At 37.3% G+C, this 72,089-nt stretch overlaps 2 protein-coding genes and 2 long non-coding RNA genes across 8 annotated transcripts; 1 reads left to right on the forward strand and 3 right to left on the reverse strand.

Annotated features, from left to right (window-relative positions):
- The first annotated feature begins 19,708 nt into the window (after positions 1-19,708).
- Positions 19,709-25,204, forward strand: LOC133715406 (putative disease resistance protein At3g14460). 4 transcript variants are annotated; one of them, XM_062141890.1, is made up of 4 exons: positions 19,709-23,574; positions 23,937-24,195; positions 24,279-24,501; positions 24,759-25,204. In XM_062141890.1, exon 1 carries the CDS (start codon positions 20,078-20,080, stop codon positions 23,525-23,527), a length of 3,450 nt encoding a protein of 1,149 aa, XP_061997874.1. In that variant the 5' UTR covers positions 19,709-20,077; the 3' UTR covers positions 23,528-23,574; positions 23,937-24,195; positions 24,279-24,501; positions 24,759-25,204. The 4 variants fall into 4 exon arrangements, with proteins under 4 accessions (XP_061997874.1, XP_061997875.1, XP_061997877.1 ...); XM_062141891.1 differs by having other exon boundaries at positions 23,937-24,139; XM_062141893.1 differs by having other exon boundaries at positions 23,937-24,080.
- Positions 25,205-42,294: 17,090 nt separating this feature from the next.
- On the reverse strand, positions 42,295-45,987 carry LOC133717302 (uncharacterized). 2 transcript variants are annotated; one of them, XR_009849521.1, is made up of 4 exons: positions 45,836-45,987; positions 45,536-45,716; positions 45,184-45,268; positions 42,295-42,582 (listed from the first exon to the last, which is right to left on the reverse strand). It is a non-coding gene; the product is annotated as an uncharacterized LOC133717302 (long non-coding RNA). The 2 variants fall into 2 exon arrangements; XR_009849522.1 differs by lacking the exon at positions 42,295-42,582 and adding an exon at positions 43,393-44,030.
- An 895-nt stretch (positions 45,988-46,882) lies between these two features.
- On the reverse strand, positions 46,883-59,793 carry LOC133713498 (uncharacterized). The gene is made up of 3 exons (XM_062139543.1): positions 59,098-59,793; positions 47,916-48,457; positions 46,883-47,726 (listed from the first exon to the last, which is right to left on the reverse strand). The coding sequence occupies exons 1-3, from the start codon at positions 59,543-59,545 to the stop codon at positions 47,019-47,021; spliced, it is 1,698 nt and encodes a 565-aa protein (XP_061995527.1). The 5' UTR covers positions 59,546-59,793; the 3' UTR covers positions 46,883-47,018.
- A 5,575-nt stretch (positions 59,794-65,368) lies between these two features.
- Positions 65,369-66,485, reverse strand: LOC133713631 (uncharacterized). The gene is made up of 3 exons (XR_009848164.1): positions 66,180-66,485; positions 65,965-66,075; positions 65,369-65,843 (listed from the first exon to the last, which is right to left on the reverse strand). It is a non-coding gene; the product is annotated as an uncharacterized LOC133713631 (long non-coding RNA).
- Positions 66,486-72,089: the final 5,604 nt, after the last annotated feature.

Raw genomic sequence — 72,089 nt, forward strand, 5'->3', positions numbered from 1 at the left:
AAAAGCTAGTAAACTTAAGTTATGTACAATATGGATTTAATCTTAAGATAGATCTCCATAACCTTATACAATATTGATTCATATTGTTAGAGGTCATAAGGATTAGAGACATCATTCACTTGTCAATTACTTATTCTGCTAGTAGCAAAGCTAAGTTGTTGCATATTAACTTAAATCATGACATGTCCATATGTAATTTCTTACATTCTCCCACTTGGACTGTCATAATCTAAACAACAAGAATGCTTTGTAAACCAGATGTAGTAATCAATGAAGTGTGCACAAAATACAAGTGAAAAAATCCCAGAATCTATTACAACTAAGTCAAGTCATAATTAGCTACAGCAGACTGAAGAAAATCATATGTTTATAGAACATAAGCACTCTCCAATCACACTGCAGCAACTATAACTCACAGTAGTTATACTCTGTACATGAAAATGGAATACTCAATAAATGAATCAAACTAAAGTGAGTTCCATGGTCCAACTTAAGAATTCTGCTGATGTATCAGAATCAATATAGTTGCCTCTCTCGAAGCTTATACCAAGATTGTATAAACCTGCTATTTACTTAATATACTCGAGTTAAATAAAAATGTAGACAAATAGCAGCAGATGAAGACAATTCTTGTATGTAAAATATATTATGCAATTAGAACTCCTGAATGTTAATGTGTTTATCATGATCTGATAATAAACCAAGTTAATTGAAGAGAAAAGACAACTTAGTACGAAAAATCACAGCTCCCACTAATCTAAAAGATCAAGAGCTTCTAAAATACCCATGTTCTTTACATGTTGCTGGAAAGGTGACACAGCTAAAACTTTTGTTAATGGGTCTGCTAGCTGAGAAGTAGTGCCTATCTTAACAACCTCAATCTCACCATCTTTAATACTTTCCCTGACTGCAAAATATTTAACATTAATATTTCTTGACGCAGTGGACCTTTTGTTATTCTTGGCAAAAAACACAGCTGCAGCATTGTCACAGTACAATCTAAGAGGCCTCTGAATGGAATCCACAATCTTAATTTCTAAAAGAAAATTTCTTAACCACAGTGCTTGTCCAGTTGCCTCATGAACTGCTATATATTCAGCTTGCATAGTTGATGTAGCTGTCAGTGTTTGTTTTACACTTTTCCACGATACTGCTCCCCCGGCCATCGTAAAAATATAGCCTGAAGTAGACTTTAAATCATCAATATCTGCCTTATAAGATGCATCAGTATAGCTAACCACTTCCAACTCTTGATTTTCAAGTTTTCTATAGACAAGCATATAATCTTTTGTTCTTTGCAAGTATCTTAACACCTTCTTACCAGCTATCCAATGTTCGTGTCCAGGATTAGACTGATATCTAGATAACATTCCCACAACAAAAGCTATATCAGGCCTTGTACACACTTGTGCATACATCAGATTACCCACCAACCTAGCATAAGGCTTTTTATCCATCTCAGTCTTTTCTAACAGATTTTTAGGACATTGCCCTCCATGCAATCTATCTCCCTTAGACATCGGTGAGTCACCACCTTTACAATACAGCATTTCAAACCTCTCAAGTATTCTTGCAATGTAGTTTTTCTTAGACAACCCCAGATAACCTCTTTCTTTGTCTCTTTTGATCTCTATACCAAGAACATAATTAGCCTCCCCCATATCTTTCATCTCAAAATAAGCTAACAGAAAATCTTTTGTTTCTTTCAACAAATTCAAATCACTGCTTGCCAGCAGAATATCATCAACATATAAAACAAGAAAAATGAACCTGCTCCCACATATTTTCATGTATACACACTCATCAAGCTTATTCTCAACAAAACCAAAACCAGTAATGACTGAATCAAACTTAATATACCACTGTCTAGAAGCTTGTTTCAGCCCATAAATTGATTTTCTGAGTTTGTAGACCTTGTTTTCATTACCCTTCATCACAAAACCCTCTGGCTGAACCATATAAATCTCCTCATTCAAATCTCCATTTAGAAAAGCTGTCTTAATTAACATCCATTTGATGCAGCTCCAAATTAAAATGTGCAACTAGAGCCATCAAAATTCTAAAGGCATCTTTTGTACTCACTGGTGAAAAAGTTTTAGTGTAATCCACTCCTTCTTTCTGTGTAAAACCCTTAGCCACAAGTCTAGCCTTATATCTATCTATCTTCCCCTGCGAATCCTTTTTAGTTTTGAAAACCCATTTACAACCAATAGGTTTAAAACTTTCGGGCTTATCTACTAATTCCCAGACACCATTATCTTCCATCGATTTTAATTCAGCTAACATTGCTTCATACCAATTTTCTGCCTGATCAGACTCAATAGCCTGTGAAAAACTCAGCGGATCATTAACTTCTCCTAAATCAACATCAGTTTCTGTTATAAACACAGTCTCATAAATGTCGGATATAGCAGACCTCCTTACTCTCTGCGACCTTCTAGGCTCAACAACAACTGCATCATGAATATTTAATGGATTTCCATCTAGTTCAGGAATCGGTTGTGGTTCAATAGGATGAGGAAGATTGGGATTCTCAGCAGGCACATCAAAATTTTCATGTTCAGCTTCAATATGACCTAGTGGATGATTAACTATATGCTCACCAACCTCGTTATTATCCATAATGCCAGCATTCTCAACATAATCATACAATCCAGAATCATACACAAACCAGCTATCAAAATTACTAGAGGTAGAATCAGCAAGAACATCAAAATAGCCAACAGAAACTTCACCAAAATCAGATATCTCATCAAAAAATCTAGCTTTATTAGTCTCCAAAATTCTTGTTGTGTGACTTGGACAATAAAATCTATATCCTTTAGACTTCTCAGGGTAACCAATAAAATACACACTCATAGTCTTCGGATCAAGTTTTTGTTCTTGAGGATTATAAATTCTGGCCTCTGCTCTACATCCCCATACAGGCAGATGATTTAAACTTGGTTTCTTCTGATACCACAATTCAAAAGGGGTTTTATCCACTGCTTTGCTTGGTGTCCTGTTACAAATATAGTTTGCTGTCTTTAAAGCTTCTCCCCACAAAAACTTTGGTAAACCAGACCTGGAAATCATGCATCTAACCATATTTATTAAGGTTCTATTCCTTCTTTCAGCGACACCATTCTGTTCGGGGGTTCCACCGTTCCAGGGGTAGTATATTGTGCTCTAATTCCACATTCTTCAAGATATAAAGCAAAAGGACCCTTATGCTGTCCTGACTCAGTGTATCTACCAAAATATTCACCTCCCCTATCTGATCTAACAACCTGAATGAACTTATTGAGTTGCTTTTCTGCCTCTGCCTTAAAAAATTTAAAAGTTTCCAAAGACTGAGATTTTTCAGAGATAAGAAAAATGTAGCAAAACCTTGAAAAATCATCAATGAAGGTGATGAAAAATTTATTTCCACAGATTGTTTGATAGGGAAAAGGACCGCAGATGTCAGTATGTATGATTTCCAAAAGTTCCTGACTCCTAGTTGACCCTTTCTTCCTTACATTAGTCATTTCCCTTTATGCAGTCAATGCAGTCATTAAAGTCATCAAAGTTCAGTGCAGGCAAAATTCCATCCTTAACTAGTAGTTTTATCCTTTCTTTAGAAACATGTCCTAACTTTTTATGCCACAAAAAAGCTGATTTTTCATTAAACCTGGGTCTTTTAACACCTATTGTTTTATCAGTGAAAAATATTTCTGAAGAAGTTTTACAATTTAAATGCCAATAACCATCAATAAGCGATGCACTGCCAATAAACTCAGAGAATTTAAAGAAATCCAAACTTTTATTGCTTCCACTAAAAGAAAAACCAGAGTTGGCTACAAAAAGAGAACTAGAAACTAAATTTCTCAACATGGAGGGAATGCAAAAGACATTATCTAATTCTAAGACAAAACCAGATGGAAAAACTAGCCTAACAACTCCTATAGCTTTGACTGCAAATTTGTTCCCATTCCCCGAGCAAATCCTAGCTTCATCCTTGTTTGGGATCCTCTTTTTTATTAAACCCTGCATTGAAGTTATTACGTGAATAGGTGAGGCGGTGTCAAACCACCAAGAATTTGAGGAAAAAGATACTAAATTGGTTTCAATGTGAAAAATAGATTTATTACCTCTTTTATTTAACCAATCTTTAAAACCTTTGCAATCCTTTTTGACATGTCCAGGCTTACAGCAGAAAAAGCATTTTACTCCACCAGCTTTGAAATTTTTTTGGTTGTTGTTAGATCCCTGAGGTGCCTTAGAGGTAGAGGCTGAACTAGAGTTTGAGGTAGAAGTTCCATTAGGTCTGTAGGTAAATTTCTTTTTGAATTGAGGCTTAGATACTAGATTCACAGCAGTAGCTACACTCTTCCCCTTCTTAATCTTGGACTCAGCTTGCACACAAATAGAGATAAGCTCATTTAACGTCCACTTTTCCTTCTGAGTGATGTAGTTATTATAAATCTGACTATACTGTTCAGCAGGGAATTCAACACCAAATACACTAGCATATCCTCAGCAATGGGTGTATTGAGATCTTTAAGCTTAGCAGAAATCTCTATGCACTTCATAATATACTTTCTTATGCTTCCTATCCCATCAAACTTCGAATTTACAAGGGAACCCATGAGATTTCCAGTCTCAGCCTTTTCTGAAAGGTTAAACTTATCCTCTATATTTTTCATATATTCTTGAGCATATTCAGTATCTCCAATACCCCATCTAACAGCTTCAGAAATCGATTTCTTCATAATGACTAGAGACAACCTATTATGTCTGTGCCATTGGTTATATTTATATCTAACTTCTTTAGAGCATTGTGGGGTTAATTCTGCAGGCGGATCTTCTTTCAAAACATGGTCGAAATCAGCTAGTCCTAGTTGAAGCTCTACATCTTGCTTCCACTTCTTAAAATTTGAACCATTAAGGGTTTCAATCTGGTTGAGGCTTAAGGCGAAATTCATGGCTGAAATAAACATTAACAGTTCCTTTAGTATGCAGGCATAATATTAATGAAGAGCCCCCATAAAATAAATACAGTATCAAAACCTTACTTATTATAGCAAAAGGATTTCCTTGATACCACTGAATCATACAACCAAACAGTAAAAACCAACGTTTAGGAATATTTAGGCATATTACAAAACCTATAGTGGCAAAAGAATATGCAGATTCCTCCGAATGTGACTTTTAATGATTGTTATATGCCAATATTAAGGCTTAAATTAGTGAATGTTTAAACCTCCTATGGGAGCAAAGACATAGTATTTAAGTCTTAATATTGCAAGGTATTGATCTAATACTCAGGGGTGGATCATACTTCCTAATCATATGATTGCTACGGCAATACTTAATGTCAGAAAATTTGATCCCTCCTAGACCAAGAAAGAATCTTGTTATGAGTTTGTTGTTGTTCTGTAACTGTAGGCTTAACTTTTGTGTTTTATTTAGGGGAGAATTTTATAGCAAGAATGCATAACACACATATATAGCATATGCAGCAATAAACTCATAATACAAATAATATCAAACAAGACAATTCATGGCTTTTAGGCAAGTAATATCAATTAATTTGCAATAAACGATGTCCATCAAGATTAATCATAAAGAGATATGAAAGAACTGTGTACCTTTAGCTCCTTCAAACGTTAGCTCCATTATGTTAAGAGAAGTGGAAAATTTTTAATTACTGGGGCATCCATCATGATCGAAACAGGTTTCTAAAAGGACAAAAACTCGTTTCGACCATAATCGAAACCCTTGATATGGAGTTTTGCAGAACAAATTGATGAATTTGGGGAAAAAGAAACTTTTGGCCGTTAATGATAGACATAGAACAAAAGTGGAAACAATGGCAGGCCAATGAATGTGGATAAAGGACAAAAGCTTTGGGCTTTCAAACTGCATAGGCCTTAAATGACCTTTTTTTTTTTTTTGAACAAAACGATTCTTAATTTGAGCACTAGGCTCTGATACCAAAATGTAAGTATATATTCAGTTGTGATCAAATATAAGAATACATTCGCATTACAAACAATACTTAGGCATGCTTTTATAAAAACATATCTATCAGACAAGTGATCTAACATTGATGCGACATTATGAATCTTCTCCTCTGATCAATCCTTAATGCTGAACTCACTGATGAGGCTGAGTTGATTGATAGCTTGTGATTGATAGAGCAGGGACCCTATGTCTGTATATATAGGAATCGAACTTAGCTCCTCCCATAAAGGATACTAAGTCCTAAACCATATACCAAAAGCTAGTAAACTTAAGTTATGTACAATATGGATTTAATATTAAGATAGATCTCCATAACCTTATACAATATTGATTCATATTGTTAGAGGTCATAAGGATTAGAGACATCATTCACTTGTCAATTACTTATTCTGCTAGTAGCAAAGCTAAGTTGTTGCATATTAACTTAAATCATGACATATCCATATGTTATTTCTTACAATAAACACTTAGCATTTGATTGCTTTTCGCCTTTTTAGAAGGCAAAACATCACAGACTTCTTCGGGATTGAAGCACAAATATAAATCCCTACACTCATTCATGTAAATGCAATGAATGAAACTTTAAGAAGTGTCGTACGATTCAGTTAGGCTCTTGACTTGAGTTTTTACTTCCATTCTTCTCATACACGTCCTACACTAAGACTGACTTAATTTTGTATAAATGAATGCTAACAAATACAACTTCTTATACTAACAAGAGGAAAAGAAGTAGAAATTTGGACAAAAAGAAACTGGGGTGAAGACGATCAGATCGGAAAGCAAACCAAAAGAAAGATAAACAATAGAAAAGGAAAGCGGAGGCACAGAGCCTCAGATTGGAGACAAACTCCGAACAAAAATGCTCATAGTGGGCGAGGATGAATGCCACAGAATCTCAACTTGCATAAGTACTGAAATACCCACCTTTTTTATGGTAACCATCCCCATCCCACACCCATCAGGTGTGTAATACTTCTAGTGTTATTAAAGGCAAATAGGCAATTTGCTTCCCATGCCATGAGCCCATGACTCCCATGAGGGTCATACGAATAGACTCCATTTTTTGATACAATACTGAATAGACTCTTTTCATAGCTTATAGAAGGTTTAAATTTCATATAAATTTCCACCACTTTGAAGCAGTGTACAGTAGCTTATAGGAGATTCACAGTAATGAGTTGTTACAGTAACAGATACAGAAATCAACTAATAATCTATTTTCGATTGTAAAATGGACTGCCTTTGCATAAGGCCCGAGATCACATGACATAAAAATAAAAAGATCGGCCCAAACTCCGAAGACCCTTTGCGGGAAATGTGATATTGATCGATATACGATTGTTCGTACCGGTACGCTAATATGGGCGACGTCAACCCAGAAGAGCCGTCAAAAGACTCAAAACGCCGCCCTACTTTAACCTCCAAGTAAGTGGTGTCTGGGTTTTCCAAATATTTCTTGGATGTGTTTCTGGCCTTGAATAGTTTCTGAAATCAGCAAACATTCATTTCGTTTCTTTTGGTTTCTGTTTGCGGAGATAGATAAATGAGTTTTGTACGTTCGTTCTTCTTTTTCTAGTTTTGAATAGAAACATATTTTTACATGCTCAGTCATCATGTTTATACATTTTTCTAGTGTCCAACTTACACTCCAGAGGACTGATTTGTTGATCGATTTAGTCAAGTGTGATAGAAAATAACTTTGACAGAAAACAGTAAACAAGAAGAGGAATTTCTGGAATTCAAAGTACTTTCTTTATTGACTGATCAGTTTGCTTAAATAGCAAAACAACAACCAGCTATACAACAAGAAAGCAACGACTAAACTATGACTCCTAAACTTAAGGGATACTCCTAAAGAATTGGTCATCACAAACCAGTTCCCTGTAGAATAAGACTTCCACACTTATCCAAAGATAACACAACAACTAAACTGAAAACAAACTCTTTCACTCTCCCTTAAACTAAAGTCCTAAGACATCAGTTTACAAAGAAAACTCCAGCAACTCACTTCTTCAGTACAAACTCCATAATCCACAGCTCTCCACATAACTTCACAAAAGCAGCTGATTTGAGAGGCTTAGTCAAAATATCTGCTACCTGATCATCACTATGACAATACACCAATTCGATTGCTTCTTCCTTGATGAGATCACATGAAGGAAATGGTATCTGACATCTATGTGCTTGCTTCTTCCATGTAAAACTGAGTTTTTTGAGAGTTTAATAGTTAACTGTTGTCATAATAGATAATGGTTGGACCCTGCTGCTGGTTTTGTAAAACTCCAAGCATCCTCCATAACCAAATAGCTTGACATGAACTCGAAGCAGCTACAACAAACTCAGCTTCAGTGGTTGACAACGTCACTACTTGTTGCTTCTTTGCTGACCACGAGATAGCTCCTGAACCCATCATAAACACAAACCCAGACGTACTCTTTCTATTGTCCATATCACCCGCATAATCACTATCTGTGAAGCCACACAAACTTGGACTTTGAAGCTTCTTATAAAAAAATTCCAAAATCAGCAGTACCTTTCAAGTAGCGTAGTATCCTCTTCACTGTTAACAGATGATCCTCAGTAGGTTTCTCCATGTACCGACTAACCATACTCACAGCAAACATAATATCTGGCCTTGTGGTAGTCAAATACATCAAACTTCCAACTATTTGCTTGTAGAGCGTAGCATTCACCTTCTTTCCTGACCCATTCTTTGTAAGCTTCAGACCCACTTCAGTTGGAGTACAAACCGAATTGCAATCCCCCATTTTGAATCTATCTAGAACCTCAAGTGCATACTTCTTCTATGAGATAAAAATTCTAGCTGATGACTGCAAAATTTCTATGTCAAGAAAGTAACGCATTAACCCCAAGTTTGTCATATCGAACTCCTCCATCATGGACTTCTTGAAAGCATCGAACATAAGACTATCATTACTGGTATATATGAGATCATCCACATATAAACACATAACAAGTATTCTGCCATCACCTCCTAACTTAGTATATAGTGTGTGTTCATAAGGACATTTGCAAAACCCTTCTTTGACAAAGTAAGCATCAATACAGCTGTACCAAGCCTTTGGTGCTTGCTTTAAACCATATAATGCTTTCTTTAGTCTATATACCTGATTTTCTGAGCCTTGCTTTACATATCCAGGGGGTTGATTGATGTACACTTCTTCTTCCAGCTCCCCGTGCAAAAATGCCGACTTTACATCAAGCTGATAAACCGGCCAAGAGTTCTGATCGGCCAAACATAACATCAACGGCACTGTATCAAGCTTCGCTACTGGTGCAAACACTTCTTGATAATCAACACTAAATTTCTGCTTATAACCCTTTGCAACGAGCCTCGCTTTATACTTGTCAACCTCACCGTCTTGCCTCAGCTTTGTTTTATAAACCCATTTCACACCAATGGATTGTTGACTTTTTGGATGTTCTGCCAATTCCCATGTATCATTTTTCTCAATTGAATTCATCTCTGCATCCATAGCTTCTCTCCACTTTGTCTCCTTAGCAGCTTCTTCAAACATTATTGGATCACAATCAGAAAACAAGGCAAAATGAGCAATTGCTTCATCATTTGTTAGCTCACCTCCACTCTTATAATCGATCATCCAAGCAGACTTCTTCCCTTCACGTTGAGCTCTTGGACTACGTGGACTTACTAGTTGGACCTCAGTTGGAATTCTTGTTGCTACAGGTGATGGGCTTTCATTTGGTGCTTCCAACTCATGATTTGTCTCACTGCCAACTCTCCCTTCATCAAGAATTAATGGAACTTGCTGTTGTCCAGTACCATTTCAATCCCATGAACACTCCTCATCGAAACATAACGTCACGACTGATAATAATTTTCTTGGTAATAGGATTAAACAATCTGTAAGCTTTAGATTCTTCACTTACCCCAAGAAAGATGCACTTCACTCCTTTGTCATCCAGCTTCCTCCTTCTCTCATCCGGAACATGGGAATATGCTATGCATCTAAACACTTTAAAGTGATCAACTGCCGGTTTACGATTACTCCATGCTTCTTCAGGTGTCACATTTTTCACAGCAACAGTTGGGCTTCGATTAAGTACATGAACACTCCAATTCACCGCCTCAGGCCAAAACTCCTTTGGAATCCCACTGGTCTTCAACATGCTTTGCACCATATTTAGAATAGTTCGATTCTTTCTTTCGGACACGCCATTCTGTTATGGTGAGTAGGCTGTTCTCAATTGTCTGCGAATGCCATAGGAAGCACAGAAGCTCATGAATGCACTTGAGATATATTCCCCGGCACGATCAGTTCGAAGAATCTTAATTTCCTCCCCAGACTCTTTCTCCACTAGAGACTTAAAACTTTTAAACACACCAAGAGCCTCAGACTTCTGCTCCATGAAGTATACCCATGTCTTCCTACTAAAATCATTAGTAAAAGTAATAAAGTACCTTTTGTTCCCATTTGAGACCGGATTGATAGGACCACAGATGTCTGAATGAACAAGCTGCAGTACCTTTTTAGCTCTCCATGCTCCTGCTTTCGGAAACGGGTCTCGGTGTTGCTTCCAAACTACACACTCTTCACAAACTCTAGTAGGACAAGTGATATGAGGAAGACCTGTCACTAAACTCCTTTGTTGCAGCGTCTTCAAGCCTTTGAAATTAAGGTGACCATAGCGCATATGCCACAACCATGATACATCTGACATTTGCATAGTATAGCAAGTTTGAATATCATGTTGGATGTCTAAGGGAAACATACGGTTTGTTGTCATGGTAACTTAAGCTATTAGCCCTTTCTCTGGATGCATGATTTGGTAGCGGCCTTTCCTCATAATGATCGTGTACTCCTTTTCTTGCAACTGCCTAATGCTGATGAGGTTGATCTTCAAGTCTGGGACGTAGAAAACATCATAGATTTTTACAACATGGCCTCCAATTTTCAACTTGATATTGCCCTTCCCTACAACAGTCATCTTGGCATTGTTTCCAAGCTTTACAGTATCTTTGAAGAATTCATCATAATCTGAAAATAAGTACTTGTTACCGCACATATGATTGCTGCAACCCGAGTCCAAATACCACACATCTGTATTTGTCTCCTCGTGATATGTCATCAACAGAATTTCCTCCTCCTTCTCTTCTTTCTCTGCAAAATTTGCCTTCTCTCCTCTACCATAACTCAAATTGGAGGTGCGCACACTGAGATTTGAAGTGGCCATACCCATGACATCAATAGCATTCGATATTGGACTTATCGAATCCTCCTCTGCTACCATCAAAACTTCCTTTGCCTCTTCCTCGTCCTGCTCGAAACCATCCATGACCTTTACCAGAGCTTCTCCAATTTGTGGATACACTACACCAAAAATGGTCTTTTATCGCTCACAATGTGCGCCGTAAAAGAGTATTTACGGCGTAAAAAAGCAGGCTGTAAATGCCCGAGCCGTAAAAGACATACCTCACTTACGGCACACTAAAATGTGCCGTTAAAGTGCATCCAAGAACGTTGTCAAAGTAATATCACAAATGTCACTCACGTTATTTACGGCACATGCTGCACGCCGTAAAAGACTTTCTTTTTAAGGCGTATAATGCGTGCCATAAAAGAGCTATTGAGATCCTATTTAAGGCGTACTTTGCATGCCGTAAATAAGGTTTCAAAAACAAAACAAAAATTAATAAATTTTAGCTGTACCAATTTCACATTAGTATCACCACTGATCACTCATGCATCCATGACAAATTAAATGAATGAGAAACAATTTAATCAAATTATAATTAATTTCTTTTACAAAATGCATGACAATATTTGAAAATGTATAAGTAGCAGATTACATTACATCAAACTTCAACTCTACAACTTAAACCCACATAATCTGAAAATATATACCAAATCATCTAGTTCTCTTTACTGCTCAATCACCTGATATACAAGGGCAACGACACTAGGAACTACCCCATCAGGAACTCGCAGATACTTAGTAGTATTTCCATGGATGTAGCACTCACGCATCCTCCAAAACCTGTCTCCATCCTACACAGTATTGGAACTACATGTATGAAAAAAATTCATGGAAAGAACTGTATCTAATATGGAGATCAATGCAAGGTGGCAAGATTCATCAGACGAACTGCAATAAATGATCTTAAGTTTGACTGAAATAGGAAGGAAACAAGAGATGTCTAGAAAGGCTAAAAGCCAACTAAAATGCATATCTATACTTTAAACCTGAAATACTTATCAATTCATATAATCCAAGTGTGCCATGAACATTGTACATAAAGTAATTGCCAATATCAATTCCACTGAACTTGTTATTATTCATATGCATTATAAACATGACAAGACACATTATATTCCACCATTTTAATATATATCTACTATCCCTTTCATAATATTTTCCTCTTTTTTCTCTCTTACTATTCGGCAGTGAAAACATGCATTAGAATAAAGAAAATGACAACAAGAATAAAAATGTTGACATGGGAGAGAAAAGACTGGTAGCACAAAATATGTCTACACAAACAAACAAGTTCACAGCATGATTTGTATTCCCAATTAATGCAGTAAATTTGTAGAAGAGACCAAGCATGTTGAGAACATGAGACGAAATAAGAAACTGCATTGCATTAGGATCGTAGAGCACATGAGAACCAAGTTGATTAGGTTTCAAAACTAGAACGAGAGTAACCATCCTAACCATCCTTGTGTGGCCTATGTTTCAAGGATAATATGTGCCACAAGTATACTAACATGAGCAAAATATCGTTTTGTTTTTAAGGTTTACCAAAGCTCATTTAATGGTTATTTGTGGGCTTCAAACTTGAGCTGCAATAAGAACTACTAGCCTTTCCAATATTCCGATCAAGATTATTCACAACTCACAAGCAACTTGACAGGTTACCCTTTTATTAAGTACTTCAGCAAGAATGAGGTCCTAAGTAGAATAGATTTAATACTTATAGACTGCAATTCATTTGTTTCAACGTAAAAAAAAAAAAAAAAAAAAACAGAACATCTGTGTCACAAGTCTAGAAGTATAAACAGGTAACAATCAAACCGATGAAAGATGAAAGTGGAGTCATAACCGAAATGAACCTTGTAACTATAGCATGAGCACACACTGCGACAATTAGTAAGAAAAGAGGCAATTTGACAAATGATTCATACCTTTTGGATTATGTTACTTCCATTCACAGCAAAGGATTGAGTCTAAAACCATATGAACCAAACAGACAAGTGGCAGAAGAAATCTTAGTCTGTATTAGTTCATTCTATAGGCTTATGCATAACAACTTTAACAGGTCCGGTGTTCAAGATACCCTCCTTTCCCACAGTTATGATTTTCCCAGTTCCTATAAGAGTAACAGGCACAACTGGCACATTCGTTTTTGCTGCAAGAACGAAGGCACCTTTCTGCATTTCAACCAGCGGCGGATCTAGGAATGAAACTTCGGGTGGGCTTGGGTTTCTTAATAGAAAGAAAAAAATTTACGGAGAATCTGGACGGTTGAAACCATGTAGTAATGAATTTTGACTGCTTCAATTTTGGCTCATGATTTGACATTTTGGCTTAACACCTATAAATTAAGAAACTAACTTTCAAAAACCACAATAAAAGCCACAATATTACATGCACTGTAGTAAGAGAAAAGAAAAAGAAAGAGAATACCTTGAAAGCAGTAGCTTTGCTCAATTACTAGGTTGATTTCAGCCTTTAAACAATGCTCTCCAAATAGGCTTCGACGGCATCATCAAGATAGCTATAGCTCTCTGCATCTCTGACCAAAAAAAAAAAAAAAAACAGAAGTAAAATCTAGATTAGCTCTCCGCCAGTGAGATCATCATAGATTCATAGTGTAAGCTATTTGCAAAATTAACAGCAAAGATCCATTCCTTCCAACCAAAACTAACAGGAATATTAAAGACTTACAATGACAATTCAACATCCTCGAAAAGTCGAAATAGATGCAGCATATCATTGATATCACCATGACAATAACAACTATCACTCATTTACTTTATTAGGATTAGAAATAAGCCTTCTTCTAAACCATTGTTCCTCACATCGAATTGGAAGGAAGAAGCCATACCAATTTCTTCCTTTCGTAAGCAAGTTCCAGTGTTCCACACTTCCACAGCAAAGCACATAAAAAAAATCTTCAATCCACTGCTAAATGTCTAAAGCAAAACCCACGAAATTGAAATTGACATCAATTCTTAACCCTAAAACTTGCCCCAAATTGAACTGAATAAATAGAACAAAATTGAATCCTACTTACATTCAATTGATTGATTGCCCAAATTGAAGAAGAAGAAGAGTATAAGAGAAATTGACTTCGATCTCTGAGAGAAGAAGAGAAGAAGAGAACATGAGACTGTCTGACTGTGAGAAACTGAGAAGGACTAAAGGAGTGAAGCTGCGAAGCAACGAAAGGAACGCAGCAGAGAGACGATCGTGGTCGGGACTCGGGGTTTGGGAGTTGGGACTTTGGGTGGGCTTGCCCAAGCCTATACCCATAAGACAAAGAAGAAGAAGAAGTATACAGAGAGAGAGACTCAGAATGGGATTTGATTCCCCGAATCGAAAAACACTCCAACTGAAGTCCCACTAAAGCTAAGAACAATCAAGATTGATCAAAATAAGCAGTCAAACCAACAAACTAGGCAAACCAAGCAGACAAGAAACCTTCCCACAATTGAAAAACCCCTAAATAGATCAAGCAAAAGATGAAAACTGAAACAATAAGTGAAAAAAATTGTACCTTGATTTGGCCAGAGAAAAAAACCAATGAGCAAGACAAGGCCAAAGTTCTCAACTTTCTCCAAAAGGGTTTCAGAAACTTCAAGACCCTGAAATCGGTGGCCCCAATCTCCGAGAGCGGCAACCACTTCAATGTTCTTTAATTCGTAGCTCAATCGATCCACGACATCTATATGAGAGGAGCAGAAAACGTGGTGGTGGTGGGAGATACGCGGCCGGCGACTCGGCGGTGGAGCAAATCCAGTGAACGGTGACTTGGCGGTGGGAAAAGACGTGGAAGGAAGAAATGGCGAAAATTGAGGTCTGTGTCAGGGAGAGAGAAATGTTTTTGTGCTATGAAATGAAAAAAATAAAAATGAAATGTGTAGAGGGAAAAGATGGAGGGAAATAAAAACTTTGGTGAAAATTTTTGCGCCTTTTACTTTTACGGCACACATCAATGCATGCCATAAAAGACCATATTAAAAAAGACATTAAGAGCGCACTATTCTTGCACGTTGTAAAAGATAATACTATTACGGCGTGTATCTATGTGTTTGGCTCCAATTTTCCTTGAGCTGGTCAACAGTCTCTTTTCTGCGCGGGCGTGCCAGCACCGTCGGGTGCGGTCGTCGGGGGTGTCCATTGACCTGACTTCTATCAAGCGATTGTGGACGAGGAGAGCACCAACCTCGTCGTGGGATTCTTAATTTGTGCCTCGTGGTGAGGACTTTGTCTTGTATCACCAAGTCGATACTCAACGTGGTAGGTCGAGCAGAGCGAAATCACCGGGAAGTAGAGAGAACTTACCAAAGCATGACTTTAGCTTAGCTGGTTTGCGAGGGCGTTACGCTTGCTTAGCTGGTTCCGTAACAGTTGTGGTCGCGGTACTACAGTCGGCTCCTGAGGAGACTAGGACCGAAGCACGTTGACAGAGGGTTTGGTGGCACTGACAGTCGGCTCTTGAGAAGACTAGGACTGGAGTGTGATCACCGGTAAGAAAACGAGAGAAGTTGCTCTTAGAGAGGGGTTGCTCTAGAGAGGCTTGGATGATCAAAGAGATTGATTAATGAATTGTGTCTTGAAGTGTTTCATTGTAACCTCTATTTATAGGCTACCATGCCAAAGTGTTTATTCTTAAACAAATGATAGTAGAGATAAGGAATGATGAGTTTTGGAGATAAGGAAGCATAATTGGAGATAAGGAATGATGAATTTTGGAGATAAGGAAGCACTTTCGGCTCTTTTATTCCTTCAATTATATCTCCATCACGAATTCATATTTTGACCGTGACTTCTTCATAAAAAATGTTCCACTTTTGGTATAGTGGTTGGGCCGGAAACGCTGCTGGACCTCTTACAGGTCCAGTTTTCCAGTTTTGCTTCTGCAGAAAATTGGACTGATTGTTTGAAGACCTTCCACTCAAAATTAGCTCTGGCTCTCTTCATAAGAAATGATCCCTGGGCTTTCTAGGTTTAATCTGGAAAGTTTTAGCTCATTTGGATTTCTTTTGGTTAGTCTGCCGCCCCTCCTTCCTTGTTTAGCTCGGTTTCTCCTAGCCGAAGTAGGAAAATGTGCTAAAGTTGACTTTTCATGCTTCCATAGTAGGCTTTATTTAGCCTCTAAATATATATTTCGAACTTGTCGACAATATATAGCTTGAGCCACTGACATTGGCTCAATTTCTCCAAGACGTGCATTGTTAGGCCAAAATGCTGATTTTGGGTCCAAACACTATGCATGCCATAAAAGACCAAATGAAAAATGACATATACGGCGTGCATCTAATGCACGCCGTAAAAGACCATATCAGAAAGGGTATTAACGGCCTGCGTGAAAATGCGCCATAAATGTGTGTCTATTACGGCACACATTAGATGCACGCCGTAAAAGACCATATCAGAAAGGGTATTAATGGCCTGCGTGAAAATGCGCCGTAAATGTGTGCCTATTACGGCACGCATTAATGCACGCCGTAAAATGTGCGCGGTAAAAGAGTCATTTTCTTGTAGTGATACCTTCAGTGCTTGCTCCTCCACATAATTGCTCTTCATTCTCTGTTCATGCACCAACAATAAGTTGTGTAATTCATCAATGGACATCTCTTCAACATTCTTCGACTCCTCAATTGAGCAGACCACGTAATCGAATTTTGACGTCATGGATCGCAGGACCTTCTCCACCACTGCTACATTCTCAAGCTTTCCACCATGAACACTCATCTTGTTGGCTATTGAAAGTGTTCTTGAAAAATACTCATCAATGGACTCTCCTTCCTTCATGTGGAGAACCTCAAATTCCTTGCGAAGAGCTTGCAGCTGCTGCCTTTTCACTCTTGTGGACCCCTAATATTTCTGCTTCATGGCGTCCCAAATCTGTTTCAATGTGTCCTTTCGGAGAATGGTCTCCAAAAGATCACAGTCAATTGCTTGAAACATATAATTCTTAGCCTTGAGATCCTTCAACTTCAGTTCCTCCAATTTCTTCTGCTGAGCCTCAATCTGTCTGTGCAACTCCAGCTGCTGGTTCATTAACCCCATTTTCAACAACACACCAGTACTCCTTTGACCGCAAGAAGTTTTCCATGAGCATACTCCAGTGGTCATAATGACCGTCAAAGTTTGGGATTGAAGGCTGCACAAAGTTTGATTATGTTGCCATGACACTTGCTGCTGCAAAATGAAAGTTGCTGCTTTCTTCCTACCTCAGGCCCAGTGGGGGCTCTGATACCACTAATAGAAAATAACTTTGACAGAAAACAGTAAACAAGAAGAGGAATTTCTGGAATTCAAAGTACTTCTTTATTGACTGATCAGTTTGCTTAAATAGCAAAACAACAACCAACTATATGAAAAGAAAGCAACGACTACAATATGAAAACGACGACTAAACTATGACTCCTAAACTTAAGGGATACTCCTAAAGAATTGGTCATCACAAACCAATTCCCTGTAGAATAGGACTTCCACACTTATCCAAAGATAACACAACAACTTTTTTTTTTTTTTAAATTAAATAGAGGATTAGACGATATTAGTTCATCTGCGACAGCCAATTTGGGGTGACTGGCACCCACCCGCAATCTCGAAAGAAAGGGGGTCATCGCAACCGGGAACCCACCGCCCGTCCCTCTATTTTATTTTATTAATAAAAGAAAAAAAATCACAAGAAGAGAGAGGGGGACAAGAACCAAAACCTCTCTGAGAACAAAATGAAATAAAGTACTCAAAGTGAGCACTGAGCTAAAATAGTTACAGACTGATGAATATAGCAACCATGCAGCAAAAACCACGTTTGCATGAAATCTGTCAAACACATCAGAAGTCAGCTAATACGGAAATTCGGTAAACCTTGCAGATTGTGAACAAAGGCAGCTGAAGCACAAGGAGGGCAAGAGTCCCACCAATAATGCCCCTCATGATCCACCCTATAGTTAGCTAAGCAGCCAGCCACTTGATTCCCTTCTCGATAAATATGTGAAAAACGAATCTGCATAGAGGAGAGAATGGTACAACAATTGACCCAATCAACACTTAGACGCCAAGGGACTGAGCAATTTCTATTGGCAAGAAAGTGAATTGCTACCGCTGAATCACACTCAATCCAGAGAGAAGTCCATCCTTTTCCTGATGCTATTAAAACGGCATGAATAATGGCTTGAAGCTCTGCTTCAAGGGCAATAGCAATATCCATGGAACCAGCAAAACAACCCATACAATTGCCCAAGTGATCACGAAAAATACCTCCAAAGCCCACGAGGCCTGGCGTCCCACGAGCAGCACCATCTGTATTAACTTTTAACTGAAAAGCACAAGGAGCATGCCAATTTACCTCACGAATTTGATGTGTTCTTGAGGCTCTACCGCTAATTCCAAGAGCACTACAAATACAAAGCTCATCTACTGAGTTACGCATAATTCCAAAACCCCAGGAATCAACCTCTCGAATTTGCTGCTTGATAGAGTGAATCAAGTAATTAGCAGAATTGTGAAACTATGGGAAAGCATACTAACCACCACAGAATTGACTAGTGTTACCCGTCCTGCCATGGAAAGAGAATGCCCTCTCCAATTAGACATAACGTTACGAATTCAATCAGCCAAGACTTGGAAGTAAATTCGCTTCGGTCGGCCGACAAAAATTGCCACACCAAGGTACATGAAGGGCAATTTACCCACTGGAACACCTAACCAAGAATATATTAGGGTACGACGATGAACAGCTAACCTCCCCAAATAAACATGAGACTTGGTTTTGTTCACCAACTGGCCCGAGTTGAGTCCGTACTCCTCAAAGAAAGCCATAAGATTTAATAAGCTTCTTTTATCTCCCTTACAAAAAACCATTATATCATCAGCATATAAAACATGAGAAGGGACTTTCACAGCACTAGGAGAGGAAATAGCTTGGACATGCCCCATATCAACCAGACGCAAGATACCACGGCTAAGAACCTCCTCAGCAAGACAAAAAAGAAGAGGAGACAATGGATTGCCTTGTCGAACTCCACGGCTACAGCCAAAAAATCCCACTGGAGAGCCATTAAATAAGATAGAGAGCCGAGCTGAAGCCAATATAGAACTAATCCAATCTACAAAAGTTGCATGAAAACCAAAAGCATTAAGAACCCTTAGGAAGTTCCAATTCAGAGTATCAAAGGCCTTCGCTACATCAAACTTAATAGCAACATTCCCTCCACGACATTTATTATCCAACAAGTTAACACATTCAGAAGTCAGAAAAATGCAATAAGAGATTTGTCTTCCTTTCAAAAAGCAAATTGATTCGGCAATATAATCCTGGAAGCAATAGGAGCAAGACGGTCTGCCAGAATGCGAGTAATAATTTTAAAAGAACAACAACTAAACTGAAAACAAACTCTTTCAAAGTGTCCTTTGCTGATAAGTTGAAACAGTAGAAATAATCACGAGTGCAACTTGGTATTGCACACTTTCTTTCTACCATCACTTTCCGGAAATGAAAAGGCTGTAGAATTTCTAAAGGAAAATGCTAGGTTAAGTTGTCTGCTACCTGTAGAAAAGATTAGCTTCAAACTGAAGTAGCTACATAAATTCAGTTGAATTTTCAATGCCGCGTCCACTTGAATTGCGTAGGCCCTTAGGCAGCGACCAAATGTCAATGAGCCCATCACCATTGAACTAGACCTCCAAACCAAACTATTAGGCATTAGCTCTTCAGTAAACAGTAACAAGTGATTTCTCAGAGCCATTCAACTGGACCTCCAAAACCAAACTCATTCTCTAAGGATCACACCTTAAAAAACCAAATTCTTTCTTCTTTGTTTCGTCTTCTTGTCCATCATCTTCCATACGTTTCCTATCTATCATGGCAGAGCTAGTGGCTGGAGCTCTGCTCTCCTCGTTTCTCTCTGTTTGGTTTGATCGATTGGCTTCTCATCAGGTCAAAGACTTTATCCGTGGACAGAAAACCACCGAAGGACTGCTGAAGAAGTTGGAGATTAAGCTGCTATCAGTTAATAAAGTGCTTGATGATGCCGAGGAGAAGCAAATCAGAGACCCAACAGTGAGGAAGTGGCTTGAGGAGCTCAAAGATGTTGTGTATGCTGCAGGAGATGTGCTGGATGAGATCAACACTGAAGCTCTGCGGCGCAAGCTTGAAGTTGATCAATCTGGAAGTAGCAGCGCATGTTGCCAGGTACCGAAAATCATGTACTCCACTTGGTTCAATAAATTTGAAAGAACTCTTGAACGAAGGATAGTGGAGATTCTAGACAGATTGGAATTTATTATAAACCAAAAGGATGTGCTTGGTTTGAAACAAGGTGTTCAAGTTACACAACAAGCAAGGATGCGTGAAACTACTTCTCTGGTAGATGATTCTGATGTCTACGGAAGGGACGAGGACAAGGAAACCATCATTGCATTGTTGCTGTCTGATGATGCCACTGAAGATAAGGTAGGCGTTGTTTCTATTGTGGGCATGGGTGGGATTGGAAAAACCACCCTTGCTCAACTTGTGTACAATGATGCCAGAGTAAAGGAAGAGTTTGATCTCCGAGCTTGGGTTTGTGTTTCGGATGATTTTGATATTCTTAGAATAACACAAGCAATTTATGCATCAATCACTTCACAAACTTGTGCTATCACTGAACTAGATCTGCTTCAAGTTAAACTTAAGGAGGCTTTGACAACCAAGAAATTTCTCATTGTTCTTGATGATATTTGGAATGAAAACTACAATAATTGGGATCTTTTAAGACTGCCTTTTGGATCTGGAGCCCATGGAAGTAAGATTCTTGTCACAACGCGTAGTTCAGCTGTTGCATCTACAATGGGAACTCTTCCAACTTACTATTTAGGCCATGTATCTGACGAAGATTGTTGGCTGTTATTTGCAAGACATGCTTTCAGAAATGCAGATGCACTTACTACTGAACATCCAGATCTTGCAAATATCGGAAGAAAAATAGTTCAAAAGTGTAATGGTCTTCCTTTGGCAGCCAAATCCCTTGGAGGTCTCTTGCGCACTAAACTAGATATTGAGGAATGGCAAAAGATATTAGATAGTGAGATATGGGAGTTGTCAGAGAGGGAGAGTAACATCTTGCCAGCTCTTTGGTTGAGCTATCACTATTTACCTTCACATCTTAAGAGTTGTTTTGCGTGTTGTTCGATGTTTCCCAAAGATTATAATTTCACCAAATCCGAATTGGTTCTTTTGTGGCTAGCTGATGATCTCTTGCAACCCACACAGAAAAAGACAGTAGAAGAAGTTGGAGAGGACTACTTCAATTATCTAGTCTCGAGATCATTTTTTCAACGATCATTGGGTCCTCATATTGAGTCATCTATCACCAAGCAAGACCTCATATATTGTGAGTCATCTCTCACCATGCATGACCTTATAAATGACTTGGCAAAGTTTGTATCAGGGGATTTTTGTTTGAGGTTGGAGGACAAGGTTAATGACGGCTCATTCAACATTATAGGCAAAACTCGTCAGATTTCCTACATGAAAACAGGTAATCATGGCTTTGAATTTGATGCTTTATATAAATCCAAGTCTTTGCATACCTTCCTATCTTTTCCAGTAAATCCTCAATATCAATATCGGTTTGAAATGCCAAGGGTTCTATATTTTTTATTGCCAACATTACAATACTTGCGATTCCTCAACTTATCACAGTACTATGTTAGGGAATTGCCTAGTTCAATTGGCAACTTGAAACATCTGAGGCACTTGGACTTGTCTTATAGTTCAATAGAAAGGTTACCTGATACATTGTGCACATTGTATAATATGCAAAGCTTATTATTGGGGAATTGTCGTGCTCTTGTTCAGTTACCAACCAACTTGGGAAGACTAATCAAGTTGAGACATCTTGATATCAGCAATCGCTGGGGTAGTACAACCATAAAAAACATGCCACAAGATGTTGGTAACTTGAAAAGTCTCCAATTGTTAAGTAACTTTGTGTTGGCCAAAGATACAGGGCATAGTGTTGTGGAGTTAAAGGAGCTTCAGAATTTGCACCAAACACTTTGTATCTCAGGACTTGACCACATTTTCTGTGATGGAGATGCTTTGGAGGCGAACTTGAGGGTCAAGAAGTATCTGAATGGACTAGTGTTGAAATGGGGAGGTGATACTGACAGTTCAGAAAAAGATAGAAAAGTGCTGGAGAAGCTCCAACCTCACACGAACCTAAGAGAACTCAAGATTGAATCTTATGGGGGCACAATATTTCCAAATTGGGTAGGAGATCATTCTTTCTCAAATTTAGCATTGGTTATAATTAGATTCTGTACATGTTGTTCCTTGCCACCACTTGGGCAGCTACCTTCCCTCGTAAAGCTAGAAATTGAAGGGTTAAATGAAGTGGTGTCCATAGGTCTTGAGTTTTGCGGTAGCAATACTTGTGGAATTAGGCCATTTAGATCTCTCAAAGAACTGAAGTTCAAGGATATGTCAGAGTGGAAAGAGTGGTGTTATGTAGGAGGTAAACAAGAAGAAGGTGGAATTTTTCCGAATCTTTGCAGGCTGCATTTGCAGAACTGCCCCAAGCTAACAGAGATATTACCTTTAGACAACCTACCGAAGCTTGAAGAAATATCTTTGTTCGGTCTGATGTCATTTGGTGGTTCATTTTCACTAGAATCTCAATGCCCTAAGTTCCTCTGCCTCAGTGAGTTGGTCATACGTAACTGCCCAAACTTTGTATGCTTTCCAGATGAAGGGATGGATGCGCCCCAATTGAAGTCAATATGTATAGAAAACTGTGTGAAATTTCGGTCATTACCAGACGGAATGCACACCCTTCTCCCATCTCTTGAGTATCTGCACATAGATAGTTGTCCAGAACTGGAATTATTTCCTGAAGGGGGGTTGCCGCCATCATTAAAATCACTCGAGTTTGGATGTAACAAAACACTATATGCTAACAGCAAGCAGTGGGGTGTACAAAGACTCAAATCACTTACAGCATTGTCAATCATTTTTGTGGAATGTGAAGGGATGGTGGATTCATTTCCAGAGGAGGGGTTGCTTCCCACCACTCTTACCCATTTCCACTTGTCCAATCATCTGAATCTTACTACAATTGATGGCAAGGCTTTGGGACACCTCAAATCTCTTAAACGGTTGATCATTTCAAATTGCCCCAAGCTCAAGTGTTTTTCAGAAGAAGGGCTACCCACTTCTCTTTCCCGGTTGGAAATTGCAAAATGTCCTCTGCTGGAACAAAGATGTCAGAGAGAGAAGGGAGAAGATTGGCCCAAGATTTCTCATATCCCTTCCATATACATTTGTGATTAGAGATATTATGGGCGTTCATAAGATTAAATTATCAAATCTGCTCTCAGGTACGTACTTCAAACTTTATTTTACGTTGCGCCATTTTCTCTTTTCTCATAGCTCAGAATCAAGAAGACCCTGCTCCATGCTTCCCTAATATTGATTAAAATTTATAATAAAGTTTTCATTCATTTCTTTTACAAGCTAATGACAGACTATTAATTTGATTAGTCTTGTGATTTTTTTTATCAGCAACACTAATTGCTGTTGTATCTACTGAACCTCAACTCTCTAGTTGAAATTCTTCTGCTTGCTTGATTATTTGATGCAATGATCATTTTCTACGGTCTTTTCATTCTCTTTTACTAGATACTACCATGAATGGGGTATGAAACTTGTCCATTAAGCTTTTCGTTTCTTGCTGTTCCAGTATTCCTACAGACCCTCTCCCGCTTTTGCTATAAGCCTATAACAACGATGGCAAAGACGGAGAAAGAGATGGAGAAAGGGGAAGATTGGCCCAAGATGATCAACCCTGAGATAATATGCGAGGTCGATTGCAACCAGTTCTCATGTACTTGCTAATTTGTTATGCAACCTATGCTTTCAAAGCTTAACATGAAGAGGATATTGGTACATATTTGTTGCTATTCCTGGTTATTGGCTGAAATCTAGTGATCATTCAAGAGGTTTACTTGCTTGGTGAATTAGTGTTTTCAACCACATGTCCTTTTGTAGGTTTAATTGCTGACAGTAATCTCCTTTATGACAGGAGTTCATAGATTGGCGGGCTTCTCAACATTCTTGTTGTTTAGCCTTTAAGGAGGCAGAGGAACAAATTATCTATGGTGATCTGAAAACTTGTTGTTTAGCCATTAAGGAGGCAGAGGAACAAATGAATGCTTGCCACTTTTGGTGATCTGAAAACTGTAATTGCCAATAGCCAAACACTGTTGGCTTTGTCAACCTCTATCTATGTGCCTTCTTTGTTTCAGGTATGTTTATCTCATTTGCAGTAGTTCATACCTTCTTTTCCCCAGTTTGTTTTAGTGAGTTGGATAAATCACAATAATGCAGGTTTCTTGTGATTCTTGCATAGCAAATAAATTGAAATTCATAATGCTGCTGGATATGTACCAAGAAAGCATTGACCTCAACAAATTTCAGACTAGTTTAAATTCTCTTGCTCTTCTTTTCTTGGTTTATTCTCGCTATTTGTTATGGCTGACGAGATATTGTCTTATATTTTCAGATATAATTGAGGTCAACACAAAAATCAGTCCTATACTCCTACTGTTCTGAAAATCGGCAACAACTACAAGTTTGATTCTAATGTAGGGTTGCGATTAAAATGACAAAGGATGCAAGCTACTTTGAGCACTTATTGTGGTTGCAGGTGCCTTAATTCCATGGTACCTCTTTTCAAAATGATCAACTTAATTCAAAATTGTTGCAGTTGCAACGTGCAATTAATTCATCTGTTTCTGATTCTTTCCAAACAGCTGTGTCCAAGAAAAGTACGTTGAGTTTCCAATATTGTTGATTTCGCTCAGTTATTGATCTATTTTTTATCGCACTTACATATGTTATATGATCCAGTACTTGTTTAGTTTTCTCTCATTTTTTGCCAATTACAGTTCATGTACACATATTTCTTATTTGATTGATTTCACCTAGAATATCCTGATTTGGTATACATATCATAAAAGGAGCAAGTAATTGTCTGAATGTCTGATACATTTCATAAAAGGAGCAAAGCAATGTTCTGATGTTTGTCACAGAAGTACATTATATATAGGGAGCCAAGCAACGTTCTACTTATTTTTCTTCAATCTGTTTATTGTTCTTTTTCACACCAATTATGCAAGTTAGTTCTATGCTGGATAAAATGGAGAGAGCAAACAGGTACCGCCAACCCTCCACTTAGTGGAGCTCATAGTGAAATATTTTGAAGTAAAATGGATTGCAGGGTGTAATAGGCAAAGTTTAAGATTGTAGGGAGTATTAGGCTGAACATACGATTGGATTTGGTGATGGTTTGTTAGTAGTTTTCCCATTCAGAGAGCTTTGGACGGTAGTTTAAGGGTTAGAGCAATGTGAAGTTGATTTGTCTTCGTTTCATAAGTTTGTCAAATCGATCACAACATATGCAGGTTTGGTGTGATTCTTTGCACAGCAGTAGATGGAAAATAGTAATGCTGCTGAATGTACTGAAAATTATGTCAGACTATGGTTTCATATATATATATATATAGGCGGGTTCTGAAGCGGACGTCCGCACTTTGCTAAAGTGCGGACGGCGACGCAGCGGCGGTGTTCCAGGCGGCGACGGTGGCTCGGGCTTGGCGGACGGAGGCCGGAGGCTTGGCGGACGGTTCTGGGCAGCGTTCGAGGTCGGAGGAGGTCGGAGTTGCAGGTTTCTGGGCAGCGAGCTCACCTGCAACTGCAGGTTTCTGGGCAAGGCTGCAACCACGTCGCCGGCGACTCCACCGATTGCAGACCCGTCCGTCCGACCCCTGGCGTCAGTCCGGCAAGCTCCGCCGCTCCGTCGCGCCCTGAGCCGAGCTGCAGCGTCGACGTCCGCACTTTAACAACAGTGCGGACGTCCTCTTTGGAACCGCTCCGTATATATATATATATATATATATCTTGGTTTTCTGCTATATGACCTGCGAGATATTGTCTCCTATATTCAGATTTAATAGATATCAACACAAATTTCATTCCTAGTGTTTTAGAATTAGAAATAATTAAAGGGTTTTTGTCCATTTACCTCATTTCTAGGGATTTTTTTCCCACTTACTCCATTAAGTTTTTTTAATTCCCTCTTACCCAAAACACTCTAAGGAGGTCTTCCCTAATACCCCATTAAGATTTTTTTTTTTGTTTTTTATTTTTTTTAATACAATTTTACCCTCACCCCTTTGTTACTTAGATAGAGAAATCATAGGAGACTTCGCCGGAATCCGATCACCGGCCGGCCACCGGTCGTCGACCGCCGCCCACCGGTCGTCGACCGCCGCCCACCGGACTTTTCTGAAAACCTCACCGGAAATGTTTATTGCCCCCAATAGAGGGGCAATAGACGTCTATTACCCCCCAATAGACGTCTATCAACCATGTATTGCCCCCCCCCCCCCCCCCAATAGACGTCTATTGCCCCCTAACAGAACTTTCAGTCGCCGGAATAGGAACCAATCTCTTTAAATTTAGACAAATAAACTTTGATCAAATAAAAAAAACGAGAAGATTACATCAATTCAAAACATCTATTGCCCCCCCCCAATAGACGCTTCAACAGACGTCTATTGCCCCAATAGAACTTTTTTTTTTTTTCCATTTTTCTTTCCTTCTGGGCCTTCTGCCCCATTTTACCAAACAAAGACGAAAAACGAAAAAAAAAACAACGAAAGAGAGAAATTGATTTGGGCACCCAGAGAATAGCTCTGGGCACCAAATCATCTTTCTCCTTTCTCCTCTGCCACCGGCCTGCATCGAGCACTAGAGGATACAGCACCGGAGCAACGACGGAGTGGATTGAATGCCAGTGATGCACAGCGGAGTGGATCGAACGCCGGAATCTGGGAAAGAACTCGACGCTGCAGCGGAGGTGAAGATCGGGGAGTGCATTGACGCCGGAGGTGCGCAGCACCGGAGGGTTGGTCCTCGACACCTTAGCTTTCTCGGCGAGCTCTTTCATCAGAGAGAGAGAGTGCATCGCCGGCAGTTGCTGTGGAGAGAGAGAGAGAGAGAGATGAGAGAGACAGAAGCATGGCATGATGTAATTTTTTTATTAGGCTGAGGGAAAAAATATCAATTTAATTCAAATTGTGTAAGGGAGAATAAAAATTTGTTACTAGGGTAAGTGGGATAACTTTTGCTCATTTTGGGGCTTTGGGTCAAGGACCCATAATTAAAAGTTTGATTGCTAACATCCCTGCCAATAGTTTAATGCATATGTTTGTTTTTTGAAATATAGAGTTCATACCAACTGTATGACCCTGGTTCATAGATAAGAATAGTACAAAAGAATGGACTACTCTGTTTAGACAATGATAGCGCAGAGTAGTTTATTCTAACAAAAACACCTCGCCTCGTGGGCACTATATTTTATTTAACCTCAAACGTCGAGCACACAATTGTGGTACGTTGAAGTTAAGTACTTCTACAAAGACTCATAGAGACATTTATCCTAGCATAGATATTATTCTAAATAAACAAAACTACGCAACCACTAAGAGAAAGCCCAATAAAAATAGTAAAAGAAAATAATTAAGCAGTAGGCCCAAAAGCCCACAGCACAAACCCTCCCCTTCCTATTCAAATTGGGCCAGACAAGAAAGACTAGGGTTGAGTTGGCCCAGGTCCAAAAGCCTAGCCCACTGCCCCTCACCTGCTTGTCACCACAAGGGATCACCATCGGCTTCCGCGCTTTGGCGGTCGGACCCGCCGCCAGACCATGACTAGCACCGCTGCGCTCCAACAAAACCGCTGCTCGCCGCTGCCTTCGCTGCAACCCAGAACGCTGCAATGACCTCTGATCCAAAAAAGCGGATATGCTGCTTCAAACCCAGACCGCTGACCTCCAATATGCAATCGATCGGGATCCACCCAACCACAGACTCACTTGCCCTGGACAACACCACCAACGCGCCTCCACAAAACGAAAGGGAGAACCGGTCGAACGCCGTGCGTCGACGCTAAACTCAGCGTGAAGAGCCGCCGGCGAAGCTAGGGTTGCTCTCACTTTCCCTCTAGATTGTGTTTTAATGCATATGTTTGTTGTTTGAAATGTTCATAGACAAGAGAAATTTTATTCACACACATCAATGTACTTAATACACACCCTGTAATGTTTTTTGTCAAATATTATCATCAAACTTCCTCTACCCTCATTTTACATTAAAAAAGATGATAGATTTCAACGAGAATGCAAATCAATGCCAAACCAATAGTCACTACTAGAATTTTGTTCATAAACATCGGTTCTGGACCGATGTTAAACTAATTTTCGACCGATGTCTTAGTGGGTGTAGAGAAAAGTATAGACATCAGTATAAGCGCGTTTTCAACCGATGTCCCAGACAACAACCAACATCGATTCTAAAAAACAAATCGATGTATAATCGTTATAATCATCATATTTTTGTATGTTAGGTATGTCTAATTCTTCATATTTTCACATTTTATGGTTAATAAAGTATATGTCGAACCATACCTATGTGAACATTTGCATCGATTTCTATTCCAGAAGCGATGTCTAGTACACTTGTAGACATCAGTTGCCATGAGTATTGTTTGTTCGTGGGCATTTTTACATGTAGCTTGGCACATTATTTTCTTAGGAACGATGTCTGTATCTTTAGGCGTCATCGGTTTTTTTTTAAGGACTGATGTTTCATTTAACACAGCACATCGTTTTCATTTAAGCAAAACGATGTTCAATGGTTTTATGTACATCGCTTGCTTTTTCTAGAACCGATGTGTTGTTTCATTATAAACATCGCTTTTGTTTTGTAAAATCGATGTGCACTGGTTTTGAGTACATCGGTTCTGCGGACACAACTCGATACATTAATAATCATAAGACATCGATTTTCATTTTGATACTGATTTCTAAACTCTCAAGTGACTTCGTTTTCCTTGGCATTACTGTTTTGTTATGCTTTTATATACTTCACTTCATTTTGACAAACGTGTTGAGCTAAGTTTGCATCTAGCTGCTGCTAGGAAAAGAAATGCATTTCATAATCATCCAAAAATTGGGGCTTTCCATTAATTTTCTTTCCAAATTCATGATTGAACATATGTCACAAAAGAAAACCCCAAAACCTACAAAGGCTAGCCTAGAAACATATGAGCAACAATCTACAAAATTTCAACACCAAACTTTGCTTCAAAGCAAAAACTAGCCTTGCTCAAAATTCATCTTGGTAGTCAAGTGCAAGAGAAATATGTATTAAGCTAAAGGTTCACATGAAGTGAAGTAAACAGCGGTAACCAGACCAATGTGACTAGATCACCTTATCAGGCTTGCCCATCCATTTCACTTCACACCCTAGCTCTTCATATTTGGCAGCCAAATATTTCACAACTTGTAATCCAAGGCCCTGCAAGAGAATGACAAAGTCAGTTTCACAGTGCAACATAAACGTAATGACAGTGATTTTTGGTATTACTAAACTCAACAAAAAAAATATAAACCCAACTGATAGTAGTGATATAAGTGCGAAAACAAGCAATTATATGAAATTAATAATATTTCATCCAAAAAAAAAAAGGAACAACAAATGAAACCTCCTTTTCCTTTATTTATCTTTTATTTATTCGGTAAAGATGGGCTTTTTCTGTTCCATTGGCAAGCATACCTGAATCAGTTGTTGAGCCGCCTGAACCTGTGATGAGGTGCCTTTTATTTCCACTGTAATTTCATCAGGTAGTCCCCTGCTCTCTTGTACAGTTAACAAGGCTCCACTACTACAACGAATAAATTCAATACTCCTTCCTTCAACCCCAATAATGTCCTCAGCATAAGACAGAGGAATTTGCATTGTTTGCATAATCTGATTATAGAATGCAGCAGAGAAAATACTGTTAACATAGAACAGAAAAATACCCCAATGATGTCCTCGGCATAAGACAGAGGATTTGCATTGTTTGGGTAATCTCCCTATAGAATGCAGCAGAGAATATATTGTTATCAAGATTTCATACATAGAACAACAAAATACAAGACTACTGAAGCAGAATCAATCTCAAGATTACAGGTTTCTTATTTCTTGTGTAGCCCTATTCACACTAATAGTTGTTTCATGAACAACAACAGAAATTCAGAGTATATATAAAGAAACTGGCATATGCAACACAACCTGACACATTCTGGCACTATAGGTTTCCAATTGACAACAATGTTTCACAATATCCCCTACATCAAGACATTTGTTCTCAAATACACCGAGTCCTTTTGTAAAACATACAACTTCATAGTGAGTGCACGACCTCAGAGGCAGCATAAAATGGAACCTCTTCTGCCAGAACAAATATTAGGTATCAGATGCCTTGTTTAGAGAAGTAAGAATATCATTCATTCGAAGAGGCAAAAGAACTTGAGAACAAATGACAACTAAGGATAACAGGTATAGAAAATACTGGAATCTAGATCACCGATTGCAAATCTAAGCTTTAAAAGTAAAGCACAAAAGAAAAGAATGTAAACTTAAATACAAGAATCATTTTAGTTCCAAATTTCTGTAAGTGACTCCTTGCTAATTTGAAACGGTGATAACCACATAAAATAGCTACATGATAATTATACTCTGCATTGGAGAAAAAAGGATAAGACTTGAACACTGGTAAGACAATGAAGATAAGATACGGAAACCACTGATATTTTACTGATTAGAGAAAATCAACACTGTGCCACACTAAAAGCATACCTCCAGACAATACTCGCATAGAAGCAGCGGTACTCTCCTGTATAGATTTGATTAATGATCCTTGTTTTCCAATTAAATTAATCGCTTGTGTGGATGCTACCAACAAACGGATGGAACAGAATGCAACTCCAGCAGCACCAGAAAACTCTGCCTCGCCTGCACTCTCAGATAATCCAGCGACACGTTTGAATACTCTTATTACAGCATCCATTGCAGGGGAAAGAAGAGCCTCTGGCTCTTCCCTTCCGGAGATCAGCACCTAAGTAAACAGATTGTATCAGAAATGTTGTGACAAAGAATGATACCAATGTAGACATTTAAGTCAAATTGCTAGTTGAGGTGACATGTATCCATGGAAGGTTGCTAACGTGTCAATCTCAGACGCAGAGCATGAAAAGCATTCAATACACACCCTTATTAGTTTTCTAAACTCTTGAAAAGTGCAACTAGAGAATTGCAGACTTGTCAAATCTACAACAGAACTGCAAACTGTAACTTTTGGAGGTCTTTCCTAAACTTACTAATATCTTGTTTTCAAGTAAAAAAGTTGATATAACAAATAATTATGTAAGCTAAATAACCTGTTCAAAATCAGATTTATGTTATACCATTTTGGAGTACTAATATAATTTGATGATAACACCAAAAGTAAATACATCATCAGTTAACTAAGCAACCTGCAAACCAACTAACCAACAAATGAAATCACACACAATTGTATCTCAATTCCCACGCAAGTGCAAAGAAGAACTACAGCCAGAGAAACAGTGATAGGACCACATTGAGATTAAGGAATTAAGTTTCCCATGGGAAAGGAAGTATAAAGCTAGAGATTAGCTCAAGTCTTTAATCATGCACAGAAAGCAATCCTTTTTTTCCATTAGCTTAATTAACTACTGAACTTTAGCTATCACAGCAGAAGCTTGAAAGATATCATCACTACCTAAATGTAGTGTATCAGATCCATAAAAATGAAAAAGTTTAGAATCTCCTTTAATTTTTTCAAGTCATTTAGGGGATTAAAATAAAACCAGGTCAAGTCCCATGAAACTCAAGTACTTTTCATGACCAATTTGTTTCGAGCTAATTACTGAACAAATAAACTTCAAACATCAAGAGAGTCATACCTTCGCTTCGTCCTTGGGCATTCCTTCTCTCCATGCTTGATCAAAGAATCCATACAAGTAACTGGAGCCAGAACCTATAACACAGAAAAATATGTCAGGTCAAACCACAGGCAAAAGTATCGCATTAATTGAACCTCCCTCATAAAGTGGAAATCATATCCAGTTAGAACCAAAGCATGCAATTGAAATCAGTTCTCACGATATAAAGAGAACAAGGCTATGATATCCTGATCTGAGCCTTCAATGCAGTATATACAAGCCAATATCATTAACCACAAGATGAATTCCTGGCATGTAATCCAGACGTATACTAGCCAAATCCAAGATTATGATAATCCATAAAGTTCACAAGTATTCTAACTTGAGACCATAACTCACTAAGCATCTAATTCCAACCAATTAACAATATGCTGTACTGTTTTGCACAAGTACTAGATTTTACACACCCAAAGCAAACAAAGACAAATTCACTCACACAATGTCTACTCCCTATATTGAAACGAAAATTGTAGAACTAGGTCATAAAAAAGCTTTAGCGTGCATACCTCCAATGGCAAATGGCGCCTTTATGACTGTGCCGCCAAGCGGAACTCCATAAATCTTTCCCCCTTCATACTTGTCCCAGCCTCCCACAATCAACCCAGTTTGCAACATATTCTGCCAAGCCCAAAAAACAACAGTTTAAACCCCAAACAACTAATTGAACTACAAATAAGCTCACACAATAGTATCAATAAGCGAGAAATTCACCAAACCTAACCTTGTTGCCATATGACAGTAGCCTGATGAGATTAGCAACAACTTTGACAGTAGCAGGCTACCATAGCTGAACACTGTACAAACACAAATACACAATTAAATCCAGTAAACCATTAACCCGAAACCGCAATACAAATCGATACGAATCAGTGAAATAAAAGGCACAGAGGCTGAAAAAGACTCACGTGTGCTGATGAACAAAGTGCCTCACATAGTCGGAAACAACCTGAGAATCTGCAGCCTGCAAATTGCGAAAACTCCACATGCTCAAAAATTCGATCAAAGACAACAAATTAAGATAGGTCTAGGCAGTAACGAAGATGAGAATCGTACCGATCCAGAGCGACAGACGTAGACATTATCCGTGAGCTGAGTGATTTTATCCGAGCACCGATTCTCAACATAGACACCTATAAACAACACAAACAAGTATACAGAATTATAAATCAAACAACAATGGCGACGAATTTAGAAAATTTAAGCAGAAAAAGTTAGGGTTTTGATGAGAGAGAGAGCGACGACTGACCAGTAGAGACATAGTTCTGATACAGTTTCTCTACAACCGAATGATTCCAAACAAATCTGAAATCGGAAATCGAAAAATCCAGTTCACGATAGAGCTTAAAAGAAAAGCGAAGTATCACGAAGCTTACCCTTTCTACCGGCGAGCTTACGCTTTTCCCTGCAGAAGATCCTATAAACCTTGTCCTTCAACGAGCTCGGACAAAACACTTTGGAGGGCGAACTGTGAAGAGTTGAAAAGGGTTTTGGAGAAGCAAAATCAACTCGAATCCCTCAAGCAGAAGAAAGCGAATTTGGGTTTGGCAGGGGGAGGGCAGCAGCGGGAGTTGATGAGGACGTCGTCACCGTCGTAGTGGGAGGCGCGTAAGATGACGGACTGGACGGAGTCAATGCCGAATAAGCCGAGGACGTAGAAGAAGGAAGCAATGAGGAGCTCTAGAATGGCGGCGATCGAGTTCGAGTAAGCTTAGAGTCCAGAATGGAGGTTGAGTTTGGGAGGAGATCCAGTTTGGGGTGAGTTTAGAATGAAGGAGTCTCGCTAGGGTTTTCTGTTTCAGTTTTGGGGTCGGGCGCAAATTTTTTTCTAAGTGTGAAAGTTTTTAGATTTAGTACCCGCTTCTTCAATTCACTTAAAATAATTAGCGCGTTTTGCAAAAATAGGTTTCCGCAAATTTTCAAACAAAACTTTTAACACCGGTCATTTTAAGACCCGATGTTAATGATATACATTTAAATCGGTATTTTCGTAAAACGATGTTAGATTACGTTTTTACATCGTGTGCAAGTCTGACCGATTTAAAACATGCGATGTCTATGAACAGATTTCTAGTAGTGAGTGATTTAAGCAGCCTATTTCATTCTCTCTCTCATATTGACTCGATGCCCAGACCAGATAATGGTTTCTTATGTGATTGTGAGAAGAAATTATAAAGGAACTAGATATAAATCAACCAATATACCTTCAAGAAATCCATCTCTCTCCCTCTTGTACTTTGATTTCTCTCTACTTCTTGAGAGGGAGAAAGAAAAAAATCTTCCTTGAGTTTGACAACCGGCATTGCATTTAACAATGTCAAATGCACCACCACCCCAAACCTGTAGAACTGAATGAGCAAATCAAAATCTCAAAATCAATTCACAAGAACATAAACACACTTAATATTAATCAAAACCTCATGAACCAAAATACAAGATTTATTTACTAACCTTCTTATGTGTTGGGAGCCATCAGAAGCACTAGATGAACTTGTCAACGAACACAAATTGATCTTCTCCTCAGCTCTGAATTTAAGCTCCTTTCTATGGGTCAGGACTTTATGCTTTGTTACAGAGAGAGCAGGGACCAATACCATCTATATATATTGGTTAATGATCCTAAGAATCCTCCCATAAAAGTGTTTCTTAGAAAACAAGTCACCAATAACAAGAAGCCTAATGCAACACTAATTCAGATTACAATTGCAATCGAACTAATGGATTCCTAACCTATGAGCTGATATAATTGTCTCAATAGGTTTCTAGGTGTTGTACTTAACATACATCTCCTATTAATGACCAAAGTTTAAATCCAATTCCTAAATTGAATATAGATGATGATAGGTCCACTTTTATTCTAACATTCTCCCACTTGGACCATCATTGTCTATACAAACTGAATCAAAACGATCACCAGAAATAGCTGAAGTGTGCACTAAGATGTAAGTGTACCTTAAGTCCATTCAATTATGTCAAAATGCATAACCATTGCAGAATCAAGAAATAGGCATGTTCAAATGAGCATACTCGTTCCAGACCACAAAGCAACAGTTTTGCACTTCACATGGATTCAAACTTAATGTGATGCAATCAAATAACATTATATATCAAACTGCAGTTGTTATTTGACACCAGTCCAACCTAAGTATTTTGAATATCAAAATCACAATGCAAACACAATTTTCTTTATACACAGTGGATCAATGTTTGCTTCTTACTGAATATATGCATATATAACAATCCACTTGAACTGAACTGATAAAAAAAATGCAGCAACCATAAATTTACCAAAATAAATAAAGCTGTCAAATATTTACTGAAAAATACCTCATTTTATTAAATCAAAACATGAAGTACAACGTTTCTGTTACATAACTCAAAACAGAAAATCAAGAACTGAGTTTAAATAAAACTAAACTGAAAAACAACTTTCTCAAAACATTTTGCTCCCACTAAATTTAAGCATCTTCAAAACTCGACAGAATTCCCATATTCCTGGAATGATCTTTAAAAGCTGCTACTGACAATGCCTTAGTAAATGGATCTGCTAGCTGGTCACCTGTCTAGATTCCAGAAATTTCCACTTCACCATCTTTAACTCTCTTCCTGATACTATAGAATTTCAAATCTATATGTTTAGAATTATTTGACCTTTTGCTGTTCTTACTGAAGAACACAGCAGCCTCATTATCACAAAACACTTTCAAGCTTCCAGTAACAAGATCACTCAACACTTTGGTTTCCAAGATAAAATTTCTAATCCATAAACCTTCACAAACTCCTTCATATATAGCTATCACCTCTGCTTGCATGGTGGAAGTAGCTATTAATGACTGCTTCATTGTTTTCCAAGCTACTATACCACCTGCTAGCATATAAACATAGCCACAGGTTGACTTCATAGATGTAGGATAATTCCCAGCAAAGTCAGAATCTGTAAAGCCAACTAATTCAAGCTTTTTCACATGTTTATACACAAGCATATGGTCTTTGGTCCTTTGCAGGTACCTTAGAACCTTCTTACCAGCTGTCCAATGCTCATGTCCAGGATTTGACTGAAATCTGGACAGCATTCCAACTGCAAAAGACAAGTCTAGCCTTGTACAGACTTGTGCATACATCAAACTCCCTACTAGCCTAGCATATGGTATTGACTCCGTCTCAGTTTTCTCAACATCAGTTTTAGGACACTGATTTTTGGTTAGTTTATCTCCCTTAGACATTGGTACTTCACCATTAGCACAGGTTTCCATTCCAAATATTTTCAGAATTTTTGAAATATAATTTTGTTGAGACAATCCCAACAATCCCTGCTTCCTATCTCTCTTAATCTCAATTCCTAGTACATATGATGCTTCTCCCAGATCCTTCATGTCAAAATTACTTGACAAGAAGGCTTTAGTATCTTTCAGCAATTTTACATTACTGCTAGCAAGAAGAATGTCATCCACATATAGGATAAGAAAGATGAAATTATCACCAACTACTTTAAGATAAACACACTCATCAACAAGATTTTCAGAAAATCCAAAAGATGAAACTATTGAGTCAAATTTGTTATACCACTGCCTACTAGCTTGTTTGAGTCCATAAATGGATTTCTTAAGCTTATAGACCATATTTTCTTTTCCTGCTTCAATAAAACCTTCAGGTTGTACCATGAAGATTTCTTCCTCCAGCTCCCCATTCAGGAAGGCTGTTTTTACATCCATTTGATGTAATTCCATGTCATAATGAGCCACTAAAGCCATTATGATTCTAAATGAATCTTTAGTTGAAACAGGTGAGAAAGTTTCTGTAAAGTCTATCCCTTCCTTCTGTGTGAAACCCTTAGCAACTAGTCTAGCTTTATGTCTCTCTATATTTCCACTGACATCTCTTTTGGTTTTAGAAACCCACTTGCAGCCAATAGGCTTGTGACTTTCTTTTGCTTAACTAGCTCCCAAACTCCATTCTTGTACATAGAATCAAGTTCTGCAATCATAGCTTGAGTCCAAGCATCAGAATCTTTACTGTTAGTTGCTTGTCTAAAACTAGTGGGATCATTGTCATCAGATAATGCAGACTCGACTTCATTTAAATAAACTTCATAAATATCATCCTCCCCTCCAAACCTTGGTTTCCTTATTCTCTGTGATCTTCTAGGTACCACAACTTGATTTTGTTGTGGCTTAGGTTGAAGTTGAGGTTCGGGCTGAGGCTCAGGTTGTGGTTCAGTTTGAGGTTCAGTTGGAATTTCTTGTACTTGCTCTTGCTCTAAATTTGGTTCAGCATTTCAAAATCATGGTCACTAGCCTCTAAGACATTATCTACTGCATTTTGATCTTCGACCAGATTTTGGCTTTGAACTAATCCTGAACTTAATGAATTATTTTGAATGCTTGGCATTACTGCTATATTATCCACATGTTCTACAATTTCTTCAAAATCTGAAGACAAGTCCTCAAAATTTGTATTGCAGACACTTTCACCTAAAAATTTAACTTGATGAGTTTCAAAAACTCTGGGTGAATGATGAGGTGAATAAAGTTTATAGCCTTTAGACTTTTCACAATAGCCAATAAAATGACAAGTTACAGACTTTGGATCAAGCTTTCCTAAATTTGGATTATAAATCCTTGCTTCAGCTTTACATCCCCAGACATGACAGTGGTGTAAACTTGGTTTCCTACCACACCATAATTCAAATGGTGTTTTATCTACAGCTTTGCTTGGGGATCTGTTGCAAAGGTAATTTGCAGTTCTTAAAGCTTCTCCCCAAAGCATCTTAGGCAATCCAGAAGTACACATCATACTTCTTACCATATTTAATAGAGTTCTATTTTTCCTTTCAGCTACCCCATTTTGTTGGGGATTATATGGTGTTGTATACTGAGCCTTTATGCCTACACTTTGCAGATATAATGCAAAAGGACCCTTTTGTTATCCTTGCTCAATGTACTTGCCATAAAACTCTCCCCCCGTATCAGACCTCACAACCTTAATTTTCAAATCCAGTTGATGTTCAACCTCAGTTTTGAAAATTTTAAAAGCCTCAAGTGATTGTGATTTTTCTGTCAGTAAGTAAATGTAGCTATACCTGGAAAAATCGTCTATAAAAGTAATGAAGTAAATATTTCCACATATTGTCTTATGTCTAAATGGTCCACATATATCTGTATGGATTAATTCCAACAGTTTCTTGCTTCTGTTGGCATTTTTCTTTCTTAAGTTTGTCATTTTACCTTTAAAACATTCAATACAATTTTCAAGATCATCAAAGTCTAATTCTGGGAGTGTTTTATTTTTCACAAGTACTTTCAATCTATCTTTTGATATGTGGCCAAGTCTCCTATGCCACAAGTATGCAGATTTTTCATTATGCAGAATTCTTTGTACACCAGTAATGGTATTTATACTTGATGTGTTATTGTTATTTTCAACAAGTAAAGTTTCTTGTTGACTTAATGAACAATTCAATCTTAAATAATCATTCACAATAACACCAGAACCAAAAATAGAATAATCTTTAGGCAAGAAATCAAGAGAATCCTTGAAAATTTTTATTCCATTAGAACCAATGTAAAAATTACATCCACTCTTAACCAAAAGACTAACTGAAAGCAAGTTCCTCTCAATTGAGGGAATATAATAAACACTATCTAAAACAAGAAAATTTCCTAATCCCAAATCTAGTCTTAAAGATCCTACTGCCTTGACTGCAACCCTCATTCCATTCCTAACGCAGATGTTAGCTTCATCACTTCTTGGCTTCCTCTTCCTTATGAATCCCTGCAAAGAATTCGTAATATGTAAGGGACTGCCACTATCTAACCAATAAGAATGAGGTTCAATGTTAACAAAATTAACTTCTAATGAAAAAGTTTCTAAATGATTAAATATATTAATCTTACCCTTTTTCACAAGCCATGCCTTAAAACCTGTACAGTCCTTCTTCATGTGTCCTACTTTCTTACAAAAGTAGCACTTGAACTTAAATGGCTTGTTGACTTTAGCAGCTACAATATTTCCTGATGGCTTAGCTATAGTTTTCTTAGGCTTGAGCTTGTTCTGTTTCTTTGGCTTCTCTACTAGGTTGACAGAGGTGGAGGTCTGCTTCTCTTTCTTCATCCTACTCTCCTCATCCACGCAAATAGCTATCAGCTCATTCAAGGTCCAGCTCTCCTTCTGTGCATTGTAGCTAGTTCTCAAGGTATTGAAGCTAGGTGGTAGAGAATCTAAGGCATTGTGAACAAGCTGGTCATCCTTAACTCCCAAATCAAGATCCCTGAGTCTAGCATTTAATTCAGTAAGCTTCAGAATGTGTTTCCTAACTCCTCCACTGCCAGTATATTTTAACTCATTCATCTCCTTAGAGAGCCTTGCTGCCTCAGCCTTATTGCTCTCTTTAAACTTCTCAGCTATGGCATCCATATAATCGACTGCTAAGGTTGGTTCATCTATGCTACCCCTCACAGTATCAGTCATGGTAGTCCTCATCACATTCTTAGCTCTATAATTTGTTCTATGTCAATCTCGATAGTATTTCTTCTCATCAGGTGAGCTATTGGCATCTATTCCATAAGGCTCTACATCAGTAAAAAATAAGTCCATGTTTTCATGCATCATGAGATAGAACTCTACACCACTTCTCCAAGCCTTAAAGTTTGATCCAGTAAGCATCTGGATGTTATTCAAATTCATGTAGGTGATTCCTAGGGAGCAAAACAAAAGAAAAGTGTAAGTTTTAGTTTTTAACAGTTCTCAAAACAAGTTTTGTCAAAAGATGTTCTGCATCCATGTGTTAATTCTAAAGCAGTTCATATAAACACACAAGTAGAAAACAAAAACAACTTGCAATCAAAAACAATACCAAAGTAGTGTAATTTAGCCCCAAGTACTGTAATCAATATCAAATATCACTTTTATAGCAGATAACATGATATTCTGAAGATTTCTTTATCATAATGCCACAAGCAGTGAATTCATGTTATTCTAAAGACAATCAACATCTTTATGACAGAAGAAAAGTCCCTAGAATCCAAAATTGAACTCAAAATTATGCATAATGCTGTTTCACGTTCTAAACCATATAGCTCATACTTCTTTGGAAGACAATATACATATACAGTTTAAAAGCAAAACACAAGTTCTTGATCTTTCTTCATCTTAATGAATTTTGAACAATAGACAGATAATTGCTTTGTGCAACATATCCACTCAACCATTTAAATTCTCAGACCATGAAAAATTTCTATTCAATCTGCAGTTTTAGCATTACAAGCATGTATTGGGAGATTAACTTAACCACATGTCATATCATACCATTGCAGATCATCAAATATAGAAATTTCACAACATGTAAAACAATCATATCAAAACATCAAGATATTCAAAACATGCTCATTCCGAAAACCATCACATCACAAAACAAATTCTGAAAATTAAGTTTCATCCGGTCACCATCTACTCTAGCCTAGGTGCACGCCGGGAATGCCTCTATTGTTCTTGTACATTACGATGATCAAAACATTCCAAACTTTAAAAACCAGAAATTCTAACCTTGTTCATTCTTAATTCGCTGCAAAATTTATCGCGGAAGCATGAATTTTTAATCAAAAGCAGCAATCGATCAGTTCGGCCTCTTAATCCGCAGCGATTGGAGTCTTGAATTCCAAAAGGACATAACATCCTCTGCGCTTTCAATCTCGGACCAAAAACCCTAATCCCCAAAACGAATATGACCGTTAGAGTATAACGGTCATCTGCAGCAGGGTTCTAAATGAGATTGAGTCCAGGTCAGCGCCTGCGGGTTTTGGGCCGAAAAGTTTTTCTTAAAATCTGGCCCACTTGTGGCCTGTTCCTTTAGCAAGGTATTTTAGAGTAAAATTTTATAGGTTTTTATTGAAAACAAAATTTTGGTTCTTCCAAAATTCCAAAATTGATTAATCTAAATTGATTTATGTTTGTGAAAACCTGATGCTCTGATACCATTTGTAGAACTAAATGAGCAAATCAAAATCCCAAAATCAATTCACAAGAACATAAACACACTTAATATTAATCAAAACCTCATGAACCAAAATGCAAGATTTATTCACTAACCTTCTTCTGTGTTGTGAGCCATTACAGAAGCACTAGATGAACTTGTCAACGAACGCAAATTGATCTTCTCCTCAGCTCTGAATTTAAGCTCCTTTCTATGGGGCATGACTTTATACTTTGTTACAGAGAGAGCAGGGACCAATACCATCTATATATATTGGTTAATGATCCTAAGAATCCTCCCATAAAAGTGTTTCTTAGAAAACAAGTCACCAATAACAAGAAGCCTAATGCAACACTAATTCGGATTACAATTGCAATCGAACTAATGGATTCCTAACCTATGAGCTTATATAATTGTCTCAATAGGTTTCTAGGTGTTGTACTTAACATACATCTCCTATTAATGACCAAATTTTAAATCCAATTCGTAAACTGAATATAGATGATGATAGGTCCACTTTTATTCTAACAAAACCCCAATACTGTATCTCAGCCATGACTTCGAACACAGCATCATCGCCATTCTCATAGTCAACTAGCAATTAATGGAGGAGACAGGTTTTTTATTTATTCATTCAACATTTAATTGATAAAGCGAATTGCAATTAATCAATTAATTAATAATCTCTAGAGTAATGTTCTGCTTTTGTCGATTTTATATGTAGCTTGGAATTATCAAACTCCACTCTAGTTCAATGTCTCTTTTTTTTTGTTTGGGTTTCTCAAAGGGTAAAATAGTATTTAACAAAAATTCAAAAAATAGAGGTGTGTAGCTAGTAATTAGCTATGTGCTAATAAAAATTACTCCATAGAAAAAGGGTCGTTTGCAAAAAAGATTGTCAATTTCATTCTCTAAAGTTTTTTTTTTTTTAACGTAAAAAAAAGTCTAGGTATTGTTTTTAGAATTTGGATGTCAATTAATGAAGTACGCAAGTGAGAAACACCCCCAAATAAAGTATGAGTTCACACTTGACCAAAAGGTTGCCGAGTATTTTGGCTCATTTACGTCACAGATCCCGTTATTTTTATTCGGTTGATTTGGTAAACGCATCATTTTGAGAGAGATGCAATGAATTGTAATGCGGCTAAAGTCCAACTTCCAAGAATATTGTAAATGGTCTTGCTACGGACGTATTTATGTAAAACTGAAAGCCATCTAATATCATGTAATACTGGATCTCATAGTATTAGTATTTTTTTTTTTGGTCGTACTCATAGTTTTAGTATATATGGGAAAATACATGCGAACACAACCCGTACAAAGCTAATAAATAATTATCAGCAGCCATATCCTCTCATAGCTAGCCAACACAAATAACAGGGACAGCAAACTTCGGAATGGAATCAAGGTCAGAAGACTGAAGCCACTGTGGAACAGAAGTGGGAAAGGCCAGGGGATGGAAGATTAATATTGCACCTGCTGCGCGAGGTCAAAAGACTGTGCTTGCCACTGCTATGCGAAGACCAAACAGAGAGAACATTTACAATAATAAACTTTAAAATGGCTTAAATTAAATCAATGAATTCTTACATAGTAATATCAAATTAAGAAGATGAACTAACCATCATGCATGGTATGTATTTATGTGATATATGTACTATGGTTAAATTTTCCAAAAGAGAAGTGCATCTTCAAACGAGAACACTTAAGAATCAAAAAAGATGTGGCATGTTGGTTAACCAATATTGTCAAGGTCACGAGTTCAAATCTCATAATGGAATAGTTAGGTTAGAAAGAAAAAAAAAACGCAATACATGCACATGTTTTATTACTTCAACAAATGATAAATATATATATATATATATATATATATATATAATTTTTAATAAGTAAAAGAAGAACTAACTAGACGAATGAGCATTTCCGACATCCAGTGTTCAAGTTATCAAATAAGGTTACATTAGACACCAAACGAAGCAAACTTTGTGTCCACGTATAGCTTTGATGTGGCAACAACTAACATATAATTAGTAAAATACGGAGTGTATAATACAAAAAAAAAATGTACATATCTTATACAGACATTTCATCAAATAGTTTGTTAAAAAATTCTGCAAAATAATTAATTAATTAATATATATTTTTATAATTTTAAAATATTAATCTATATTATTTTGTTCAATAATATGTATAAAATACAGGAAAAAACATAAAAATTATGTATAGTACATGTATAATATTTTTAGCTTCAAAAATACGAAAAATTTAACAGTCCCTTTCAAATATACAGAATATTTTTAGGGTCCTTGACCCAAAGCACCAAAATAACAAAAAGTTATCCCACTTACCCCAGCAACAGATTTTTGTTCCCACACACACAATTTAACACAAAATGACCATTTTACCCTCAACTCAATTAAATAACTACAACCACTGCCACTCAATATCAATCTCTCTCTGGTCCCGATCTCTCTCTCTCCTTCATTCCCCACTTCCTACTGACCTCTGGCTCCGACGCACGAGCCAGGCCGTTTCCGGCTCCGGCGCTCGACCCACGCAGCCTACCTCTCTCTTCCAGACTCCGGTGTCGAGGACCAACCCGCCGGTGCTGCGCATCTCCGGCGTCGATCCACTCCCCGATCTTCACCTTGGCGCGACGTTGAGTTCTTGCCCAGATTCCGGCGTTCGATCCACTCCGCCGTCTCCTTGGCCTCACCGAGCGTTCGATCCATTCCACTGTGCATCACCGACGTTCGATCCACTCTGCAGTTGCTCCGGTGTCGTATCCTCCAGTGCTAAATGCAGGACGGTGGCAGAGGAGAAAGGAGAAAGATGATTTGGCCAATTTCGCAGCTCCGGTGCCCAAATCAGGTTCTGGAGTGGAGGAGGAAGGCCTCTGGGATGCTGACCCGTCGTGGCAGAAGTTGCCGCACCGGAGGATTAGAGGTCACTAGTTCCTGGGTGCCCAGATTAGTTTATGGGTGCACAAATCAGTTTCTGGTTTATTTGTTTTTTTTTTTTTTGTAAAATAGAAAGAAAGAACAAGAAAAAAAAAGGTTTTATTAGGGGCTAATAGACGTCTATTGGGGGCCAATAGACGTCTATTGGGGGGCAATAGATGTTTTGAATTGATGTAATCTCCTCGTTTTTTTTCTTTAATCAAAGTTTTATTTGTGTAGTTTTAGGAAGATTAATTACCATTTCAGTAATCTAAACGTCTATTGGGGGGCAATAGACGTCTACTGGGGGGCAATACATGGCTGATAGTCGTCTATTGGGGGGCAATACATGGCTGATAGTCGTCTATTGGGGGGCAATAGACGTCTATTGGGGGGCAATAGACGTCTATTGCCCCTCTATTAGGGGGCAATAGATGTCTATTGGGGGCAAAAAAACTTTCCGGTGAGATTTTCAGCAAATTCCGGTGGGCGGCAGCCGGTGACCAGAATCCGGCGGCCGTTGACCGGATTCCGGCCAAAGTTGGCCGGAGTCCGGCGACCGGTGACCGGATTCCGGCGGCCGATGACCGGATTCCGGCGGCCGGTGATGGGCTCCGGCGAAGTCTCCTATGGTTTCTCTCTCTTCCATTTTCTCTATCTCTCTCTCTAAGTAACAAAGGGGTGAGGGGTAAAATGGTATTAAAAAAAAATTAAAAACAAAAAAAAAATCTTAATGGGGTATTAGGGAAGACTCCCTTAGAGTGTATTGGGTAAGAGAGAATTAAAAAAACTTAATGGGGTAAGTGGGAAAAAAATCCCTAGAAATGGGGTAAATGGACAAAACCCCATATTTTTAAGTAAGACATTAGTACATATTTCATTCGCGTGTTATATGGCAAACCACTAACAGAGGCAATTAAACAACAAAATTTGATTCAAGTAAACAAGGTTCTTCATTCTCAAAGAAAAAAAGTAAACAAGGTTCTTACAACCCTTTTTTTTTTTTTTTTTTTTTTTTTTGGAGAATAAGGTTCTTACTACTTACTATATTAAAAAATGTTCTCACTTACATAATTGAATTCTAGAAATGAGAATTGCAGATGTACATCATATACTGTAGAACTTTCATGCATCAAGTTCACATTAGTTTTCATGATGCTAAACTTTTTACCTTTAGAGACACCGCTCCATATTGGATCTACCGCAAAGCAGGCCTGAATATCAGGCATTTTAGGATAGTTTGAGGCCAGAAGAACCTATTTTAAATCATAAAATTAAAACTTCAGCTCAAGAAAATGCACATGAGAACAGGTTTCACTTTCAAATACTTTTTCTCAGATTTATAAAGATGGTGGAACGCATTTTACTAATACAAAAATCGAGGACATTTCTTCCGAATTTGAGAATCCAAAATGGTGATGATTGAGGTTTTAATTTCGAATACCTTCTTGTTAGATTTATAATAACAACTAAAGCTTCATCTTCTCATTCTTATCCGTTTGATCTTTATTTAAAATACAAACCTGTTGACCGACGAGGCCAAGACGGGCGACTTTGATACTTTCAAGGGTGGACAGGCAAGTTAAGACACCATACTTTCCCTTGGGATCCAGGTCAACTCTCCCTTTCCCGGTGAGAACTAATGCACGGCCAGAGTTGTTGAGCACAACCAACGTACAGAGGACCCGTTTCTAATTCTCTAACCTGTTTTACACAAAAGCCAACCAGTCAGAAAATATTAAAACTCAATTTTGCACACACTTGAAAACTCCGACGTATAGCTAACTGCAGCTAGAGAGAGAGAGAGAGAGAGAGAGTCGGACATTGACAGCAGCGAGGTTAGAGATGCCGCCACGGTTATGGGAGTGGCTTAGTAGCTGCGTTTCTTGTTCTTCATGCGGGAGCGAAAAATCCATCTCTCACTAGACTCTTGTCCTGGCTATTGCTTTGTGTGTGTTCGTGTGCTTTTGTTCGGCTCGTATATAAAGCTCTCATCTCTCATCTCTCATCATTGGTACCATAATTTGCAGGTTGACTAGGGTCCTTCCCACGTTTTCGTGGAAAAATGATCGGGCTTGACGCGCTGGGACAAGTTGCAAGCTAGACTAGTGACACGTGGTGCATGTTCCTTAATGATACGCGTCTACAACTCGTCACTCACTTACCTAGAGTTGACGTCGCGTTAAATTGCAGGAGAAAGTTCGCGTTTTCGCTTAGAAGGGGGGTATTATTGAATTGAAATAGAGGGTTGGTATAAAGCTCCTTAATTCAGTGCCAGAGGGGAAGGATAACCTTCGGACAGTAGACAACGATTAGGCCATGCCCAAATCCTTCCTCCTGCAAATGCTCAATTCCTGATTCCTAGCTAGCTGGGAAAAAGAAGAGGTTATAGTTGAGAGGATGTCATGATCGCGCCGTAATCTACACTATTCGTAGTTTCGTACCATCTAAATTCGCTCCCAACCTAGGGATTGCAATACAATTACTCATCACATAACTAAACACATTGTAAATAAGAATACTATTGAAGTTTGGCCAAGATGACTTATGAGACAAGGATTCGTCTGTTTGTAACACTTCCGGTCAAGTGGTGGGGAGGATAAGGAAAACGGTTAGGATTAGAATAAGTTAGCTAGGGATTTAATGATTGCATCAACTAAACATTAACGAATGAAAAATGAAAAATATGAATAGCTAAAGAGCCTCAACTGTCCGTCAGCCAATTAATCATGGAGTGATCACATCCAAAATCTCTCGCTATAGACCATGAGAGGGGGTGTATACGAAAACATTTCTTTAAATTATTTAGAGTTTCCAGCAGCCGTAATACAAGACTCCGACTTGTTTTGGGGAATTACTTTTGTCCACAAACATGAATTTATTAAAATTCAATTCGATCAAACATGAATATGGTGTGTAGAAATTTATTACAAACATTAACGTTTTTAATTAAACATGTACTTGATGCAATTTTCAATTTCTTCTCAACTTCTTGAACAATCATTTCTAAGAGAATCTGGACTTGAGAATGTAAGTCAAAAGGGAACGATCCATGTAAAGACATAGAAGCACCATCAGAACCGTGTATTCAATGATTAGATAGGGGAGTAAGTCTTCAACACTGTAAGCAATAATGAAAGCCGAGCAGAATGCCACCATCATCGTTATAATAGAACAGAAGAGTAATCCAAGTCCCACTCTCAACTTTGAAGGTAAGGATTCAAGAAAATCTCTTTCAGCATAACGTGAAGTAAGGATAGACAAGAAGGTTAGTATTGCAGCCAAGGCAAACAAAAAGGCCATTGCATCTGATATGATAAAAATCCGATAAACCACTTTTTGGAAGTTGTGATCCGAAGTTCCTTTATTTCCTCCAAGAGTGACAGCGATCCCTGCAGCAAATAAAGCACCAGCAATAAGAGTTGATACAACTGTACACGATTGCGCTGTCCCATTCATCCACTTTCGTCCTTCTTTCAGCAGTAATTTATGCTGAATAGTGAATAACTCCTGAGGCGTTTTGTCTTCTTCAGATTCTGTCGCATTTCCTTGTTGAGATGCACTGCGTTGTTGATCAGCTGAAGTGGCTTCATGATGTGAATCGCCACCCGGTGGAGCCAACCTGCTCACTTCTGCGGCGCTTCCTTCTTGAAATGTTTGGGGGAGACCATTTCTCACCTCTGTAACTGCCGCCTGTACAGTGTTCTTCACTTTCTGCATGCCAAGGGTTGCTTTGATCAAGTAATTAACTAACTAGAACAAGTAAAACCAAGGGACATAGAAGGTCATGATATTAAGGAAACTAATGAACAAAAATGTTTATGTACTCTAAACGCTACACCTATCAAAGTAATTAGTTTCTCTTGTAATGTGCAAGATATACGAGAAGGAAAGGCTAGGTACCTCGAACCATAATAGTTCCCGCTGCATTTGAAAAGCTGCTCCAGGTAGTTTGTCCAATTGACTGGTCGGAGCTAATCTTGCAGCTAGGTGAAGTAATGTATCACCATTTTTGCTATCTCTGAAGTCCCCTATCACATCCTTGAAAAAACCAAACTCTTGTAGTAAATTGAAGATAGTCTCATCACGATGCGAAACTGCTGCATGTATTATGGTCCAATTTCTGTCATTTGTTTCCCATATCAAACTAGGACAAATCTCAATAAGCTTAACTACAAACTCAGAATTTTCTGATTTCACTGCATCGAATAACACATGTGAAGGGCATCTTATTAGCTGTCTGAATTCACTAGTGAATATTGAATTTTTTTCTAGTATGCGCAAGACGGCTTCAAGTAATTTAAGGGCTGTACTTCCTGCGGGAGTTCCCACGGTAAATGCTGAAGGCTTTTGAGCTAACAAATGCAAGACTGTCTTTCCATCACTATCACATTTAAGAGCAAAATCATGATGATTTTTATTTTCTAGCAATGTCGAGGCGAAACCTGCATACAATTCACAGGTCGAGAAAAATGTAAAATGAATTGAATATACATTCATACAGTTAATACTTTCCCTTTTTTTTTTTGCATTTTTACATTTCTAAAAAATTTGGTACGTGAGGAGTGAAATTCACATTTCTTATTTTACGATCAACACTCTATTTTTTTTTTTTTCAAAAATGGTTTGGAATCCAGCCTAGCTAGGAGACTCAGCCTCATGCAATACTAAAAATAATTGCATTTGCTTCAAAAATTTACGACGGAAAATTTTCCGTGACAAAAAGTTAGTTTTCACAATGGTACATACTATTGCCGTTGTATAATTAAAACCAATTGCAACAGCGTGGCCATGCCGTCGCATGAAATCTAAAAAAAACAAAAAAACAAAACAAAAGAAATAGACTTATCTAGATTGAGAGGTCTCTCTCTCTCTCTCTATCTCTCTCTCTCTCTGTAATACCCAGAAATTCGTTATTAATTTCTTGAAATTTCCTGAAATTAATAAAGTGTTCGTTAATACGATTTCATGGTTCGAGGGTGGAGCGAAAGTGTTTCGGATGAATAATTACACGAAACGTTTTATTTTCGAGGGTTCAAAGGGTTGAGTTTTTATTTGTTGAGTTTCTTCCGAAACTTCCTTCATGAAATTCGTAGAGCATGTTGATACGAGTTCGTGGACATGCGGCACGCAAAAATCAGAGATCGTATGAAAAAGTTATGGTCAGCGGAAGTTTTTACAATTTTGAGAAATTCCTATAAATAGAAAAAATTCCGGAAATTATTTTCAGAATTTGTAAACTCGTAAACCGTTTTCTCTCTCTCATCGCCTACGCGACCCAATACAGTTTTTCGTCAATATCTCCACCGTCCGACGGTAGATGTGGGCGTTAACGGTGCCTTTAGAAAGCTCTTTTCCCCCTCTTCAAGTCTGTGGTGGTTGGTGGCTCAATTTGAGCCGTAGAATGTGCAGCAAGGCGGAGAAGGCATTGGCTGCGCTATTTCAGGTTCACCATCGTAACTCACATTTCCGGCCCCTCCATCGGCAATTCTTGGGGGCTTTTGAAGCTTGTGAGACGTACATCAATTTCTCCAAGTGGCTTAAAGCAATGTGATGTGTGGAGCCAAATTGAAGAGATGATATTTTAGGGTTCCAATCGACTCTTTTACTTTCGAGGTAAATTCCAGCTTCTATAGTTAAAATTGCACTTTATGATAGTTGAAGAAGTTGTTGCGTTTGTTGTAGGGCTGCCGGCCACTTGGTTTGGTAATTACCAAACCGACCAAATACCAACCGATGTTTTAAGTTTGGTAAACCGACTTTTTGGTAACCGAGATCGATAAAACCGAAATCGAAAATTACCGAAAAAGTTGGTTTGGTTTTGGTAAATACCGAATCTACCGATTATCTAAATATTAACTTCATATACTATGCTTTTCAATACACATACATGTATATTAAGAAATAAACATAAATTTTTTCATAATAGTATGAACATTACTACATATACTACATTAATAGTACATGTATTTTAAGTAACCTAGTCAAAGATGGTTAAATAACCTAGTTTTATTGAAAATGACTCAAACTTGATGTCATATATACAAAAGAAAGCTATAATTAGGAGATGAGTACAAAGTTTACGACTATAAAATTGAAGAACCTAGTTTTGTTCGTTCTAATTTTAATTACAAAGAATTAGTTGTTCTAAAGTTCATAATACCGAAAACCGAAATACCGAATTTGGTAGTTATAATTAAAAACCGAAAATTTTGGTTGGTAATTGGTAGCTCAATTTTGAAACCGAAAGCTTTGGTTTTGAAGTTGGTAATACCTATAACCGATTCGAATCGACCGAGTGACAGCCCTAGTTTGTTGAGATGAACATTTTAGCATAGGTTTCATAATGCAATTCATTTTGGTTTATTCGGTTTGCGATCCGTGAGGATCCGACCGGTGGATAGTCGTATAATTTTGTGAAATTGATCCTAGAAGTGTTCCGAAGACCTTGGGATGTGTTGGAGGATGTTTTATCTCGATTGGCAAGATCTTCGGTTTTTGATTCAAATGCTCGGTTCAAACCGTAACCGCCTTCATTTTAATCCTGTACTAAGTTGAGACCTTATTTTACTTAGGTGATTGACAGAGAGTGTTCTGTACTTTATCTCAGTTGTGAGAGAAAACGCAGCGGAATTTAGAGGTGAGTAAATCTCACGAAGTTCATTTATGAATAGAGTTATTTTATTATTAAGAGTTATATGATAAATTGTGAAATTGTTTTTGAAAATAAATATTTGTTTTAAATTAGAGGAAATATCAGAAATGGTCACTCAACTATGACTCATTCGACACTTTGGTCACTCAACTTTTAAATATATCACTTTAGTCACTCAACTCATACACCGTCTTTCACTTTAGTCATTGACGTCAACTTTAACTTTGAATACTCGTAAGTAAAATCATATATCAGGGATATTTTAGTCAGATCAATAACAAAATTGAATTATTCTTTTTAGGACTAAATACTGTTTAGTCCTTGAGCTTTTGACCAGAAAACACTTCAGTCCCTAACCTTCTAATTTCACACGTTTAGTCCCTGTACTTCAAAATTTCAGACCAATAGGTCCTTATCGTCTAAAAGTCGCGGCGAAATGTCTATTATGCCCTCAGTTCTTTTTTTTTTTTTAATAAATTTATTCCTTTCTCTTTTTTTTATTTTATTCTTTTTTCTTTTTTTTATTTATTCTTTTTTTTCAAACAAAAAGAAAGAAAGGGAAAAAAAACATAAAAAATAAACAGAAAGAAAGAAAGGGAAAAAAAATTCATTTTCCACAAAAAATTAATTAATTAATTAATTAAAAAAAAAACTGAGGGCATAATAGATATTTCACCGTAACTTTTAGACGGCAATGACCTATTGGTATGAAATTTTGAAGTACAAGGACTAAACGTGTGAAATTAGAAGGTCAGGGACGAAATTAGAAGGTCAGGGACTGAAGTGTTTTATGGTCAAAAGCTCAAGGACTAAACAGTATTTAGTCCTTCTTTTTATTTTTTTCTGCTCCAACTTAACACCCACACACTCTCTCTCTCTCTCTCTCTCTCTCTCACACACACACACACACACACATATCAGCTCATAGAGTAATGATCAGTTGGAAAGAAACCCATATATGAATTGCCTGTGTTTTGCAAAATTCACAGTGAATCAATCAATCTTGGGTTTTCCAAAGCTTGAAATATGGTTCATGAGTGAGTTAAAAAATGAAGTTTTATTATAAAAAATGATTTTCACGGATTTTATATTTGTGAACTATAGTTGATATTCGTAGCATTTCTGAGCAGATGACTACTTGTGTGTGTGTGTGTTTATGTGTGTGTTTATGTGAGATATATATATATATTGGTGTAGTTGTGTAGTGAGGTAGAATTAGTATGTTTTGTGATATTGATCATGGTATTGTTGGAATTTTATGTTCTAAGTAAATAAATGAGTTTTGGATGTTAATAATTATTTTTTTGACTTGCCATATATGAGAGTTATATGTGTCAATTTCTGCTGGGTATTAATCTGTGAAAACAATATTATGAAATTGATTTCTATATTATTTTTGGGATTTGATTTGAGTTATGAAAACAATATTTTGTGATAGTCATTTATATTGTTTTGATTTGGTTTTAATTGTAAAACTTGTTATTGTAAAGAGTACAATTTCGCTACGATGTTCATTGATGGTTTTGTGACCTAATTTTCACAGGAAACCAATATACTTGAGAATGTTGATTTATATTGTTTTGAAAGAGTACTTTGACTTATTGTGTAACATTTTTTGGTCTTGTGTGACCTCTTTAAATGTTTTGGTCTTCGTACTGAGAGCATCTTTTATAGAGTTGTGGTGTAACATTTTTTGGGTCTTGTGTCACATCTTTAAGTGTTTTGGTCTTCGAACTGAGAGAATCTTTTATAGAAATTGGTGTAACATTTTTGATTCAAGTGAGACCTCTTTAAATGTTTTGTTTTGAGGGCTGAAAGGCCTGAGGCCCTGGAGGTTACAGTGATAACCTCAGTGCAAGTAAATCAGGAACCACGCGTTTGGCCGGTGAATGGTCATGATCAGTTAGAGTTATAGTCTGTTTGACAATGTACTATCATGGGGGTAACTTTGTGTTATTATGACTCATGAGCAGTGGCGGATGCAGGAATTTATGTTCGTGGGGGCGAAAAAAAAAACCTTGAAGAACCACAAAACAAAATTTCAATGAATGAAAGAAAGCTACAATTAATAAATTTTCTAGCAAATAAAAAGATAAATTTTTGATAATGCATTTCGCAAGGAGGAGATCACATGTTCCAACTTTACCTGTTTCTATTTTGTCAACTACCAAAAAGATGTCAATCTGTCCTATTACTGAAGCATGACTCCATTAAATCCTTTTAAACAAATAAACAAGAAAAATACAGAATAAGGATTCTATTGCGACCTGTGGTTACCTCCTCATCTTCTACACAAACCCAGCCATTCATCCATTGTCCAAAGAATCTATCAACTGAAAACCACACACACACATATTATATATATATATATATATATATATATATCCTATCCAGAGCGGAGCTCCGCTTTGAAAATTAAAGTGTGAAGTTCGAGTTCTCGGTCACTTTTCGGTCGCATATCCACATCTCGACTGTTCAGTTTTTAGGTACTAGTGTACAGATCGTCTCTGCAAATTTTCAGCCAAAATGATGATCGTTAAGGCATTGATAAGTGCCTTAAAGCTAGTACGGTTCAGGTTGACAGATTCAGTCCGTCCATTGGTTTAAACGAGTTAGATGCCTTAATGATCATCAATTTGGCTGAAAATTTGCAGAGATGATCTATACCGTAGTACCTAAAAACTGAACGGTCGAGATGTGGATATGCGACCGAAAACTCGAACTTCACACGTTAATTTCAAAGCGGAACTCCACTCTGGATTGGATCTGTATGTATATATATATATATATATATATATATATCTTCATGACAAACAACCATTACCATAATTGAGTTATCGAGAATTAAATACATTTGAACAAAGACATTTAGAGAATTTAAGGGTTCTGTGCTTGATTTATCCCATGATAAAGCACCAGTGCTTGTGAATCAATTAGCGGGTTTTGTTTTTAGATTGAAAATCATCAATATATGGTTTTGTTTGGTTTTGGTTTAAGGAAATCTGTGCCAGTCCAATTAATTTGCATTAGGATCAAATGGATTTGGATTTGGTTTTGGAATGAAACCACGACCTGGTCAAAGTTGAGACTTGGAGGAGTCGGCCTGGACGAAGGTGATGGCGTCACTGGCGTGGGTCTGGGGGAAGAAGAAGCCCAAGTTAGCAAAAACAAACATTTCACTAGGGGCCAAACAGTAAACCAGTATTAAAATGAAGCCCAAGTTAGCAAAAACAAAAATTTCACTGGGGGCCACTGCCCCCACTGGTCCCAACGTGCGTCCGCCAATGCTCATGAGTCGTGTTTTTAAAAGAGAGTTTCGAGTGCATTCTTTCTTTTTTTGTCCAAGAGGGACATGGGTTTCATATTTAATTGTGAGTTGTTTTCCTCTGTTAAGTTTTGAAAGGAATCAAGGTGTGAGTTATTTTCTTTGAGTTGAAAGGGTGATTTCTTGGCTTTAGCGTGAGCTGTCTGGTTGTGCTATTCGATTTCTTAAGTTTATTTGAATTCATTGGTTTTAATGTAATCTCATGAACTAAAATATATGCAGGGATTACTATCATTTCTATCGATTGATTTTAATGTATTCTCCTGAACTAAATTATGCAGGGATTACTATGATTTTGGATTGTGTGCTTTTTAATGATCAACTAAACTAATTTTCTATGCAGAGATTATTGGTTTAATTTGTGAGTGCATTTGTGGTTGAGACTTGTAGTGAGTTGAGAAATGTTTTATCATGTCATTGTGGTAATGAATACTTCCCATTGAGAGGAAGGAAGAGTGATTTCTTGGATTTGTGATAGTGTCTACAATTGATTTGTTTTGCCACGGTGGTGACTGACTTGTGTTTTCCTTAAAAAAAAGAATTTTGATTTTGGAAATAATCATTGTGTTGATTTTTTTTCTTGAGTCGAAAAGTTGATTTTGTGGTTATTTGATCGAGTTTACTCACACGAGATTGCAAAAGCTTATCGGGTCTGTTGTTTCAACCCCGTGTATTATTCCATAGTGCAGGAATTATTGTGCAGGTCAGAGTAACGAGTAACCATCGTCGAAGTTGAGGTTTTGTTGCTATCGTAGCTTGGATGTAAAAGTGTACTGTTGGTTTTAGTCTTCCTCTATGTGGTGAGTGTGATGGGTGCGTTTATGGTTCAGTTTAATTTGTAAACCCTCCGTAATGTAATATGTAACTCAAAAAAAATGAGTCGGCATTGACATTTGCGAGCTTGGTTTGTTTTGTTGCTTAGTTTAAATGAAAAAATTCCTAAGTGTTTTTCTTGGGCTTATTAAGTTATCGCGTTTCGGATTCAAAATTCTATATTCGAAATCACACAAACACACATTCTCTTTCTCTCTCTCTCTGTTAGGCCACTATCTCCCTCTCTCTCCTCCTCTCCCACTCCGCGCTGCACCTCGAGTTCCTGCTGATCCCATACCTTGACAGATTCCTGATCTTCTTCGATGTCGGGCTCGTCTTCATCGAGTTCTGCTATGGCGTACGATTGCGTAAGTGCTAGAGTTAAGGCTATAAGGGCTTGATGATGGCCATGGAATTCGATTTGCAGTTGCAGACAAAGGAGTGTGTGTAAATCGGGTACAAGGAGATCGATAAGTTGTCGTGGAAGAAAGGCAGTGGGACACATCCTGATTACGAGTGTCTCTGATTAGAGCTCAGGAAGATGACTCTGTCCAATGGCCATGTCGTGTTGCTGTTTCGAGCGCGGTGTTGATGCCCTGTCGCCAAGCTTGAAGGTCAGGTTCCCAAACGAGGCCGCCGAAAGAAGAAGTGAGTTTTCGGGTTTTCACCTAAAATGCAATTGCTTGGTTTTTTTTTTTTTTTTTTTTGTCCCGGGAGTTTGTTTGTTTGTGATGATTGGTGCAATTAGTAAATTTTATTGTGTACATGCATTCATTGATGGGATTCGGCTCCTCTAAAGTGAGGAGAGTGTGAATTTACTTCAATTTCATAAAATCTGGACTCTCTATCTCATCTAAAGGTTCTAACAATTGACACATCACTCTTCCATCAATTTTTAGTTTTTCATCTAAACCACAGTTAACTTGCGCCGTTAACTTTAGAAAAAAAATATTAGGGATTTGGCGTGGTGTTGCTGCGTTGGTTTCTCTGTGCTTCCCTGGCAACTCATCCATGGTTGAAGAAAAGGGCAAAAAAAAAAAAAAAAACAGAGCTGTTATTGATTTACCATATTGTTCATTCTTTCAATTGCATTTGCCCTTCGGTTTTTTCCGACTCTAGAATTATTCAAGAACATGTTCAGTGATTCATATTGCCAAAGTCATGAATTTAAGAAGAAGAAAAATACTTGTGTAACAACAAAGGTTGATTATTATTAGCTAGCATTCAAGATTGAAACTTGGGAAAGCATTGAGAATTTCTATCAGAAGATAAGAGGAAGTGCACTTAACTTGTATTAGTCATGGAATTACGAACTCATTCTTGGTTGATTTGAGGTTTTTCCAGCGTGCGTGGTATTGCTTCTTGATGAATCTTCCAATTAACACAAATGCAAGAGTTAGCTCCAAGGTTATGTTTCCAATTCACTTTGCATATTCGTTGCTGTTATGCAATGCAAGTCAGTTTTTTTTCCTTCTCTGCAACCATGAATGAGTTGCCATGGAAGCACAGAGAGAGCAAACGCAGCAACTCCACCAAATCCCTAATTTTTTTTTTCTAGAGTTAATGGCAAGGTTAACCAAAGTTTAGACGAAAAATCAAAAATTGATGGAAGAGTGATGTGTCAATTGTTAGGACCTTTAATTTAGATTAGATAGAGAGTCCAGATTTTATGAAATTGAAGTAAATTCACACCCTCCTCACTTTAGAGGAGCCGGATCCCATTGATGGATCGATCTAGGCAATATTATCAGTTTTCAGTAGAGGATTTGTTTAGTACTGGGTTAGTGTTATAAAAATGAAATCTTTTGTGCACTTGCAGTATGCTATTTTCAGGATGCGAGTTGTACAATTGATATCAAACTAATGAGACAATTGGCTAGTAGGGAATGATAAGCGAAGTGAGAACATTGTGGTCGACAGGTGTCGGAGCTTGGAGATGGTGCGCCCTTCCACTGATTCTCAGTCCCCACATGGGAACCACACGAAAACAAGATTTCCACAGGTGTCGGAAATCTAATTGATACTGATGCAGGGTTTCATAAACCCGGCCAGATCTTTAAGCAAGGTCAAGAAGATGAGAAAGGCTTAAGGAAGATGAAGAAAAAGAACAACAGATAAGAAGAACACGAAGAATAGAAGAAGAACAGATGAAGAAGACCAGAAAGAAAAAAATGAAGAAGAGAAAGTAGCAAGAGACAGATTTAATAAATCGTACTTTTGTTTTTTCTGTTTAATGTTGTTAGTTCGCTTATAAATATAAAACCCACCATAATTTATCACAAATAATCTTGTATCAGCTCGGGTGAAACATCAGCTTGCATTTGCGTGGCCAAGGGTTTGAGCCTTGCCAAATGCACTGATGAATGTAGGATTTTTCTGAATAAACTCTTGTTTCGTTCGGTTCGGCTAGAACCAGACTTTTGTTTTTTTAGAAATGAAACCAGACCGAACTCAATCCCTTGGTTTGATTCTAACGAGCTAAATATCCGGTTCAGCATCAATTTTGATTTAACTTGGCTCAATTTCTGATTTTCAGCCAGTTTCAGCTCAGATGATAAAAAAAGGACAAATTTCAGTTTACCCCCTTGAGGTTTGGGGTCGACATCATGTTAGTCCCTATCCTCTCAATTTAATCAGTATACCCCCCAAACTGTTCAATTCTCCTCAACCGTGTCCAATTTCCTACATTCCGTCTAAATCGAACGTTAACCATGACCATAGGGCCCACTTTAAGGGCTAAAATCGTCATTTCAAAATAAAAATTAAAAAAAAAAAATTCATCTTCTTCTTCCTCCTCCTCCTCCTCCTCCGATCCTCCTCCCCAAAACCAAACGACACTTCATCACAACTCACCACCATCACCATGCTCGCTAGTCTCCGACAAATCCTGTCCGGCCTCCGCGTCGTCCGGTGACGCCTGAAACCAGCTCACGCGCCGATCTCGCCGATCTCATCACTACCCAGAAATGCTTTGGGCACCCTTTGTTCTGCCATGGCCGCCGCCTTGCCACCAGACCCGGACTGCCCCTCACCACCAAATATGCCGCCTCGCCACCAAACCCGGACCGCCCCTCACCACCAAAGCTTTCTGGGTGTCCAAATCCCAATCACAAAAACTACTTCGTCACTCAAATTCATCACCAACATAACACCAACCAATCAATTCTTCATTACTGTATGAGCTTCGGCTATAAATTTGGTACCTGAATAGCCTTGTGATGGTGAGCCAAGACGGCACAGTCCCGATGAAGCAAACAGCACCCTTCCAAAATTCGAAGCGCAAGCGAAACCTCAGAGTCAGTCGAAGGAGTGGTGATTTTCAGAGGATCCACACCGTAAAATGTGATCCAAATTTCTCACCATCTCATCCTCCGCCTCTTTAAGCGAGTGTTGAAACAAAACCGGCACCATTGAAACCAAGAAATTAAATCCCAACAATCAGAAATCACAGAATTATAAGAATGTGAAATTCAAAGTGTGAAAATTGCGACCTTGAAGCTCCTGAATCAATTGGGTCTGGGAGAAGAGTTTGATGGTGGAGTGGATAAGGTCGAAGGCGAGCTTCTTGTAGACGACCGCGACATCACTGTGGTCCAAGATCACTGATGTTGTGTTCGCGCCGGCTGGTAGTTCTCGGTCGACGCCGTAGTCTGCAGCTCTGTCACAGCGTTTTTGGGGAATCGGCGGCAGCGACGAGGGTGTAAGGTATTGCTGCTGCTTCAGCCACCCAGTGGAGGTCGTGGGAAGGTTTTTGGGGAGCAGCGAGAATGGACAGAGATAGAGAGAAGGAGGGAGAGGAAGAAGACGAATATTTTGTCGTGGTTTTTTTTTTTTTTGATAATTTTTACTTTGAAATGACGATTTTAGCCCTTAAAATGGGCCGTATGGTCGTAGTTAACGTTCGATTTAGACGGAATGTGGGAAATTGGACACGGTTGAGGAGAATTGAACAGTTTGGGGGGTATACTGATTAAATTGAGAGGACAGGGACAAACATGATATCGACCCCAAACCTCAGGGGGGTAAATTGAAATTAGTCCATAAAAAAAATTGTAAAATCTAAAAATGATGGCATTGAAGGAAGAAAGTGCAGAAAATTAATATTGTTCAGCAAAACTCTTTTGAAAAAAGAAAAAAAAAAAAAGTAGGATAAGAGAAAAAAAGCCACACAAAAGATATTTGCCCCTTTTTTAAGAGGAAAATTTTTGTTCTTTGGTTCCTTCTTTGATATTAAGAGGAAAAAGCTGTGCATTTTCGTAGTATAAGCGTGTGAGAGAGAAGTTTGAACTTACCAAAGAGTCCAGATTCTATTGAAGCAAAAAATACGGGAATCAGGTCTTCTGGTGAATAACGTTTTTGACGTTCTCCTTGATATAGATACTTCGCCATCTCCTCGCGTCCAAACCAAGCAGCCAAACAGAGCGGCAACATTTCTCGGTTTCCCCGTGTAGTTAGCAGGGTTGATTCTATTGACAGCATAAGTTTAGCGATTTCTAAAGATCCAGCAGAAGCAGCTATACAAAAAGCGTTATTGCCTTTGTCATCTGTCTTTCTCAAATCATCGATATCTATCGTTGGCTCGGCCATTAACATCCTCACGAAGTCAAGTTGTTGCGCTCCAGTTGCAATGTGAAGTGCATTATACCCTCCTCGCATGATTATAGCATATTTAATCAGCGAATTCTCTCGTATCAATTCTTCAGCCTGTTTCCAATTACCCGTCACTGCAGCTTTATACATATTTACCCGTTGTCGGTCACTGGGTTCTGTTGTACGCAATACGAAACAAATGATTACCAGAGAATGCTAATATAGTTTGGTACCTTAACGATTATCCATTTGGCATAAAATTTGCAGAGATGATCTAATCATGGAGCTTTAAGAAGTGAACGGTTGAAAAAATGCAGATATATGGTCGCAAAGTAGGTCCCAGAAAGGATCTTTTTTTTTTTTTTGAAAAACGGTTTGGAACCCAGCCTAACTGGGAGGCTCAGTCCCACGCCCGTTATTATTATTAATATAAGAGAGATGATTGTACAGCGAGGGGGACATATTACCTACACCTCGAGTACTAGTACAAGAATCCTCATAGAGTGCATCCTGGATAATCACAGGAGTCTCATCTAACCAATAATCATCTAAGTAAGAGACACTAGCAAGAAGTGCCACTCTATGGACCACACCATTTGCTTCACGAAAAATAGGTTGTAAAGAAAATGAATCTCTTAATGGAAGGGCCTTATAGATATCTGTGTGTGTGTGTGTGTCTGTCTACTTAGCCCTCCGAATTTGCTATATGGATCTTCCTTGCTCATTTTACCTCTAAGTTACTTTTTCAAATATATAAAATGCTAATCGGACCTCCTTAATTTAACCAAAACACCCTTGACTAATAAAATCTCCATCAATTCAAAATCCGTTAATCACCCATTGGGGATTAACATCAATGGGTTGTTTGTCTAAACTGCAAACACACACACACACACACTCTGGATCAAGGGACACTTTATTTTACACATATTTTTACACCTTTTTTTAGACATTAGATTTAGGGGAAATTACTGGTCCCCCCTTTAACTTTTGGTGCGTCGACAGTTCAGTCCTTGTTATTCCAATTTTAACAGATAACTCCCCAAACATTCAAATTTCACACAATTTGATCCAAAATTACCATTTTACCCCTCACTTACTTTTTTCACACACACACACATATATACATATATCTACATATACATACATACATACATACATATATATATCTACATATACATATATATATATACACACACACACACATATACATTATATATACACACACACATATGTATAAAATTATACATATATTTATATATCTACATATACATATACATACATATATATATATATATAGATATACACACACACATTAGATATATAAAAGTTGTAAATTTTTTTTATAATATGAAACATAAACATAGTATATAGACTTACCAAATACATAAACACATTAGATATATATGTATACATACATATATATATATGTATACATACATATATATATATGATAGATATATATATATATATGTGTATGTATATATCTGCATATGTATATGTACACACACACATATATACATTTAAATATATATAAAAAGAGAGAGAGAAGAATAAAAATATACACACACATATACATACATATATACATACATACATACATACATATATACTCACACACACACACACATACATATATATATAAAGAGAGAGAGAAGAATAAAAAATATATATACATACACACACACACATATATATACATATGTATAAAAGACAGAGAGAGAAGAATTAAAAAACAAAAAACAAAAAAAAATAAGTGAGGGGTAAAATGGTAATTTTGGATCAAATTGTGTGAAATTTGAATGTTTGGGGAGTTATCTGTTAAAATTGGAATAGCAGGGACTGAACTGTCGTCGCACCAAAAGTTAAAGGGGGGACCAGTAATTTTCCCTTAGATTTAATTGTTTTGTTTTTTTGTCTTGATTCATTATAAGCATAATGTGCCAAATGACATGGAAACAATTCTATATATATATATATATACACAGTCCGGCTACACTAAGGACGTCCTTACCTAGCCTTAGGTACGGATTTCCGGTTTTCACCCACTTTCCGATCACATTTTCACATCTTAACCGTTCAGCTTTTAGGTCCTAATGTATAGATCACCTCTGCAAAATTTCAGCCAATTTGGTGATCGTTAAGGCGTCCAAAACTGCAATTTACAACAATGTACATGAACGGTTCCGGTTCGACAGATTCGGTTCGTTCGTGTAAATTGCAGTTTTGGATGCCTTAACGATCACCAATTTGGCTGAAATTTTGCAGAGGTGATCTATACATTAGGACCTAAAAACTGAACGGTTAAGATGTGAAAATGTGATCGGAAAGTGGGTGAAAACACCAAATCCGTACCTAAACCTTAGGTAAGGACGTCCTTACCTGAGAAAAATCCTATATATATATATATTGTTTTTTCCTCACACACACAAAAAAAAACTTTAATAAAATAATTTTATAAGAAAAATCAAAAATCAAATGTAGAAGATGATGTTCATCTTCTGGAAATTATGAGAGGTCTTGCGCTTTTCTTTCAGCACCATATTCTCCTTTTTTTGAGTTGAAAATTAATTTTTTTTTGCAGGTACCTTATTGATATCATTTCATTTCAGAAAAGTAATTTAGAGATATATTTATTTTCTTATTCCATGTAGTTTGTTAATATAAATTTTCAATTACCGAAAAGTAAAACAGAAATACTCAAGTTAAAATTTTAACTTCTTGCTTAATTTCGAGACTGTTTGGACAGGTTCTGACACTATCTATGATCGATTGATAGTGAGCCGTGCCTAACGTTTGAGTATATAGGCTAGTACGAGTCCAAGCACGATAACAAATGAACCACCGAACATGGCTTAAAGCACAAATAGACCCGCTTAAAATTGGTCGGGCCTTGCCGTTTGCTACCTCTACCGGTATCCATAAAACAAATGGCAGAAGCCAAAATTTTAAACCATTGAGTGCCCAAACTATTTGCAGCAAAAAGCTGTGTCTTATATTTAACAAACACTAGCACATATTTTGGGACAATAGAGGTAAAAAAAAAACTAGCACATGATAGTTCAGTCTGCATTAATTTGTTCCACGATGAAGAGCCTTGATAATTGTAACCAAAACAACAACAAGAATTACGTTTACCTGCATTATTGATTGTAGAAGTTACATTGACATGACCTACTTCAGATTCAGTTCTGACTTGGTCTTCTGTTGGCGGAAGATTGACGATGTGCGACATACTTCAAAATAAATAAATAATTAATAAAAATTTGTTTTTCTCTTAGTATTTTTTTAGTAAATTTTGATTCAATCGAGTAATTATTTTCGAGTAAATTACTCATAATTGTTTTCAAAGATTTATTGTACGACAGGAAGGTTGGAGAAGGTGGACTTGGACCGGACCGGTTGATGGGCCTTGAGTGGGCCTTTGTTTGGTGGTTGTCCCCTATTTGGGCGTTAGGTTTCTGGGCTAGGGTCTTACCCTAGTCCTATAAATTTCAATTTGGGCTAGGGTTTAGGCTCTTGGCCCAACTCTATGTTTTTAGTTTTATATAAATTCAATAATTTCATTGTATTAGGAACCTAGATCTCTAGCGCCTCCGGCGTAGTACCAATGGAGGATCTCCGCTATCTCTACGATCTGAAATGTATAATGAGTAGGTCTATTTCTATGTACCACTGTGGGTACTACCACTATCTTCTTGTCTGTCTATGTCCTTAAATGACAGCGGAAGGGTATGTAACGGCCTATTCTGGCTTGTGTTGATTATACTATTTCGCCCCGAGGGCTTGATTCAAAAAAAAAAAAAAGATTTATTTTATCAATTAAGCCATTATATGTTTTTATTTCACATAAAGCCACCAAATTATAAGAAATATGAATATTTACAAATGCTACCATAATTATTTTTCATTAATTAAGAAATTGTCACTGCATTCAAACAACTATCGTTATTAATTGAAAAGACGCTTTTGGGACTCTTTATTGGTCATTTTAAGAGATTACTTGTGTAACTCAATTTCGATCACATGTCAACAAATTGACCATTAGACTTTTAGGTCTACATGAGTATATCTTTTGCGAACTTTAGCCAAATTGAAAATAGTTAAGGCATTCATAATCGTGATTTACCATTATGAACATGAATTAGACAAGTTTGGTTCGTCTATTGACTTGATCTCATACCATACATTAACGATTATTAATTTGGCTGAAAATTTGTATAATAGTAATCCTCGAAAACTAAAAAATTGAACGGTCGAGATGTCGATATGCAGGTACCACCAGCGATTCCTTAAAATGGCAAAAAAAAAAATGAACTCTTACTAGAATTGTGTGTGTTTGTGGCTATAGATAGATACACACACAAATATAGTACAGGAGGGGGAAAATTAATGAGGAAAAAAAGTAATTTGTATGGTTCTTGGTTTTTCCTTAAATAACAAACGAGGAAAAAGGAACAAACAAGAAAATATGCTGTGTTCGGAAGCAACATACCTGGATATGCAAAGATGAGTTGAAGACTTTGACAAGCACAGGAGGAACGGTATGGTTCTGATCGTAGAGGAAAGAATATTTGTGGCGGGGTGAAGGTATCCCTGGCTATATAACATGTTCTGGCCAGTTCAATGTTTAATTTTTTAATAATTAGTCAGAGATCGGACCAAGTGAATGATTAGTCTGATTAATATAAGTTTTTCTTTCTAGTATGCATATGCTAGTAATCTACTTTCAACAATAAATAATAGTAAATTATTAAATTAGTGTGTGTAGTTTTTGTTAAGTGATTAATACATCTATGTTTCTTACCAGCAGAACTCACGGAACGGAAGGTTCAACCGTTATAACCACGAATGATTTTAGGGTAGTTATTCTGAAGTTGTAGACTTGTTTTGTTTAGTGATGTACTGAGTCTTGCGTAGATGTAAACATACCTACAATTTTGTTCGGCCTGCTATAATGATCTGCTTATTTGCCAGAACCTAAGGTTACTGTTTGAAAACCAAAACCTTTACTAATTGTTACTAAGTAATAATCACTACTAGTAAAAACGCCATTACATACAGATTCAAATCAGTATCTATAGCCTTCATTACTCACTGAAATCTGTGCGGAATGGTCTTTACTCACTGAAAAAGCCATTACATTCACAGATTTCTTGTCTGTGGCATTTGGTGGGGTGGCCTTTGACCTTTGCACACGGACCTTCATGTCTGTGTGAGAGTTTTCTATGGGACCCACTCATATTTCAAATTCTTATTTGTTTTTACTATCAAATTAAAATCAGTGTGATTTTTTTTTGTCTTTTTTGGGTCAAAAAAATCAGTGTGAATTGAGACTGAAATAATAATAATATATTTTGATACTTTTACAATAAATACTAATTATTTAATAACTTGAATTCTTGTTTTAGTTTAATGGTAATTATAATGATCGGCCATCACCCTAACCCTATAGCATCAGTCATTATACTCCAGAGGGGTTCCCCTGGTCACCTACTGACCATATCTCATCTGGTCAGTGACCATTAGATCGCTCCCCTATTAATCTAAAGGCTGAGAAACAATTACTCCACTTGAATTAAAATAAGATATTCAACACTTATTTTATCATTTTCAATTACTTTATATTATTCTTGTGCAGCAGCTTTGGGGAACACTTTTCCTCTAATGCAGGAGTGTTGCCCGTGGGTATGGAGAAGAAACTGGAATTTATTCTCAAACTGGAATTTATTCAATTAAGGTTTGTGGAAGTGCATGCGAGCAACTCAGGAGAAGGAACTGGGATAAATAAGCTACAATAATTTACTATTCCCAGAAGAAGAATAATCCCTATGTCTTGAAACATGTTAGAGGAGATATGAATTATTCATATCTCCTCTACCATGTTATTACGGAGCTGTACGGTTTATTCATATCTCCTCTAACATGTTTCAAGACATAGGGATTATTCTTCTTCTGGGAATAGTAAATTATTGTAGCTTATTTATCCCAGTTCCTTCTCCTGAGTTGCTCGCATGCACTTCCACAAACCTTAATTGAATAAATTCCAGTTTGAGAATAAATTCCAGTTTCTTCTCCATACCCACGGGCAACACTCCTGCATTAGAGGAAAAGTGTTCCCCAAAGCTGCTGCACAAGAATAATATAAAGTAATTGAAAATGATAAAATAAGTGTTGAATATCTTATTTTAATTCAAGTGGAGTAATTGTTTCTCAGCCTTTAGATTAATAGGGGAGCGATCTAATGGTCACTGACCAGATGAGATATGGTCAGTAGGTGACCAGGGGAAACCCCTCTGCATTATACTCTCCTAATCTGCAATTGTGAAGCCAAAACGAAATACAAGTCTTCATTCTATGTACGTAGCAACATCAAGACTGAAGCCAAGAACACTCTCAGATATCTCAGTTCAGTTCATTATCCCACACGATTTAACCATAACCAAACCTGAGAAAAAGATCAATATAACAGAATAATTAAATTCAAAGTAAGATTAAATATGACTGACAAAGGAATGATTTTCTGTTAACATCAAAAATAAAAGTTTCAATCCAAGCTCCTCCCTTACCTGAGAACAAAAGCCAATACCAAGATCATATGAGCAACTAATACATCGCTCAAAGCCGAGCCTAGAGAAACCGATAGTGCCACAGAAGTGATTCGAGGTTTGAGAACGGATCTGAAATTGGAGATATGTAAGAGAGATCCCAGATCTGAGATCCCAGAAAAGACAAACAACGAGAACAAGAACATGAAAAGGAGGAGACAGGAAAGAGATCTCACCAGCTGTGGCGAAGGAACATGCAACTCAAGCCTTGGAGCTTCCGTTGTGGATGCGATGTTGTTTTCGATCCAGATCTTAAATCTATGGTGGCTAAAGGAGGCTAGAGTTCATGGAAATGTCTTATACTGTGTGCGTAATTGTAAATGAATGGGAAGATAGCGAGGATTTTTAGGTCTGATTGCTGATACGAATGTACGAGAGGAAGATCGGCTAGATTGGCTCAGTTGTTGGAGAAAAGGAGATATTATGTGGTAGTTAATAGAGAACTCTAACATGCTGCTTTTACTTATCAAGAAGAATGAAGTGATAAGTACAAATAATTAAAGAAATTTTAAATCCACGCGCATGCCAATCTTATCAACAGTTCCACACAGATATCGGTCAATATTTTCAGGTTTTTCACACACACACAGATATCAGTCACTATTTTCTTATTTACACAGATATCAGTAAAAAATTTCACACTGATTTCAGTGAATATGTTTTCTTTTCTTCTTTTGTTATTCTCTCATACGGATATCAGTGAATATTATCTTATTTATACAGATATCAGTCAATATTTTTACACGGATATCAGTCAATATGTTTTCATACGGATATCAGTGAATGTTTATCTTACTTACACAAATATCAGTCAATACTTTCACACGGATATCAGTGAGTATTATCTTATTTACACAGATATCTGTAAGTATAATTTATTTCACGATTGAAATATCAATTTGTTATTTTATTACATATAGATTTCTGTGTATATAGTTATTGTTATCCTTTCCACATGATTAAAAAGACTCGTAATTTTTTTTTAGTCCCTAATCTAAATAAACTTGCAAAGATGAGGGAGAAGATCACTATGATTTGTTACCATTAATCCACATTGATATCTGTGTGTATTAACAACAATAATACAAACGGATATCCGTGTGAGATACAAACATGTCACTTCTAACAAATGTTGACACAGATGTCAGTGGGAAAGTAGCAATTGCTACAGATAACTGTGTCAAACAACATACAGATATCAGTGTCATTTCAACATTCACACGGGTGATAGTGTGAAATTTCATTGTTACAGATGTCTGTGGGAAATATAATTATTTTGGAAATTATAATTTTGCTATTACCAACAGATATCTGTGTATAAATAGTTCACACAGATATCAGTATAAGTTAAATATTTGATACATACAGACATCTGTGAGAAAGTCTAGCCACACTGATTTCAGTAAGTAATAGTGTGAGCATGTTCCTATGTAGGACCCACTCATTCAATTCACACGGATATCTGTATCTACAAGTTAAAACCTACTGATTTTTTATCAGTGTGAGAGTCAGTGTGTTTAAAATCTGTGTGGGTTGCTCTTTTTGCTAGTAGTGAATAAGCTAGTATTTTAATACACGCTCATACATGTGTCAATTGACATTTAAATAAAATTATGATTCCGCTGTTAATTGTTTCTTTCTGTATTTTTTTTTTAACTGATAGTTATCCTCATCACCTACTTTTTTTTTTTTTTTTTCTAAACATGCTCAGCCTTTCTACTTTTTATTTTATATTCAAAATACTTTGTTTGAACATAATTATTGTTTTACCTTTTTTCCCTTGTAAGAATAAATTAAATGTTGAAGCCATTTAATAAATGAAGGGCATTTGCAGGGTTATTGAAAATTGTAACCATAAGCCTTATTGGTTAATTGATACTGATTACAACATACATTACCTAATTGGTTTCCTACCAATACAATTAAACTAGCAACGGTTCCCGCGCTTTGTTGCGGGAAGATATAAATGATAGAACTGGTTTCATTGCTGCATAACATCTAAAACAAAAGATGATCTTACCATAGTAAAGTGTTCAAAAAATAGGCTGTCTAAATTTAAGCTTTACTTAGTTACAGTTGTTGCTAGAACATTTTTCCTTTTCCAAAAAATGTTCTAGCCTATCAAAAAATTGCTTGCTCCAGTTCTGTTTATACAAAAAGTGGTGCAAGAGTTGCAATGATATGCTGCTTCAGTCAGTTTCTGCTTGTTAGCTTGTGTAGCGTCCATTGATGACATTGTCGGTTCAATGTTAGCTTCCCTATCATTGTGAGAAAAGAAAATGTAGTTTGTTTTTTTTTTTTTTCATAGACTTGATCTGTGAAAAAAATGAAGCTAGATGGAGATTATATTTTTGTAATATGAACTTGAATAAAGAAAATTTTTGTAAAGGTATACTATATATTTGCTATAATTTCCAAATAATATGAAAAATTGAAGTACTAAATCTTAATAATATATTTTCAATACAATATGCACAGTGTGACTAATGCACAGTGTGACTAATTACATATTCTAGAAGTTTTAAGGGCTAAATACTAGTTACTACCCTGTGGTTTAGGTCCAAAATCAATTCAGTCCCTGGACTTCCAATTTCATCAAAAACACCCCTGTACTTTTAATTTTAATCTAATAGATCCAATTCGTTAATTTTCTGATGTGGGTTCTAGTTATAGTTGAGTTTTTTGTTTAAAAACTTTTTATTTGATAGATTTCTAATAGTGGGATCCACTCCTAAACTGACTATGCATACCACCTCAACACCACATCATAAAACATAGGCCCCATATGAGCCATGTCAGCAAGTTAACGGACTCAATTAATGGAAAACTAACAGATTGGACTTATTAGATCAAAATTGAAAGTGCAGGGGTGTTTTTGATAAAATTAGAAGTTCAAGGACTGAATTGATTTTGGACTCAAACTACAGGGTAGTAATTAGTATTTAGCCCAAGTTTTAATCTCCAATCTAAATAAAGAGCGCTAGGTAACCCATGTCGTTGTAGCGGCAGTAACGACAGGAGAATATCAGATGAGCAGGCTTGGCTTGAAAGATTTTATGCAGATGTGAGGATTTGAAACAATTTTTTTAGATGATCGTATTTTAAATGAGATGATTTACAATATGTTTTGGGATATCAATAGTAGAGAATGATTAAAAGTATTTTCATGAAACCTTACTGCATGCTTTGCTTTTATATGAAAATAATTGGGAAAGCATTAAATTTCTGAATTTACATTTCTTGAAATTATTTATTTCTCGTCCACTTGCTGTATTAGTTTTTTCATTTTTTTTTCTAACTGTTTTTCTCTGAGCCTTTCAGTTTTACGTTGCCTAGACTGCAGATTAGTTGAGGTCGAGCATGGGTAGGAGTGGAGACATAGTGTCCACCACTTCCATCCTCATTGTAGGTTATATATTTAACCTACTTGTACTTTACTTTAGTCTTTGGTTTCTTTGGTTTAGATGGCTCTGATCGCTGAATTTAGTTGTAATGATTAGTTGATATTGGAGATTTGTGTTTAACATTTTTTTTAAATTACTTGATGGGAGACAAACCTTTGACGAGTGTATGTAGGTTCACTGCAGTTGGAGATATGGTTGGCAAATTATAGAAGTATTCATTTGTGTATCACAGGTTTAGATTGTCCACTTTTAAGGTACATTCTATCAAATTTTTGGTAGAGTTTCCCCTAAGATAGGCCCCGCAGAGCCACTTCAAATTTCATGGTGAAATCGGGGGGCGGATCTTGCCATTGTGCTTTATACATAGCTGGTATGTTCACTCAATGAACAAAAACCTCATATTTGCTTTTGTATATCTGAATTCATGTTGCTTGTTTTAGCAATTCTTATTACTAGATTGTGGAATCGATCCACCTTGGGTTTCGTTCTACGACGAGCATTATGGGATCTGGGTCAATATTGGTTTGCTGCGCTATTGAAAGGGAATGGAGATCTCTTGGGTAAAGCTTTTAACGGTGGCTGAAGCGGTGTGCATGTCTGGAGGTTTCTGATGGCTTCTAGATTTCAAGGTTTTGGGTGCTCATAGCTTGTTGTGAAGCTTCATTAAATGGATAGCCCAGATGTCTTGATGCTCTTGCTTGGAAAATAACATGGTGAGGCTAGAGATTGGTATGGTGCGAGTTTCTGGAAGCAGTTAGTAGTCGTGCTATACACAGGTGGGTGCCTGGATAGATTTGGATAGCAATTTGGGTCATTAGTCGGGTTCGAACTCAAATCATTGGTTTGATAGGCTTCTATCTTTTTGGGTTCCGAATTTGCGATCCCGAGGGAGTATATCTAGATGACATGTTTCTATTTCAAATATTCAAGGAAACCGTTGTCTCTAAAGGTCAAGTTTTGCTGTAGAATATGTTTTGGGCGTCGAATCTAGATGAATACCCAAATCTGATAAGAGCACAAAGTGTGACGTTTTTAATATGTATTTTCCCTCATTTGGCTAAGTTGTTCTCTTAAAATTATTAATTATAACATAGTTTCTGTTTTTAGGTACTTTAAGGTCGGAAATGGAGAAAAGAGGTGAAAAAGAGCAGGAATGAGCGTAAATTAAGGACAAGTCATTTTAGAAACTTTCCTCTTTCATTTTAGGAAATATTTGCTATTTTGTTTTAGGGAAACTTTCTTCATTTGAATTTTCCTATTTCTGATTTTCTTGTTTTAAAGAGAGTCCATCCCATTAAGAACTCTTGACTGATGAAATCAAGGAAAACTTAAAAGAGAAGAAAACTTGCATAAATCAGGAAGAATTCGAGGAGATAAAATGGAGTGTTTATAGTCAATATTTATTCCTAATTATCTTATTTTCTATTGATTATAACTCTAATTAAATTCTGATTTTTCTTGATTGTAGGAGTTTATTGTGTGCACAATTCTTGGAAGAAATTAGTGCAATTCAAAGGAGAGGAATAAGGGATGTATCTGGTCACTATTCAAGGAAAAGAAGGAGCATTGCATGATTAACTCTAGAGATATCTAGGGAATATATCAAGGGAAAAGTGATCAGAAATTTCATGACTTTGTCAAGAGAAAATCAAGGAAATTTGGAGGAGAAATCACCTCTAAATGAATGGCCATGATTGCATCACAAGAGAGGAGAATTCCACTATAAATAGCAGCCATTCTCAACACCAAGAGCATCACTTCCTGACCAAGATCACTTCCTGGCCTATCACTTCCTGACCAAGATCACTTTCTGGCCTATCACTTCCTGACCAAAAACTATTCTATAGCTCTGCCCAATTCACTTCTCAAATCTCCATCACCTACAAGACCGTGACCACCATCCTTCCATCAATCTACGAGCTCTTAGGCGCTGAGTCAAGGACGCTCCACCACCATAGCAGAGACGAGTTCATCACCTTGTTGCTAAGCCGCTGAGGAAAGCTTCAAAAGTGTAACTATGACTCTACTTATAATTTTTGTTTCGGTTTTGTGTGTTTGGATTTGTGAGTTGTGTAATTGGAGACATGAGATTTTCAGAATATTTTTAATTAATATTTTTGAGATTTTCAGTTTATTATTAAGTTAATTTCGAGAATTCTTTGATGATGCATGTTACAATCTTGTGCCCTTTTACGTGTTTAGGTAATTTTCAGAGTTAGGTTAATAAGTTTGCATGCTAGAATAACGGTGAGAGTTCTTGTGTGTTTGCTTAATTTGCCAAGAGTAATTATTATTTGTTAAGACGCTGAGTTAAACAAGTAGTAATTAGTTTTAAAGAGTGGTAAAAATCATGCTTTAATGATTAAACGATTCTGAAAATTACGTGTTAATTGCTATGTGTAATGGTTAATTTGCACGTGTGAGTTGATTCGAAGAACGGATCAGATAAATGGATTGGACCGTGACAGCTTTTCATTTGGGCTCTTATCTAGCATTTAAGATGGGCACGTTTTTGTAGCATGTTGAAATGAATTTTATGTTTTTACACTTAGTAATTTCCGAGTGGTAGTGGTCTAGGTTATGGAAGTCGATCATTGTAGATAGTTGTATTTGTTTTATTTTTATCTCAAGTAGATTAGGAACCAGATTTCAAAACCCCCCATTTTATTATTTTATTTGTTT

Source organism: Rosa rugosa, chromosome 6, assembly GCF_958449725.1.
Source record: "Rosa rugosa chromosome 6, drRosRugo1.1, whole genome shotgun sequence".
Lineage (NCBI taxonomy): Eukaryota > Viridiplantae > Streptophyta > Magnoliopsida > Rosales > Rosaceae > Rosa > Rosa rugosa.

What these genes read in the sequence shown, in the direction of transcription:
- LOC133715406 (XM_062141890.1), top strand. Translation starts at nt 20,078, where the DNA reads ATGGCAGAGCTAGTGGCTGGAGCTCTGCTCTCCTCGTTTCTCTCTGTT.
- LOC133713498 (XM_062139543.1), bottom strand. Translation starts at nt 59,545, where the DNA reads ATGTATAAAGCTGCAGTGACGGGTAATTGGAAACAGGCTGAAGAATTG. An exon ending in AATAGAATCTGGACTCTTTG is followed by an intron (nt 48,458 to 59,097) that starts GTAAGTTCAAAC and finishes AATTGTATGCAG; the next exon opens with GTTTCGCCTCGACATTGCTA. An exon ending in GGGAACTATTATGGTTCGAG is followed by an intron (nt 47,727 to 47,915) that starts GTACCTAGCCTT and finishes CTTGGCATGCAG; the next exon opens with AAAGTGAAGAACACTGTACA.